Source organism: Mirounga angustirostris, unplaced genomic scaffold (genome assembly GCF_029215605.1).
Source record: "Mirounga angustirostris isolate CCGP_5_RB_7025 unplaced genomic scaffold, mMirAng1.0.hap1 SCAF_7, whole genome shotgun sequence".
NCBI classification, from domain to species: domain Eukaryota; kingdom Metazoa; phylum Chordata; class Mammalia; order Carnivora; family Phocidae; genus Mirounga; species Mirounga angustirostris.
The window spans coordinates 3,438,335-3,508,329 of NW_026991715.1; the positions used below are offsets into that span (position 1 = coordinate 3,438,335).

The following is a 69,995-nucleotide window of genomic DNA, read 5'->3' on the forward strand; positions in this document are numbered from 1 at the left end:
TATTGAGTTAGGGAGGGGAGTGGAATTATTTTCATCTGTCATAAAGAATTTTAAGTCCAGTTATGTTGGACTGTTTTGCTTATATTAGTTTTATATCTGAGTAAACTATAAATATAGATATCTAGGTATTTTAAATTTTCCATCTATCCCATGATGCTAAAATATACATGTTTCAAAAATAAAGAAGCAGATAATATTTTGTTACTTTAATATAACTTTTTTCTTTATTCAATAGGTGGCTTTTAATTTTAAAATATGATGAATCAAACAGTAATAATGGAATTCTTGCTTCTGAGATTTACTGAGAACCAGTTGCTATTGAGGCTACATGCTGTGTTCCTCTTACTGATCTACCTACTGGCCATAGTGGAGAATTTAATTATCATCCTCCTCACAATTCTTGACCAACACCTCCACACTCCAATGTACTTTTTCCTAAGGCACTTACCCTTCTTAGATATGTGTCTCATTTCTGCCACAGTCCCCAAATCCATCCTCAACTCCATCGCCTTCACTGACTCCATCTCTTTTCTGGGATGTGTGTTACAGGTCTTCCTTGTGATACTAATGTCTGGGTCCGAGGTTAGCATTCTCACTGCAATGTCCTATGACCACTATATTGCCATCTGTCGCCCTCTTCATTACGAGGCTGTTATGAGCAAAGAGGTCTGTGTCCAGCTGGTGTTAGTCTCCTGGCTCAGTGGAGGGGTCTTTGGAGTCTTGTACTCAGCTGGGACATTCTCTTTAAATTTTTGTGGGTCCACTAAGATACATCAGTTATTTTGTGATGTGCCCGCCCTACTGAAGCTCACTTGTTCTGTGGAACATGCAACTATTAATGTCAGTGTGGCCATTGGGGTCTGTTATGGATTTTCATGTTTAGTTTGCATTGTGGTCTCTTATGTACATGTTTTCTCTACCGTGTTAAAGATCCCAACCAGACAGAAGCAGGGCAAAGCCTTTTCCACCTGCTTGCCTCACCTCTTTGGAGTGAGTCCATTCCTTCTAACAGGTGCTATTGCTTATTTAAAGCCAAACTCTGATGAACCTTCTCTTCCTGACTTGTTCGTGTCTATGTTCTATTCTGTGGTACCCCCAACCTTGAACCCTGTTATCTACTGTCTGAGGAGAAAAGATATTAAATTAGCTCTTGTTAAAGTCCTATGGAGATTAGCTGATTATTTTACAGGAAAATTAAAGTTAAGCCAAAAAAAAAAAAAAGGAAAGGAAAGACAAGGAAAGAAAAAAGAAATTAAAATTAAGCTACTTGCTTTTATTTGATTTTAATAATATAACTCTTTCTATGGAGAGAACATTTTGAAAACAGATGTTGAAAATGTTGCCCCATTTCATATTGCATCAATTGTGTCCTGAATAAAACTTTGTTTCAAAAAGAAAAAATATATATATTAAAAGGAGTAATGGAAAGGTGATTAAATTTGAAGTTGTTTATTACTCAATTAAATAGCTGTTTGGAATTATTTCTACTAAAGATCAATAATATACCATAGAGTCTTGTTAGTAATAATCTCAGGTTGTCAATTTTTTTTTAAATTCATTTCAGAGAGAGAGAGAGTAGGAACAGGAACAGGGGGGAAGGAGGAGCAGAGTCCCCGCTGAGCAGGGAGCCTGACTCTGGGCTCAATTCCAGGACCCCAGGATCATGACCTGAGCCAAAGGCAGATGTTTGACTGAACAGCTCAGGCGCCCCTCTGATTGTCAGTTATAATAGAAATTAATTTTCTCTTATATTCCTTCACTTTCTATCTTAATTATATAGAAATTATGAAATTTTTTTCTCTTACTTCTTCAGTGACTTGGACTCCTGTGATAAGCTACATATACAATGAGATTTGCATGAGATTTTTATTCCTCCAAAACTATCATCTTCCATGACATTTCATTTATATCATTTTTTTAAAAGATTTTATTTATTTATTTGAGAGAGAGAATGAGAGACAGAGAGCATGAGAGGGAGGAGGGTCAGAGGGAGAAGCAGACTCCCTGCCGAGCAGGGAGCCCAATGCGGGACTCGATCCCGGAACTCCAGGATCATGACCTGAGCCGAAGGCAGTCGCGTAACCAACTGAGCCACCCAGGCGCCCTCATTTATATCATTTTTTAATATCCTAGATTTTGTATCTATATTTTATTCATTTTACTTTATAGGATTTGCTTTTCAATATCTGATGGGAATTTGATTATTTATTTGTTTGTTTGTTTGTTTGTTTGTTTGTTTTTAAGTAGGCGCCACACTCAGCATGGAGCCCAACGTGGGGCTTGAACTCATGACCATGGGATCCAGACCTGAGCTGAGATCCAGAGTCGGGACACTTAACCAACTGAGCCACCAAGCCACCCTGAAAATTTGATTTTAATATAAATTAATCTTGACTAAATTTTGCAATTTAGGAAAATACTCAATTTACTCACAAGCTTCAGTTATTTGACATATATGTCTTATGATGGATTTTATAGAGTTACTCATATATGTAAGTAGATTATTCTCTTACATCTTTGTTTCTTTTGATGAAAATCCTATTTTTTGTACTCATATATTTTTCTCTTTATCTAATTAACTTTTATCTAATGTGCTGATGTTAGATATTGGGTTAATTATTTTTTTTAATAATGTTGGAATTTATGAAAATAGCATCTGGCACTGTCTCTCTCATTGTGATAAATCCCACATCGACTTTTTCCAGGTTTCAGTGTCATGTAACATTTCAAATAGCCTAAATATTTAAAATTATTTCCATTTTTTGCTGCAGAAAACTATCTTGTCACTTTTATTCTTCCAACCAATGTGAAGTGATGTGAATATAGTTAAACAGATGGAAAAAGGAGACCAAGGGAAGATGGGTAGCTTGTTATGTTATATGGCTCATAACATAGAGACATAAAAAAAATGTCTTGACTGTAGCAATACCTTTCATGTTCTGTAGACTCATCATTGCATTTCTGAAGCTTTATATTACCCTCCTCATGAAATCTCCTACGTTTCCAAATTATATCCATGTTTCAAAGTCTAGCTTAAATAAGGTTTTGATATAGAGAATTATGAGAGCATTGAATTGCGTATTTCCCGATCTCTAAATCCTTGTACATAGTTTATGGAAATGGTTTTGATATCTCTTCTAGTGAGACTCATACATATAGTTGATAAAAAAACATATATCCCTTCTAAAAAGCAAATTATTTTAATACACAGCAACTGTTTTAAGTGATGCCTATGTGAAAAAACCATACATAAAAAAAAAACCTTTGATTTATTTCTGTAGTCCAAATCATGGTTCTGATCACATAAGTTACACCATAACTTCTCCTTTAACATACTTTTGTGTAAATATAAATTCATTTCTATTATTTTCAAGTGTACCACAAATTTAATTACTTATTTTTCAAGAAAATAAACATTACATTAAATGATTATATCAATTTTGAATGAACACCTATTATAAAAGCATTGAAATATGAAACAAATGTTTATCTTAGAATTAAGGACATGAAATAATGAGTAAATTTTTAAGAAAAATCATAAAGAGTAGGTTGTACATAACACAAGTATACATATACAGCTACATGAATACACCCCAATTTTCAACTGGGATAAACAGAGTTAATGAGTAGTATAATGAAGTAGAACTGAGATGATTTCTTATGTTTTACATTCAAAGCAAAGAGAACTGTAACAAGTCATTCATCCTTTGGTAATGTTGTGTTATGATAACAGAGCTTATGACTTTGGCATTTTTTCTACAAAGTCCTTTCTCCATCATTTTGGCCCTCCTTTACCTACTCTATGGAACTTTAAACATGCCGTATATTATTAGATGATGATGATGATGATGATGATGATGATGATGATGATGATGATATCACATAGTATAATATACTTGCATGCTTTAGATGGGGACATGGCACAGCTATTGAGATCGTGCAAGCTTATATGTCACTTCTATCATGACATACCAATCCCTTCCCCCAAAACTTTACTATCACAATAATGATTCAGATAAAAATGAATGGAAATAGTTTTTCCACCACATTTCAAAAGAAGCTCTTTATAGCTGGAAAAACATTTTACTCTTCATAAGTTGAAACAAAACACGTGTGATGTTTTTAGAAAACTTCTGCACAGTGTTTAATAAGTGTGTGGACTGAATTTGGTATGGTGTAAACAGATTTATTTATTATTTTCTGACATATTAAAATATTTATTTAAAAGACCCCACAAGTTGGAGACAGAATCAAATATCCAACACTAGTCCTTTGACTGTTTCCCCACAGCATATGGGCTTCCACCGTGAGCCAAATGCCAGAGGATGTTCAACATGGTAAAACAAGTAGGGGATTAAGAAGATTACAAGTTGCCATTTCAAACAACAAATTTGGGAAACTCATATGTGGAAATAGTGATTTGGGACAGTATAACTTGAAGAGCATACCAGCAGAAAGTACAAGAAAAGACACAAAATGCACACAAGTTTTAAAATAATCTTTAATTGAAAAAATTTAAAAATGGACTATTTAATTAGAGGTGGGAATGCTGTCAATAGACATAAGTTTTAAAGTTAGGGTATCTAGAAATGTGCTATAAAGAAAAATGATAGATGATATATACAGGAAAAAATAGATGGTAGATACATTGATTAACAGATCAGTTGAAATTTTCTTGTGCAATTTTGCAATAAAATGAGAAGAACTGGTCTCGCCATATTCTTTTTCAGATTTCACATATAAGCGAGATCATACAGTATTTGTCTTTCTCTGTTTGACTGACTTCTGACTTTTTTAGTATAATGTCCTCAAGATCCATCCGTGTTGTCACAAATAACAATATATTATTTTTATGGGTGACTATGATTCCATTGCATATATATACACCACATTTTATTTAGCCATTCATCCATCAATATATACTTAAGTAACAGATACATGTTTCCATGTCTTAGCTAAGGTAAAACTATTGAAATGAAAATGGAGATGCATAAGTATTTTTTGAGTTAGTGTTTTAGGTTCCTTAGGATAATACCCAGAAGTTGAATTGTTGGATCACTTGACAGTTTTCTTTTTAATTTTTGTTGAACTCCATACTGTTTTCCATAGTGGCTGCACCAATTTACATTTCCACCAAAAGTACACAAGCATTCTTTTTTCTCCATATTCTTCCCAGCATTGCCTATTTCTTATCTTTTTGAAAACATCCATTCTAACAGGTCTAATAGGTATAGTATTGGTATTTCTAGGAGTGTAATGACTTGTTTAGGGGTTATACATATAATAAAACTAAATAATTTCAACTGGTTTTGCAGTATGGCTGCATCAAGTTTCACTTCAAGTCATCTTTTATAATAGTTCCTGAGGATGCAAAGTTTCAGGACCACTTGGTGTTTGGTAGTTTTTTAATTTTAACCCTTGTGGGTTTACATAGACATTTCACTATGTTTTTAATTTTCATTTGCTTGATGATTAATGATATTGATGATGCTTTTAAATGTTGGGTTTCCTCTTTTATAAGTTGCCTATTCATGTTTTTTCATTATTGATTTGAAGGAACATTTAAATAGTCTGATTAAAATGGTGGTTGGTTATGAGTTTTGAGTATCATTTTTTTTCATGACTTACTCTATAAATTGTTTTAATGTTATCTGTAAAGAACAAATGTCCTTAATTTAGTGTGTTGGACTTACTAAAATTTTTATTTTACATTTAAACTTATTTTTACATTCCATGAAAGGATTATTTTCCTAATCTGAAGTCATAAATATATTCTGTTATATTGCCTTTCAAAACTTTTATATATATATTTTTTTCAATTCAAATTAACATCAATTATCTACCTGGAATTAATTTTTCATGCATCAAGTAAGGTAGGCAGTACATTTTATTTTAACCATAATGATACAAGTATTCAGTGGGCACCATGTCTTCTTTATTTCTGCATTAATTTGTCCTTCTTTGTGTCACATCTATACATTGTACAGTTTTTGTCCTTTCTTCTGTTCTACTTGAAGAAATACCAAAGTTTTTAAATGTAATTTTATGAGTCTTCACATCTAAAGAAAAACTTGTTCTTTCTTTACCTGAAAATTATTGACTCTTTTCCACATAGTTCATATATAAATTTTCAAACAAGCCTATCAAGCTTCTGAAAACATAAAACAGGATTTATTTTTTAAGTTTATTTTTTATTTATTTATTTTAAATAATCTCTACACCCAATGTGGGGATCCTACTCACAACCCTGAGATCAAGAGTAAAATGCTCTTATGACTGACCCAGCCAGATGCACGAAACAGATTTTATTTTTATATATAGTTATATTAAAACTTATAATTGCAGAAACTTGAATATTTACCCTTTTTTGACCAATTGTATTTTCTTTTCTTTTTTAAAAAGACTTTATTTATTTATTTATTTATTTGAGGGAGAAAGATTGAGAGAGAAAGAGCTAGAGCAGGGGTGGGGGGGGCTGGTGTATAGGGAGAAGCAGAATCCCCACTGAGGAGGGAGCCAGATGTGGGATTCATCCCAGGACCCTCTGATCATGACCTGAGCCAAAGTCAGAAGCTTAACTCACTGAGCAATCCAGGCACCCTCCAATTGTATTTTCTAGCTCATGAATATTTACACTGATCTTCATTATGTAGTAGATCTCCGACTTTCCTTCTTGGATAAATTTCATTCTCTCTGAAAAACAGTTATTTTCTTTAAAGCATGCTGCCCTGGGTTACCTAAGTTTTTCTGTTTCTTTGCTTTGTTTTTAGGGGTGGGATTTTGGTGTGTTGATCTGAATGCCAGGAAAGATTACACAGGAAGGATATCTATTGTTGGAAGACACTCTCCATAGATTTCTATTACTCCTACACATCTTGCTTGATATGCTAAGAATGTAAGACACTAAAGACACTCACATGGGTTTTTCTCAGTGTCAAGGTGACCAGACTTGAAATATGTGGTATTTGACTCTCCCTCTCTATGGAACAAAGAGCAGTCTTAATTTTTGCATGCTATAATATAGCAGGGATCCTCAGGTCACTATCTCTCAATTATAATGCAAATCTACTTAACAGGATTAATCTCTCCTGAGACATGGCATCTCCACCATGGAACTTGGGGGCAAATGGAAGAATCTTGTATCTTCTGCCAGGATCCATGAAAGGGTCAGATCTAACTTATTAGCTTTCAGGTAAAATAAAGTTACATCCTAGACAATACATCTTTCTTTTTTTTTAAAGATTTTATTTATTTATTCATGAGAGACAGAGAGAGAGACAGAGGCAGAGGGAGAAGCAGGCTCCCCACGCAGCAGGGAGCCCAATGCAGGACTCGATCCCAGGACCCTGGGATCATGACCTGAGCTGAAGGCAGATGCTTAACCGACTGAGCCACCCAGGCGTCCCGACAATACATCTCTTATGGGAAGGAGTCAGAAGTCAGGAACTGTCAGCCCACAAAGCGAGTCTGACTCATGTGAAGCAGAGATGAAAGGAAGTGTAATTACGCTCTACCAAATTTCGTGCAAGGTTGATGGGGAGTCCTTTATTTAAAATCACTCATCACATGGGGCGCCTGGGTGGCACAGTTAGTTAAGCATCCAACTCTTGGATTGGCTCAGTTCATGATCTCAGAGTTCTAGGGTTGAGCCCCGTATCTGGCTCCACACTCAGTGGGGAATCTTCTTGAGATTCTCTATCTCCCTCTCACTCTGCCAAGCCCACCCATGCTCACTCTCTCTCAAAAAAATGAATAAAATCTTTCAAAAAAATCAGTCATCACAGGAATTATTACTCTCAGGCATTAACTTGTCTTAGTTTACATGATATGCTCAGATGATCTGGGGGCAGCCCATGAGATGTGTGGCATTTGGACACCCTTGGTGATGGATTTGAAAGCACAGCAGCTGGTGATGTTAGTTATGCCCCCGTCAGTGATCTGAGAGATACATTCCCATGGCTGCTACATGGGATAGTATATTACAGGATAGTCATTATTTTAAGTTATTCAATGCATCATGTCACTTCCCTTTGGCTTTCCTTATTTGTTAAAAGAAAATCCAGTAACTATCTAAATGATGACTTTTGAAATAGATTTTTTTCAATGTTTTGTTATTTGCATACTACTCCTAAAATTTCTGTTTCTTTTAAGTTTATTTTGTTTGCTCAATTTGGCTTGTCTGGGTGCAGATTTCATTTTATGTCTGAAGGAAATATTTCTGGACTACCCCTGATATTAGCTCTCATTATTTCTTTCATTGTAATTTGACAGTACTCATGTTTTTTCATTATTGATTTGAAGGAACATTTAAATAGTCTGATTAAAATGGTGGTTTGTAGGGCGCCTGGGTGGCTCAGTTGTTAAGTGTCTGCCTTCAGCTCAGGTCATGATCTCAGGGTCCTGGGATCGAGTCCCATATCGGGCTCCCTGCTCCGCAGGACGCCTGCTTCTCCCTCTCCTACTCCCCCTGCTTGTGTTCCTGCTCTCACTATGTCTCTCTCTGTCAAATAAATAAATAAAATCTTAAAAAAAATGGTGGTTCGTTATGATTTTTGAGTATCATTTTTTTTCATGACTTACAAAGTAGCTACAAAGAGGGCTGAGAGATATTGCTCAGTTTTTTCAAAAAATATAGGAGAACCATGGAAACTGGACACTACTAGTTCTTTTGTTAAAATCTTGTAACCAAAATATTGAAAGGGGTCCTCTAAGCAAAGAGAGAGCCTAAAAGCAATATTGACCAGAAGGAACACGGACAATATACAGTAACAGTCACCTTACAGGCAATACAACAGCACTAAATTCCTATCTTTCCATAGTTACCCTGAATGTAAATGGGCTAAATGCCCCAATCAAAAGACTCAGGCTATCAGATTGGATTAAAAAAAACAAGACCCATTGATATGCTGTGTGCAAGAGACTCATTTTAGACCCAAAGACACCCCCAGATTGAAAGTGACGGGGTGGAAAACCATTTACCATGCTAATGGACAACAAAAGGAAGCTGCAGTGGCAATCCTTATATCAGACAAATTAGATTTTAAACCAAAGACTGTAATAAGAGTTGAGGAAGGACACTATATCCTACTTAAAGGGTCCATCCAACAAGAAGATCTAACAATTGTAAATATCTATGCCCCTAACATGGGAGCAGCCAATTATATAAGGCAATTAAAAACAAAAGCAAAGAAACACATTGACCATAAGACAATAATACTGGGGGACTTTAACACCCCCCTCACTGAAATGGACAGATCATCTAAACAAAAGATCAACAAGGAAATAAAGGCTTTAAATGACACACTGGACCAAATGGACTTCACAGATCTATTCAGAACATTCCATCCCAAAGCAACGGAATACACATTCTTCTCTACTGCCCATGGAACATTCTCCAGAATCAATCACATCCGAGGTCATAAATCAGGTCTCACCAGTACCAAAAGATTGGGATCATTCCCTGCCTATTTTCAGACCACAATGCTTTGAAACTAGAACTGAATCACAAGAGGAATGTCAGAAAGAACTCAAATACATGGAGATTAAAGAGCATCCTACTAAAGAATGAGTGGGTCAACCAGGAAATTAAAGAAGAATCAAAAAAAATTCATGGAAACTAATGAAAATGAAAACACAACTGTTCAAATTCTTTGGGGTGCAGCAAACGCGGTCCTAAGAGGAAAGTATATAGCAATACAAGCCTTTCTCAAGAAACAAGAAAGGTCTCAAGTACACAACCTAACCCTACACCTAAAGGAGCTGGAGACAAAACAGCGAATAAAGCCTAAACCCAGCAGGAGAATAGAAATAATAAAGATCAGGGCAGAAATCAATGAAATAGAAAGCAAAAGAACAGTAGAATATATCAAGGAAACTAGGAGTTGGTTCTTTGAAGGAATTAACAAGATTGATAAACCCCTGGCCAGACTTATCAAAAAGAAAAGAGAAATGACCCAAATCAACAAAATCATGAATGAAAGAGGAGAGATCACCACCAACACCAAAGAAATACAAATAATTATAAGAACATATTATGAGCAACTGTATGCCAGCAAATTAGATAACCTGGAAGACATGGATGCATTCCTAGAGATGTATAAACTACCAAAACTGAAGCAGGAAGAAATAGAAAACCAGAACAGACCTATAACCACTAAGGAAATGGAAGCAGTCATCAAAAATCTCCCAAAAACCAAAAGCCCAGGGCCAGATGGCTTCCCAGGGGAATTCTACCAAACATTTCAAGAATTAATTCCTATTCTTCTGAAACTGTTCCAAAAAATAGAAATGGAAGGAAAACTCCCAAATTCGTTTTCTGAGGCCACCATTCCCTTGATCCCAAAACCAGACATAGACCCCCATCAAATAGGAGAACTACAGACCAATATCCTTGATGAACATGGATTCAAATATTCTCACCAAAATAGTAGTTAATAGGATCCAACAGTACATTAAAAGGATTATTCACCATGACCAAGTGGGATTTATCCCTGGGCTGCAACGTTGGTTCAACATCTGCAAATCAATCAATGTGATACAATACATTAATAAAAGAAAGGACAGGAACCATAGGATCTTCTCAATAGATGCAGAAAAAGCATTTGACAAAGTACAGCATCCTTTCTTGATCAAAACTCTTCAGTGTATAGGGATCGAGGGTACATACCTCAATATCATAAAAGCCATCTATGAAAAACCCACAGTGAATATCATTCTCAATGGGGAAAACTGAGAGCTTTCCCCCTAAGGTCAGGAACACAGCAGGGATGTCCACTATCACCACTGCTATTCAACATAGTATTAGAAGTCCTAACCACAGCAGTCAGACAACAAAAAGAAATCAAAGGCATCCAAATCGGCAAAGAAGAAGTCAAACTCTCACTGTTAGCAGATGATATGATACTTTATGTGGAAAACCCAAAAGATTCCCTCCCCCTAAACTGCTAGAACTCATACAGGAATTCAGTCAAGTGGCAGGATATACAATCAATGCACAGAAATCAGTGGCATTCCTATACACCAGCAACAAGACAGAAGAAAGTGAAATTAAGGAGTCAATCGCATTTACAATGGCACCCAAAACCATAAGAAACCTAGGAATAAATCTAACCAAAGAGGCGAAGGATCTGTTCTCAGAAAACTATAAAATACTCATGAAAGAAATTGAGGAAGACACAAAGAAATGGAAAAACATTCCATGCTCATGGATTGGAAGAACAAATATTGTGAAGATGTCAATGCTACCTAGAGCAATCTACACATTCAGTGCAATCTCTATCAAAATACCATCCACTTTTTCAAAGAAATGGAACAAGTAATCCTAAAGTTTGTATGGAACCAGAAATGACCCCGAATAGCCAGAGAAATGTTGAAAAAGAAAAGCAAAGCCAGCGGCATCACAGTTCCGGACTTCCAGCTCTATTACAAAGCTGTTATCATCAAGACAGTATGGTACTGGCACAAAAACAGACACATAGATCAATGGAACAGAATAGAGAGCCCAGAAATGGACCCTCAACTCTATGGTCAACTCACCTTCGACAAAACAGGAAAGAGTGTCCAATGGAAAAAAGACAGTCTCTTCAACAAATGGTGTTGGGAAAATTGGACAGCCACATGCAGAAGAATGAAACTGGACCATTTCCTTACACCACACACAAAAATAGACTCCAAATGGTTGAAAGACCTCAATGTGAGACAGGAGTCCATCAAAATCCTAAAGGAGGACACAGGCAGCAACCTCTTCAACCTCAGCTGCACCAACTTCTTTCTAGAAAAATTGCCAAAGGCAAGGGAAGCAAGGGCAAAAATGAACTATTGGGACCTCATCAAGATAAGAAGCTTTTGCACAGCAAAAGAAACCCTCAACAAAACCAAAAGACAGCCGACAGAATGGGAGAAGATATTTGCAAATGACATATCAGATAAAGGGGTAGTATCCAAAATCTATAAAGAACTTATCAAACTCAACACCCAAAGAACAAATGATCCAATCAAGAAATGGGCAGAAGACATGAACAGACATTTCTCCAAAGAAGACATCCAAATGGCCAACAGACACATGAAAAAGTGCTCAACATCACTTGGCATCAGGGAAATCTAAATCAAAACCTCAGTGAGATATCACCTCACACCAGTCAGAATGGGTAAAATTAACAAGTCAGGAAACGACAGATGTTGGCAGGGATGCGGAGAAAGGGGAACCTTCCTACACTGTTGGTGGGAATGCACGCTGGTGCATCCACTCTGGAAAACAGTATGGAGGTTCCTCAAAAAGTTGAAAATAAAGCTACCATACGATCCAGCAATTGCACTACTGGGTATTTACCCCAAAGATACAAAAGTAAGGATCTAAGGGGTACATGCAACGCACAGTTTATAGCAGCAAGTCCACAATAGCCAAACTGTGGAAAGAGCCAAGATGTCCATCCACAGATGAATGGATAAAGAAGAGGTGGTATATATATACAATGGAATATTATGCAGCCATCAAAAGGAATGAGATCTTGCCATTTGCAATGACATGCATGGAACTGGAGGGTATTATGCTGAGCGAAATAAGTAAATCAGAGAAAGACATGTATCATATGACCTCATTGATATGAGGAATTCTTAACTGCAGGAAACAAACTGAGGGTTGCTGGAGTGGTGGGGGGTGGGAAGGATGGTGTGGCTGGGTGATAGACACTGGGGAGGGTATGTGCTGTGATGAGCACTGTGAATTGTGCAAGACTATTGAATCACAGATCTGTACCTCTGAAGCAAATAATACATTATATGTTAAAAAGAAGAAGAAGAAGAAGAAGATAGTAGGAGGGGAAGAATGAAAGGGCAGGAATTGGAGGGGGAGACAAACCATGGGAGACTATGGACTCTGAAAAACAAACTGAGGGTTCTAGAGGGGAGGGGGGTGGGAGAATGGGTTAGCCTGGTGATGGGTATTAAAGAGGGCACTTTCTGCATGGAGCACTGGGTGTTATATGCAAACAATGAATCATGGAACACTACATCTAAAACAAATGATGTAATGTATGGTGATTAACATAATAAAAAAAAGAACAAAAAAAGGAATCTTAGATCATAGAAAATACATAGATATATGTTCATGTCTGCCTCCAGTTCCTCGCACAGAGTTCCTGAAGCCCTTGTAATTTCCTGGGTGATTAATGTCTTTTGTCTAATGAGGTAACTCTGGGTGGGCTCCTAGATGAGCACAGTTCACCTGAAAGACCGTACCACAATTATAAGATGGGGATTTTTCACCCTGCACCCCATCTCTTGCATGGGAGAAGGGATGAATGTGGGGTTAATGATTGGTCATGCTTATATGATAAACCCTCCATAAAAATCCTGGTAGTGTGTGGTTTGGAGAGCTCCTGGGTCAGTGAACACATTCAAATTCTGGAAGAGTGACACCCCCCACCCCCCCACTCCACAGGGACAGGGGCGTCTGTGCTCAGGACCCTCCCAGACCGTGTCCTTTGTATCTCTTTATCTGGCTGTTCATCTGTATTCTTTATCATATCCTTTAATAAACTGATAAATAGAAAAAAAATCTTGTAACCATAATATAGCCTCCCTCCTCCTACTCAAAACCAATCTCTAAAAGAAAGTGGTTGACCATCAGTTTCTCTATTTTCTCTCATCAAATTCAGTCCTGAAACCCAGAAATATGACTTCCATCCCCAGATTTAACTTAAAGAATCATTGCTATCTTTTTTTTTAATACATTAAACATTCATTTGCTCAACAAACCGTTCACTACCTTTTCTATTTGCAATATCTTTATTTGGCTTCTAGGATCATTCACCACAGTAAATTTATTCATTCACCAGTCTCTAAATTTCTGGTGTTACTTTTTGCAAGATTTTAGACTTTGTTCTCTTTATATTACATATGGTCATTGGCTTAGTTACCTCTCATATCTGACAATATCTGTGACCTCATATGTCTTCTGAACTCTGAAACTAAATATGTGTTTTAATGCAGTTTTTTTTATTTTGTATGTCAAGTTGTTTCACATGTCATGCCTCAAATTGTGCTCACTGTACTGCAACTAATCTTCCCAATACTCAAACTTACCTGCTCTCAAACCTGCCCCATGACCTTATTTATATCTCAGGGAATGTGACAAATGTCCATTTATTTGTCTAAACCTGAAATCAGGACATGAGATTCTATAAGGTTTCTTTGCATTTTAAATCCAATAAGTCACCATGTATTTTTCACCCCTTAGCATTTAATCATTTAACAAATAGTTGTTTTAAACTTAATATATGTGAATAGTATTTATAGAAACTGAGAACCATCAGAGAAAAAGATACATTATTTCAATTACATGGGGTTTACATTCTACAGAAAGTGATAAATAATCCACAAGTTAACTAGTAGGAAACACAATAATTTCAGGTAGTTATAAGGGCTTGAAGTTCAAAAAAAAAAACATTGTCATCATCATCATCATCATTCTTATTTAGTGGTAATGGGAAAACCTTTCAGTCATATGAGACTTAAATTGAGACCTGTTAAATAAAAGGCGGGAATTGGTAAACATAACTGTATCCATTCTATCTAAAGTGAGCAGCAGGTACAAACCTCAAAGCTAGACAAAATTTGTTTTAGTAGTAGAAAAAAATGCAGTGTTGCTAGTGCAGAATGATAAAAAGACTAATACTATTAGATGAAGTCAGGGAGTTAGACAATATTACATTCATTGTGAACTTTGAAATATACTAAGAATTTTTTACATTATTCTTATTATTTTTTTTATTATTCACTTTAATAATTTCAGGATGGGTGTGAAATAATTTGACCTTGAGAAGATCCAAGATGGCAGAAGAGTAAGAGACCTTAGTTTCATCTGGTCCCACAAATTCAGCTAGATAGCACTCAAATCATTCTGAACACCTGTGAAATCAACCATAGATCTAAGAAAAGAATAGATGCAACTCTACAAATAGACAAGTAGACCACTTTCTGCAAGGTAGGAGGTGAGGAGAAGTGAATCCAAGGTGATACATGTGAAGATAAACCTCTGGGGGAGGGAACCTACATAAGCCATCACCAGAAAGTGATATTACAGCAGAGCATGAAACCAGAACTTTTAGAAGTCTGCTCTGGTGAGGGATGTCCTTGCCTGAAAGGCACACAGTTGATGAAGCCAGCAGAATCCTAGGTGGGGCAGTGTGGTGTCTGGATCCCCTTGGGTTACAGAAAAATGGGTGTGTCTGAATGGGGCAGAGTTCCCAGGCATTGGAGCTGAGAAGCAGCTGTAATCAGCAAGCCCAGGAATGGGCTTTCAGATCAAGGTTGCCATAAATTGTGAACTGTGGCATGGTCAGGTTGACTGCTCTCTGAGCAAGGGAGCAAGGGCCCAGCAAGCAGTAGAACCAGTGAGACCACCCTTCCTCCCCCAGGGGGAATGGTGCAGGTGTGCACCACAGGAGTCTGCAGGGTTTGGAGACTTGAAATGGGGTTGTGTGTCTGAGATACAAACTCTCAGTCACAGGCTGGGTGAGCACAGAGAGTGGAGAGAAACCAGACAGGAGTGATTGATAGCTTTTCACTGAGGACACACTGAGGAATGGGCCCTGAGCTCTCGGCTGTGGGGCTGGAGATTGGGAGGGCACAATTTTCATTCTCATCCTCTAAAGTGACATGGAAAACATGGAAAGCCTCAGGGAACAAAAGCCACATAGAGTAATCAAGCAAGCAGATTGATTAGCCTGGCCGCCTAGCAAGGGCAGTGCAATTCAGCTCAGGGCAAAGACACTTGAGAATCAAAGCAACAGGCCCCTCTCCGAGAAGATCAGCAAGAACATCCAGCCAAGACCAAGTTTGCCCATCATTGAGAACTGCAAAACTCCAGCACAAAGGGATATAGCATATAGAATTCATGTTTTTCTTTTTTCCCCATGATTCTTTAGTTTTTTCAATTTTATTTTCTCTTTTTCCTTTTTCAACCAATGTCTTATTTTATTGACTCTTTTTTAAGATATTTTTTTTAATTTCATTTTTGCAGTAACATTCTATCCTTTCATTATATTTAATTGTGTTTCTGTAAATATATAAGTTTTTCCTTATTTACAATTTTGGGATCCAGTTTTCTAATAAATAGACCAAAATACAACAGTATTCAGTGTACTGCTCTGTTCTGAGCACCTGTCTAATTATATTCTCTGTGTTTTTGTTTGTTTGTTTGTTTGCTTGCTTGTTTGTTTAAAACAGCAGGTTTTGGTTTTGTTTTTTTTGGGAGGGGGTTAATTTTTTAAATTTTCTTCCCCCCCCCCTCCAGCTTCAGGACTCAATGAATTTGTTTAGTGTATATTTCTCTGTAATTCTTGTTGCCATTTTAGTATTTTGTTCTCTAATGATACTGTTCTAGACAGGATGACAGGATGGAAAAACTTACCTCAAAAAGGGAACAAGAGGCAGTACTGACTGTCAGGGACCTAATCCATATGGACCTAAGTAAGATGTCAGAACTAGAGTTCAGGATAATAATTATAAATATACTATCTGGGCTTGACAAAAAGCATAGAAGACATTAGAGAATCCCTTTCTGGAGAAATAAAAGAACCAAAAATCAAATCAAGTAGAGAAAAAAGGGCTATTTAAAAGATGCAATTAAAAATGGAGTCTCTAACTGCTAGGATAAATGAAGCAGAAGAGAGAGAATTAGTGATACGGAAGACAGAATGATGGAGAAAAAGAAGCTGAGAAAAAAAGAGATAAACAACTACTGGATAATGAGAGGAGAACTCAAGAGATAAGTGATACCATAAAGCAAAACAATATTAGAATAATTGGGATCGCAGAAGATGAGGAAAGAGAGCGGCAGAATCCAAGTCCAAGAGGCACAGGGAACCCTCTTCAAAATCAATAAAAATAGGTCAACACGCTGACCCATAATAGTGAAATTTGCAAACCTCAGAGACAAAGAGAAAATCCTGAAAGCAGCTCAGGACAAGAGGTCTGTAACCTACAACAGTAGAAACATTAGGCTGTTGGAAGACTTACGCACAGAGACCTGTCAGGCCAAATGAGTTGGCATGATATGTTCAGAGTTCTAAATGAGAAAAATATGCAGCCAAGAATACTTTATCCAGCTAGAATGTCATTCAAAATAGGAGAGATAAAGAGCTTCCAGAACAAACAGAAAACCAACAAATTTGTGATCACCAAAGCAGCCCTACAAGAAATATCTTGTAGCAAAGAAAGAGCCCAAAGTAAGATAGACCACAAAGAAACAGAGACAAAATGCAGAAACAGGGACTTTACAGGTAATACAATGACACTAAATTCATAACTTTCAATAGTTATTCTGAACGTAAATGGGCTAAATGCTCCAATAAAAAGACACAGGTTCTCAGATAGGATAAAAAAAAACAAGACTCGTCAATATGCTGTCTGCCAAGAGACTAATTTTAGACCCAAAGACACCTTCAGATTTAAAGTGAGGTGGTGGAAAACAATTTATTATGCTAATGAGCAACAAAAGAAACGTGGGGTGGCAATCCCTGTATCAGATAAATTAGATTTAAACCAAAGAATGTAATATGAGGAAGAACACTATATCATAATTAAAGGGTGCATCCAACAAGAAGATCTAAAAATTGTAAATACTTATGCCCCTAACATAGGAGCGGCAAATTATATAACCCAATTTATAACAAAATTAAAGAAACACATCAATAATAATACAATAATAGTGGGAGACTTTAACACCCCAATCACTGCAATGGACAGATATCTAAGCAGAAGATCAACAAGGAAACAAGGGCTTTGAATGAGACAGTGGACCAGATGGGCTTCACAGATATATTCAAAATATTCTATACTAAAGCAACAGAATATGCATTCTTTTCAAGTTAATATGGAACATTCTTCAGAATAGATCACATACTGGGTCACAGATCAGGTCTCAACAGGTACCAGAATTGGGATTCTTCCCTGAATATTTTCAGACCACAATGGGTGAAACTTGAACTCAATCACAAGAAGAAATCAAATACATGGAGGCTAAAGAGCATCCTACTAAAGAATGAGTGGGTCAACCAGAAAATTAATGAAGAATTTTTAAAATTCAGGGAAACAAATGAAAATGAAAACACAACTATTCAAAACCTTTGGGATGCAGCAAAGGTGGTCCTAAGAAGGAAGTACATAGCAATGGAAGCCTTTTTCAAGAAACAAGAAAGGTCTCAAATACACAACTTAACCTTACACCTAAAGAACCTGGAGAAAGAAAATCAAATAAACCCTAAACCCAGCAGGGGAAGAGAAATAATAAAGATTAGAACAGAAATCAATGAAATAGAAACCAAAAGAACAGTAGAGGAGATCAACAAAACTAGGAGCTGGTTCTTTAAAGAATTAATAAGATTGAGAAACCCCTGGCCAGACTCATCAACAAGAAAAGAGAAGAGGCTCAAATAAATAAACTCATGAATGAAAGAGGCAAGATCACAACGAACACCGAAGAAATACAAACAATTATAAGAACATACTATGAACAACTATATGCCAACAAACTAGGAAATCTTGAATAAATGGTTGCATTCCTAGAGACGTATAAACTACCAAAACTGATCCAGGAAGAAATAAGAACCTGAACAGACCCATAACCATCAGGGAAATTGAAGCAGTAATCAAGAATCTCCTAACAAACAAGAGTCCAGGGCCAGATGGCTTCCTAGTGGAATTCTACTAAACATTTCAAGAAGAACTTATACCTATTCTTCTGAAGCTCTTTCAAAAAATAGAAATGTAAGGAAAACCTCCAACTTCATTCTATGCAGCCAGAATTACCTTAAACACCAAATCAGAAATAGACCCCATCAAAAAGGAGAATTACAGATCAATAGCTTTGATGAACATGGATGAAAAAATTTGCACCAAAATAGTAGTTAATAGGATCCAACAATACATTAAAAGGATTATTCACCATGACTACATGGGATTTATTCCTGGGTGGCTAGGATGGTTCAACATCTGCAAATCAATCAATGTGATGCATCACATTAATAAAAGAAAGGACAAGAAACTTATGATGCTCTCAATAGATGCAAAAAAAAAAAAAGCATTTGACAAAACACAGCATTCTTACTTGATAAAAACTCTCCACAGTCTAGGGATAGAGGGAAACTACCTCAATATCATAAAAGCCAATAGGAAAGCCCACCGCTAATATCATTCTCAATGGGGAAAAACTGAGAGCTTGCCCCCTAAGGTCAGGAATGTGGCAGGGATGTCCACTATCACCACTGCTATTCAACATAGTACTAGAAGTCCTAGCCACAGGCATCAGACAACAAAAAGAAATAAAAGGCATCCAAATTAGCAAAGAAGAAGTCAAACTCTCACTCTTTGTAAATGACATGATACTCTATGTGGGAAACCCAAAAGAATCTACCCCAAAATTGCTAGAACTGATACAGGAATTCAGCAAAGTGGCAAGGCATAAAATCAATGCACAGAAATCAGTTGCATTTCTATACTAACAATGAGACAGAAGAAAGAGAAATTAAGGAGTCGATCCCATTTACGACTGCACCTAAAAACATAAGATACCTAGGAATAAACCTAACCAAAGAGGCAAAGGATCTGTACTCAGAAAATTATAGAACACTCATGAAAGAAATGGAAAAATAGTTCATGCTCATGGATTGAAAGAAGAAATATTGTTAAAGTCTCTATGCTACTTAGAGCAATATACACATACAAAACAACCCCTATCAAAACACCATCAACTTTTTTGAATGAGCTGGAACGAATAATCCTAAAATTTGTATGGAACCAGAAAAGTCCCCTGAATTGCCAAAGGAAAGTTGAAAAAGGAAACCAAAACTAGTGGCATCACAATTCCAGACTTCAAGTTCTATTACAAAGCTCTAATCATCAAGACAGTATGGTACTGGCACAAAAACAGACACAGAGATCAATGGAATAGATTAGAGAATCTACCAATGGACCCTCAACTCTATGGTCAACTAATCTTTGACAAAGCAGGAAAGAATATCCAGTTGAAAATCAGTCTCTTCAACAAATGATGTTGGAAAATTGGACAGCCACATGCAGAAGAATGAAACTGGACCATTTCTTTATACCATACAAAAATAGACTCAAAATAGATGAAAGACCTAAATGTGAGAGAGAAATCCATCAAAATCCTGGAGGAGAACAGAGGCATCAACCTCTTCAACCTAATCTGCAACAATTTTGCTAGGCAGATCTCCAAAGGTAAGGGAAACAAAGGCAAAAATGAACTATTGGGACGTCATCAAGATAAAAACCTTTTGCACAGCAAAGGAAACATTTGACAAAACCAAAAGACAACTGACAAAATGGGAGAGGATATTGCAAATGATGTATCAGATAAAGCTAGTATCCAAAATCTATAAAGAACTTAAACTCAACACCCAAAGGACAAAGAATCCAATCAAGAAATGGGCAGAAGACACGAACAGACGTTTCTCCAAAGAAGACATCCAAATGGCCAACAGACACATGAAAAAGTGCTCAACATCACTTGGCATCAGGGAAATCTAAATCAAAACCTCAGTGAGATATCACCTCACACCAGTCAGAATGGCTAAAATTAACAAGTCAGGAAACGACAGATTTTGGCGGGGATGCGGAGAAAGGGGAACCTTCCTACACTGTTGGTGGGAATGCACGCTGGTATAACCACTCCGAAAAACAGTATAGAGGTTCCTCAAAAAGTTGAAAGTAGAGCTACCCTATTCACAGCAATTGCACTACTGGGCATTTACCCCAAATATACAAATGTAGTGATCCGAAGGGGCATCTGTGCCCCAATGCTTATAGCAACAATGTCCATAATAGGCAAAGTATAGAAAGAGTCAGGATGTCCATCAGCAGATGAATGGATAAAGAAACAGTGGTATATACATAGAATGGAATATTACTCAGCCATCAAAAATATGAAGTCTTGCCACTTGCAATGACAAGGATGGAGATAGAGGGTGTTAAGGTAAGTGAAATAAGTCAATCAGAGAAAAATAATTTTCATATGATATCACTCATATGTGGAACTTAAGAAACAGAGGAACACAGGGGAAGAGAGAAAAAAGTAAATCAAGATGACATCAGAGAGGAAGACAAATCATAAAAGACACTTAATCATAGGAAACAAACTGAGGGTGGCTGGAGAGGAGGGGGATGGGGTCACTGGGTGATGGGCATTAAGGAGGGCATGTGATATAATTAGCACTAGGTATTATATGAAAATTATGAATCATTCAACTCTACCTCTGAAACCAACAATACACTATATATTAATTAATTTAATTTAAATTTAAACAAATAAAAAATAATAAAATACCTTACTATTATTGTATTGCTAAAAATAATAATTTTACCTTGTTTGTTGTTTCTTTGGTAGTTTGCTCTCTTGTTATTTGTTTTGTTTTGTTTTAAAATTAAATATCACTGGTCTGCACAGAATGATTTGTGGAACATGACATAAATTTGGGAGATTGTTTAGGTGGCTTTTGTGGTAACATAAGAAAGAATTGTAGTAGTGTGAACAGGAAAAGTAGCAAATGATGTAAAAAATGTTTAGGTATCAGAAATATTTGGAGTAGCAGCTAATATTACTTGCTGAAGGGGAGCATGTGTGCAGTTATAGAGTTGGGTCAGCAAAGATAATGACTAGTTTTATATTTTTTTTGTCCTGAGAATTTCAGTGGTGGCTACCTTTATTGAGAATGATACAAGGGAAAAACAAAGACATAATGTGTTTGTTGATTGGATAAATATTTTGGCCATGTTAAGTTTGGACATATATGAAATATCAAATATGTATTCAGTTTATTATTCAATACTAGTTGGAAATTCAAAGTAAATAACAAAGGTGGAGATCTAAATTTTAGAGTTTATAACATCCAGATATTCAAAATTCTCTGAAAAAGATGACATAAAGCCATGAACAGATCCTTGTGTTACAGTAAAAAGTGGTAGCTGTGATAAGGAGAAATTCAAAACAGGATAGGAAAAGGTCACTGTGGGTCAGAAAGTTAGGAATGTGTAGATGTCACAGAAACCTGGAGGAGAGCATAGCCCAAGAGTGAGGTCAATGCTTTTGGATGAACAGAATAAAAAAAACTGACTTCCTGCTAAGCAAAATTGAATTCTGCAGCTATGGTGGCCTTTGGATATTAACTGCAACATCAGCTATTTCCTGGCCCTCAAGTAGTCAGTCATTGGTCTTGAACTTACGTATTAACTCTCCACTGGATTTCCAGCCTTCTAGCACACACTGCAGATTTTGAAATTTCCAAATAATTAAATGGGTCAATTTAGTAAAAAATATAAATATTATCCATCTATACATATATATGTATATGTATATATTTATCTACAGATTAGAGAGATAGATGATAGATGATAGATAGATGATGATAGATGATAGATGATTGATAGATGATAGATAGATAGATAGATAGATAGATAGATGATAGATAATAGATAGATAGATAGATGATAGATAGATAGATGATAGATAATAGATGATAGTCCCGTCTCTATATACACAGAGATAATTTGTTCTTTTTTTCTGGAGAATTTGAAAACAGAAATCATCCAAGTCTCTTACCCAAAGGGAAGGATGTAGTTAGGGAAGAGTGGGACACTGGGAAATGGATTGCAGACATTTATGTAGACTCATACAAGCCTGGCAAATATGAACCTGAAATCCCTGAACATTCCTTGATGATGTAAGAATTCCACACCATCCCCCTTATTTGAGACAATCAACTAATCCACACAAAGAATTATTCCATTGGCTTCACATGGGAGAACTCTTTACAAGGAGGTGAAATTCTCTTTATGACATGTTTCCAAATTTCTCTCATTTCTTCCAGTGACATAGGGAGATCAAGATTCCATCAGAGCATAGCAAGAGAAGTAAAGAACCTGTTTTAAAAAACAGTGCTTATGCACTAAATGTGTCACAGAATATTGACAGCTTACGTTGGAAGAAATCTGGATTGCAGGCATGGAAGTTGATCCTAAGGGTGTCAGATCAAAGAGAATATAATAATAGATAGGGTAGCATTCATTTCCATGGGTATACTCATCCAAAATTTATAACTCAATGTGTTTTTTGAGTATGTGAAAAGTGAACTAATAATCTACTGTATTGGCTAACTGAGGTCTGAATTTAAGGGTGACCTACAGTAAATGAGCTTGAGATGCCAAAATTTTTGTCACAGTTTAGCAAGAAGGCCACAATGGCTCAAAGTGATGAGGATTTGTTACCCTCAGTTTTCCAAGCCATGTGATATCTGTACCCCTGGGAGGGCCCAAGGAACACTTTTTTTTTTAATTCTCTTATTTTTTTTTATACTTTACCATAGATTAAGTATATTTGTAAACAGCACCAAAATCCTAGAGAAGCTCATGCTGGCAATCCTCTGCAATCCAGAAATACAGGAGAGGGATTCCACATTGATTCTATTTGGTTCCCTAATTTCAAATAGTTTTAGGTATATTAAAGGGGTTTAAAAAACAAAGACCTGCAGTGACTCATTTTTCATGGAGGATTTAGAAGAGAAATTTATAAATGATTAAAGAGCTAAGGGAGAGAAAATTTATTGTTCTAGTGGGTAAAAATCTACATCTAATACTTATATTATGGATTCACATGGATTCAGCTCAATTCAAAGTCAAAGCATATCAGTTGAGATCTTTCTTTGAGGAAGAATCCTGTAATCCACCAACCATGTAAATATTTTTTTATATTTTATCTTTTTCATTATTAGGTATAGTTGATAAATAACATTTAATATAACTAAGGTGTACAATGTGATGATTGGATGTATATAGACAGTGTGAAACAATTATCACAATTAACACACCAACTCACAGTTATCTTTTTTTTACAAAGATTTAAGATCTATCTTAAATTTCAGTTTACAATAGAGTATTATTAAATATAGTCACCATGCTACACATTAAATCCTCAGAACATATTTATGTTGAACTGAAACCCTGTACCCTTTGACCAAAATCTCCCCAAATCCCCAAACACTGGCAACCACCTTTCCACTCTTTGTTCCTCAGTTTGGGTTTTTCTTGTTTCTTTTTTGAGATTCCACACATAATGATACATAGAGTATATATCTTCTTCCATATGGCATATTTCAATTAGCATAATGTCCTCCAGGTTTATCCATGTTGTCACAAAAGGCAAGATTTCCTTCCCTTTTTTTTCTTAATTTTTATTGTTATGTTAATCCCCATACATTACATCATTAGTTTTAGATGAAGTGTTCCATGATTCATTGTTTGTGCATAACACCCAGTGCTCCATGCAGAACGTGCCCTCCTCAATACCCATCACCAGGCTAACCCATCCTCCCACCCCCCTCCCCTCTAGAACCCTGTTTGTTTTTCAGAGTCCATCGTCTCTCATGGTTAGTCTACCCGTCCGATTCCCCCCCTTCATTCTTCCCCTCCTGCTACCTTCTTTTTTTTTTTTTTTCCTTAACATATATTGCATTATTTGTTTCAGAGGTACAGATCTGAGATTCAACAGTCTTGCACAATTCACAGCACTTACCAGAGCACATAACCTCCCCAGTGTCTATCACCCAGCCATCCCATCCCTCCCACCCCCCACCACTCCAGCAACCCTCCGTTTCTTTCCTTAGATTAAGAATTCCTCATATCAGTGAGGTCATTTGATACATGTCTTTCTCTGTTTGACTTATTTCGCTTAGCATAATACCCTCCAGTTCCATCCACATCGCTGCAAATAGCAAGATCTCATTCCTTTTGATGGCTGCATAATATTCCATTGTATATATATACCACCTCTTCTTTATCCATTCATCTGTCGATGGACATCTTGGCTCTTTCCACAGTTTGGCTATTGTGGACATTGCTGCTATAAACATCGGGGTGCATGTACCCTTTCGGATGCCTACTTTTGTAACTTTGGGGAAAATACCCAGTAGTGCAATTGCTGGATCGTATGGTAGCTCTATTTTCAACTTTTTGAGGAACCTCCATACTGTTTTCCAGAGTGGCTGCACCAGCTTGCATTCCCACCAACAGTGTAGGAGGGTTCCCCTTTCTCCGCATCCCCGCCAACATCTGTCGTTTCCTGACTTGTTAATTTTAGCCATTCTGACTGGTGTGAGGTGGTATCTCATTGAGGTTTTGATTTGGATTTCCCTGATGCCGAGTGATATTCGGCACTTTTTCATGTGTCTGTTGGCCATTTGGATGTCTTCTTTGGAAAAATGTCCATTCATGTCTTCTGCCCATTTCTTGATTGGATTCTTTGTTCTTTGGGTGTTGAGTTTGATAAGTTCTTTATAGATTTTGGATATTAGCCCTTTGATATTTCATTTGCAAATATCTTCTCCCATTCTTTTGGTTGTCTTTTGGTTTTGTTCACTGTTTCCTTTGCTGTGCAAAAGCTTTTTATCTTGATGAAGTCCCAAGAGCTCATTTTTGCCCTTGCTTCCCTTGCCTTTGGTGATGTTTCTAGGAAGAAGTTGCTTCGGCTGAGGTTGAAGAAGTTGCTGCCTGTGTTCTCCTTTAGGATTTGGATGGACTCCTGTCTCACACTGAGGTATTTCAACCATTTGGAGTCTATTTTTGTGTGTGGTGTAAGGAAATGGTCCAGTTCCATTCTTCTGCATGTGGCTATCCAATTTTCTCAACACCATTTGTTGAAGAGACTGTCTTTGTTCCATTGGATATTCTTTCCTGCTTTGTCAAAGATGAGTTGACCATAGAGTTGAGGGTCCATTTCTGGGCTCTCTATTCTGGTCCATTGATCTATGTGTCTGTTTTTGTGCCAGTACCATGCTGTCTTGATGATGACAGCTCTGTAATAGAGCTTGAAGTCCGGAATTGTGATGCCGCCAGCTTTGCTTTTCTTTTTCAACATTCCTCTGGCTATTCGGGGTCTTTTCTGGTTCCATACAAATTTTAGGATTATTTGTTCCATTTCTTTGAAGGAAGTATACGGTATTTTGATAGGGATTGCATTGAATGTGTAGATTGCTCTAGGTAGCATTGACATCTTCACCATATTTGTTCTTCCAATCCATGAGCAGGGAACGTTTTTCCATTTCTTTGTGTCTTCCTCAATTTCTTTCATGAGTATTTTATAGTTTTTTGAGTACAGATCCTTTGCCTCTTTGGTTAGATTTATTCCTAGGTATCTTATGGTTTTGGGTGCCATTGTAAATGGGATCAACTCCTTAATTTCTCTTTCTTCTGTCTTGTTGTTGGTGTATAGGAATGCCACTGACTTCTGTGCATTGATTTTATATCCTGCCACTTGACTGAATTCCTGTATGAGTTTTAGCAGTTTTAGGGTGGAGTCTTTGGGGGTTCCACATAAAGTATCATATCATCTGCAAAGAGTGAGAGTTTGACTTCTTCTTTGCTGATTTGGATGCCTTTTATTTCTTTTTGTTGTCTGATTGCTGTGGTTAGGACTTCTAATACTATGTTGAATAGCAGTGGTGATAGTGGACATCCCTGCTGCATTCCTGACCTTAGGGGGAAAGCTCTCAGTTTTTCCCCATTGAGAATGATATTCACTGTGGGTTTTTCATAGATGGCTTTTATGATATTGAGGTATGTACCCTCTATGCCTATACTCTGAAGAGCTTTGATCAAGAAAGGATGCTGTACATTGTCAAAAGCTTTTTCTGCATCTATTGAGAGGATCATATGATTCTTGTTCTTTCTTTTGTTAATGTATTGTTCACATTGATTGATTTGCGGATGTTGAACCAACGTTGCAGCCCAGGGATAAATCCCACTTGGTCGTGGTGAATAATCCTTTTAATGTACTGTTGGATCCTATTGGCTAGTATTTTGGTGAGGATTTTTGCATCTATGTTCATCAGGGATATTGGTCTGTAGTTCTCCTTTTTGATGGGGTCTTTGTCTGGTTTGGGGATCAAGGGAATGGTGGCCTCATAAAACGAGTTTGAAAGTTTTCCTTCCATTTCTATTTTTTGGAACAGTTTCAGAAGAATAGGTATTAATTCTTCTTGAAATGTTTGGTAGAATTCCCCTGGGAAGCCATCTGGCCCTGGGCTTTTGTTTGTTGGGAGATTTTTGATGACTGCTTCCATTTCCTTAGTGGTTATAGGTCTGTTCAGGTTTTCTATTTCTTCCTGCTTCAGTTTTGGTAGTTTATACATCTCTAGGAATGCATCCATGTCTTCCAGGTTATCTAATTTGCTGCCATACAGTTGCTCATAATATGTTCTTCGAATTGTTTGTATTTCTTTGGTGTTGGTTGTGATCTCTCCTCTTTCATTCATGATTTTGTTGATTTGGGTCATTTCTCTTTTCTTTTTGATAAGTCTAGCCAGGGGTTTATCAATCTTGTTAATTCTTTCAAAGAACCAGCTCCTAGTTTCGTTGATCTGTTCTACTGCTCTTTTAGTTTCTATTTCATTGATTTCTGCTCTGATCATTATTATTTCTCTTCTCCTGCTGGGTTTAGGCTTTATTCGCTGTTTTGTCTCCATCTCCTTTAGGTGTAGGGTTAGGTTGTGTACTTGAGACCTTTCTTGTTTCTTAAGAAGGGCTTGTAATGCTTTCCTCTTAGGACTGCCTTTGCTGCATCCCAAAGATTTTGAATAGTTGTGTTTTCATTTTCATCGGTTTCCATGAATTTTTTTAATTCTTCTTTACTTTCCTGGTTGACCCATTCATTCTTTAATAGGATGCTCTTTAGCCTCCATGTATTTGAGGGCTTTCTGACTTTCCTCTTGTGGTTGAGTTCTAGTTTCAAAGCATTGTGGTCTGAAAATAGGCAGGGAATGATCCCAATCTTTTGGTACCAGTTGAGACCTGATTTATGTCCTCGGATGTGATCGATTCTGGAGAATGTTCCATGGGCAGTAGAGAAGAATGTGTATTCCGTTGCTTTGGGATGGAATGTTCTGAATATGTCTGTGAAGTCCATTTGGTCCAGTGTGTCATTTAAAATCTTTATTTCGTTGTTGATCTTTTGCTTAGACGGTCTGTCCATTTCAGTGAGGGGGGTGTTAAAGTCCCCCACTATTATTGTATTGTTGTCGATGTGTTTCTTTTCTTTTGTTATTAACTGTCTTATATAATTGGCTGCTCCCATGTTAGGGGCATAGATATTTACAATTGTTAGATCTTCTTTTGGATAGACCCTTTAAGTAGGATATAGTGTCCTTCCTCATCTCTTATTACAGTCTTTGGTTTAAAATCTAATTTGTCTGATATAAGGATTGCCACCCCAGCTTTCTTTTGGTGTCCATTAGCATGGTAAATGGTTTTCCACTCCCTCCCTTTCAATCTGGGGGTGCCTTTGGTTCTAAAATGAGTCTCTTGCAGACAACATATCGATGGGTCTTGTTTTTTTAATCCAGTCTGATAGCCTCTGTCTTTTGATTGGGACATTTAGCCTATTTACATTCAGGGTAACTATTGAAAGATAGGAATTTAGTGGCATTGTATTGCCTGTAAGGTGACTGTTACTGTATATTGTCTGTGTTCCTTTCTGGTCTATGTTGCTTTTAGGCTCTCTCTTTGCCTAGAAGACCCCTTTCAAGATTTCTTGTAGGGCTGGTTTCATGTTTGTAAATTCCTTTAGTTTTTGTTTGTCCTGTAAGCTTTTTATCTCTCCTTTTATTTTCAATGACAGCCTAGCTGGATATTGTATTCTTGGCTGCATATTTTTCTCGTTTACTGCTCTGAATATATCCTGCCAGTCCTTTCTGGCCTGCCAGGTCTCTGTGGATAGGTCTGTTGCCAATCTAATGTTTCTACCATTGTAGGTTACAGATCTCTTCTCCCCAGCTGCTTTCAGGATTTTCTCTTTGTCTCTGAGATTTGTAAGTTTTACTATTAGATGTCAGGGTGTTGACCTATTTTTATTGATTTGAGAGGGGTTCTCTGTGCCTCCTGGATTTTGATGCCTGTTTCCTTCCCCAAATTAGGGAAGTTCTCTGCTATAATTTGCTCCATATACCTTCTGCCCCTCTCTCTCTTTCTTCATCTTCTGGGATCCCAATTATTCTAATGTAGTTTCATCTTACGGTATCGCTTATCTCTCAAATCTGCCCTCGTGATCCAGTAGTTGTTTATCTCTTTTTTTCTCAGCTTCTTTATTTTCCATCATTTGGTCTTCTATATCACTGATTCTCTCTTCTGCCTCATTTATCCTAGCAGTTAGTACCCCCATATTTGGTTGCACCTCACTAATAGCCTTTTTGATTTCTACTTGGTTAGATTTTCGTTCTTTTCCTTCTCCAGAAAGGGTTTCTCTAATAACTTCCATGCTTTTTTCAAGCCCAGCTAGTATCTTTAAAGTGATGATTCTGAACTCTAGATCTGATATCGTACTAATGTCTGTTGAGTAGTTCCCTGGCAGTCAGTACTGCCTCTTGTTCTTTTTGTGGAGGTGATTTTTTCCGTCTTGTCATTTTATCCAGAGGAGAATAGAAAAATGAGAGAACAAAATGCTAACAGGTTAACAACGTTCCCAGAAAATATATTCTAAACAAATCAGAAAAGACCTGAAGCAGTGGGAAAAGAAAGGGAAAGAGAGAAAAAAGAAAAAGAAAAAGATAAAGATAAAGATAAATCAATCAAAAACAGAACAAAACAAAAAAAACAGAATATGATCAAATATGATCAGGCTGGTGCATAGATCAGTGCCACGCACTAGATTTTGGGTGTATTTTGGTCTCTTAGAAGAAAGTTCCTCCCAAAATTTTAAAGAAATAAAAACTTGTATATGTTCAAAAATAAGGGTTGATATGATGAAGGGATGGAATATGACTGTAACGATGGAAAGTATAAAAAATTTTATTAAAGGAATTGTTAGAAGTTCTTTGAAAAAAGAAAGAAGAGTATTTAAAAAAAAAAGGAAAAAAAAGGGAGAGAATGTGATCAGGCAGGGGAGTAGAAAAAAAAATCATACACTAGAGATTTAGGGTATATTTTGATCTGTTAGAAGAAATTATCTCAAAATTTTAAAGAGAGAACAACTTATATATATATGACAAAAATACGGGTAACTACTATGAAGTGATAGAATATGACTCTAAAAAGGAAAAATAAATTTTTTTTTCTTAAAAAGGGATTGATAAGATGTTGGTTGAAAAAAAGAAAAAGAAAAATTAAAAAAAAAAAAGGACAGTTAAAAAAAAAAACTTAACTTTGAAAGACTACAGAATCATGGTAAAAAAGCCATGGATTTTATGTGCATTATTCCCCTAGCGCTGGAGTTCTGTCGATCTCATTGATTGGTAAACTTGGTCTTGGCTGGCTGTTCTCGCTGAACTTCTGGGGGAGGGGCCTGTTGCCGTGGTTTCCAAAATCTTTGCTGGCGGTGGAATTGCTCCGCCGTTGCCCGGTCGGGGCTAAGTAATCTGCTCGGGTTTGCTCTCGGGAGCTTTTGTTCCCTGCGAGCTTTCTGTACAGCTTTGGAGGCCAAGAGTGAAAATGGTAGCCTCCCAATCTCCGCCTCAGAGGAGCCGAGAACTTGGGCCCTGCTCCTCAGTGAGCCCCCAGAGAAAAGCCGTCAGTCACTCCCATCTCCCCGGTCTCCGGCGGCACTCCGTGCTCACCCGGCCTGTGACCGCACATTTCTATCTCTGGCACCCGACCCCGGGTGGAGTCTCCAAACCCAGCAGATCCCCGCGGTGCACTCCCGCGCCGCTCCTCCCAGGGGAAGAAGGTGAGTCTCCCCGGATCTGCAACTTTTTGGGTCCCTGCTGGAGGAGCAGTGGCCCGACTGTGCCCCAGATCACGGTTTATGGCAACCCTAAGCTAAGAGCCTGCTCCTCGGCTCCGTCTTTGCAGCCGGCTTCCTTGTTCCAATACCTGGGAGCTCTGCCGCACTCAGACACCCCTGGTCTTTCTGCGACCCCGAGGGTCCTGAGACCACACTGTCCCATGAGTGTTCCACCCCCCGCTTAGCCACCGGAGTGACGTCCCTCAGCGGGGCCGACTTCTAAAAGTTCCGATTTTGTGCTTCCTCTTTCTATCACTTGCCAGAAGCGGCTGACGGAGGCCCCTCCCCCGCCGTCTATCCTCCCGAATATCGCCTCAGATTCACTTCTCCGCACGTCCTACCTTCCAGAAAGTGGTCGCTTTTCTGTTCAGAGAGTTGTTCCTATTCTTTTCTTCAATCTCCTGTTGAGTTTCTACGTGTTCAGAATGGTTTGATCCCTATCCAGCTGAATTCCTGAGAGGAGACAAAATCCAGGTCTCCTACTCCTCCACCATCTTACTCCGCCAGCCGATTTCTTTCCCTTTTTAAGGACAAATGATATTCCATTTTATATTTTTAGTAGATTTTCTTTATTCATCAGTCAAATAACATTTGGTTTGCTTTCACATCTTGGCTATTGTAAATAATCCTGTAATAAGTATTAAGAGTGCAGATAGGACTTCAAAATTATGATTTTATTACCTTTATATAAATGCCCAGATGTGGCACTACTGGATCTTATGGTAGTTCTATTTTAATTTTTTTTAAAGGAGACTTCATACAGTTTTCTTTAATGACCGTAGCAATTCACATTCTAACCAACAGAATATGTGTTCCCTTTTCTCCATATCCTGACTAACATTATATATATTTTTAAATTATATTATTCTAACACGTGTGAGGTGAACTTTGTCATGGTTTTGATTTGCATTTTTCTGTTGATTAGTGATATTGAGTATTTTTGAAAGTACTTGCTCAACATTTGTATTTCCCTGGGGAAAAAATGTCAATACAGTTCCTTTCCCTATTTTAATAATATTTTTTTCTATTGAGTTGTTTGAGTTCCTTCCATATTTTAGATATTAGTACCTTGTCAGGTTTGTGGTTTAAATATCTTCCCATTCTACATATATCTTTTTTTTTCTTTTTATATTTTTTACTTATTTTAATTCAGTTAGCCAACATATAGTACATAATTATTTTCAGATGTAGTGTTCTTTAAATCATCAGTTGCATATAACACCCAGTGCTTATCACAACAACTGCTCTCCTTAATGCCCTGTACCCAATTACCCCATACATCCACCCCCCTCCCCTCCCGGAGCCCTCAATTTGTTACCTATTATTAAGAGTCTCTCATGGTTTTTCTCCCTCTCTGATGAATCCCCATTCAGTTTCCATCCCTTCCTCTATGATCTGTTGTGCTATTTCTTATATTCCACATATGAATGAAAACATACACCATATGATCATTGTCTTTCTCTGGTTGACTTATTTCGCTGAGCAAAATACCCTCCAGTTCTATCCATGTCGATGTAAATGGTAAGTATTCATTTTTTTTCTGATGGCTGTGTAATATTCCATCGTGTATATATACTACTTCTTCTTTATCCATTCATCTGTCGATGGACATCTTGGCTCTTTCCACTGTTTGGCTATTGTGGACATTGCTGCTATAAACATTGGGGTGCAAGTGCCCTTTTGAATCACTACATATGAATTTGGGGTACATACATAGTAGTGTGATTACTGGGTCATAGGGTATCTCTATTTTTACCTTCTTGAGGAACATCTATACTGTTTTCCAGAGTGACTATACCAGTGGGCATTCCCACCAACAGTATAAGAGTATGGTTCTTTCTCCACATCCTCACCAAAATTTGATGTTTCCTGTCTTGCTGATTTTAGGCATTCTGACTGGCGTGAGGTGGTATCTTATTTTGGTTGTGATATGCATTTTTCTGATGCCTAGTGATGTTGAACATGTTTTTCTTGTGTCTATTGGCCATTTGTATGTCTTCTTTGGAGAAGTGTCTCTTCATAACTTCTGCCCATTTCTTAACTGGATTATTTGGTCTTTGGGTCTTGAGTTTGATTAGTTCTTTATAGACCTTCAATTCTAGCCCTTTATCTAATATGACATTTGCAAATATCTTCTCCCATTCGGTAGGTTGTAATTAAATTTTGTTGACTATTTCCTTTCTTGTGCAGAAGGTTTTTATTTTGATGAAGTCCCAATAATTCATTTTCACTTTTGTTTCACTTGCCATTAGAGACATGTCTTGAAAGAAGTCCCTGTGGCCAATATCAGAGAAGTTACTGCCTGTGTTCTCCTCTAGAATTCTGATGGATTTTTGTCTTACATTTAGGTCTTTCATCCATTTTGAGTTTATTTTTCTGTATGGTGTAAGGAAGTGGTCCACTTTCATTCTTCTGCATGTGGCTGTCCAATTTTCCCAGCAGCATTTACTGAAGAGACTGTGCTTTTTGTATTGGATATTGTTTCCTGCTTTGTCGAAGATTAGTTGACCATAGACTTGAGGGTCTATTTTTGGGTTCTCTGTTCTGTTCCATTGGTCTATGTGTCTGTTTAGGTGGCAGTCCTGTACTGCCTTGATGGTCACAGCTTTGTATTATAGCATGAATCTGGCATTGTGATGTCCCCAGCTTTGGTTTTCTTTTTTACATTCCTGTGGCTATTCAGGGGCTTTTCTGGTTCCATAGAAATTTTAGGATTATTTGATCCAGCACTGTAGAAATTGTCGATGATATTTTGATAAGGATTACATTGGCTGTGTAGATTGCTTAGGGTAGCATAGACATTTTAACACTATTTATTCTTCCAATTCATGAACATGGAATTTTTTTTCCATTTTTTTGTGTCTTTCTTAATTTCTTTCATAAGTGTTCTGCAGTTTTTAGAGTACAAATCCTTTACCTCTTTGGTTAGGTTTATTCCTAGGTATCTTACCGTTTTTAGTGCAATTCTAAATGGGATCAACTCCTTCATTTCTCTTTCTTCTGTCTCATTGTTGGTTTATAGAAATGCAACAGTTTTCTGTGCATTGATTTTATGTCCTTCCACCTCGATGAATTCTTGTATGATTTCTAGCAATTTGGGGGTAGAGTCTTTGGGTTTTTCACATAGAGTATCATGTCATCTGTGTAGAGAGAGAGTTTGACTTCTTCTTTGACAGTTTGGATGCCTTTTATTTCTTTTTGCTGTCTGAATGCTGTTGCTAGGGTTTCTAGTACTATATTGAATAGCAGTGATGAGAGTGGGCATCCCTGTCATGTTCCTGACCTTAGTGGAAAAACTCCTCAGTTTTTCTCAATTGGGAATGATATTTGCTGTGGGCTTTACCTACATGGCTTTTATGATATTAAGGTATGTTCCCCATATCCCTACACTGTGGAGTGTTTAATCAAGAAAGAATGCTATATTTTGTCAAATGCTTTTTTTTTTTTTTGCATCTATTAAGAGGATCATATGGTCCTTGTCCTTTCTTTCATTAATGTGATGTATCACATTGATTGACTTGTAGTTGTTGAACCACTCTTGAAGCCCAGGAATAAATCCCACTTCGTTGTGGTGAATAATATTTCTAATGTACTGTGGGATCATGTTGGCTAGTATCTTGGTGAGAATTTTGGCCTCCATATTCATCATGGATATTGGTCTGCAATTCTCCTTTTTGATTGGATCTTTGTCTGGTTCTGGGATCCAGGTAATGCTGGCCTTATAGAAAGAGTTTGGATGTCTTCCATCCATTTCTACTTTTTGGAACAGCTTCAGAAGAATAGGTATTATTTCTTCTTTAAATGTTTAGTAGAATGCCCCTGGAAGTCACCTGGCCCTGAATTCTTGTTTGTTGTGAAATTTTTGATTATTGCTTCAATTTCCTTGCTGGTTATGTCTCTGTTCAGGTTTTTTATTTCTTTCTGTTTCAGTTTTGGTAGTTCATAAGTTTCCAAGAATGCATCTATTTCTTGCTGATTTCCTAATTTGTTGGCATATAGTTGCTCATAATATGTTCTAAAATTTTTTTGTATTTCCACATAAAGTATCATATAATCTGTGAAGAGACTCATACAGCAATTTAGTAATGTGGCAGGGTACAAAACCAATGCACAGAAATCAGTTGCTTTCTTATATACTATCAATTCAACTGTAGAAATAGAAATTAGAGAAACAATTCAATTTACAATAGCACCAAAAACCATAAGATACCTCAGAATAAACCTTACCAAAGAGGTAAAGGATCCATACTCTAGGAACTACAGAACACTCATGAAAGAAATTGAAGAAGACACAAAAAGATGGAAAAGTATTCCATGCTCATGGATTAGAAGAATAAACATTGTTAAAATGTCTATGCTACCCAGAGCAATCTATACCTTCAATGCCATCCTGATCAAAATTCCAATGACATTTTTCAAAGTGCTGGAACAAATAATCCTAAAATTTGTATGGAATCAGAAAAAACCCTTAATCACCAAGGAAATGTTGAAAAAGAAAAACAAAGCTGGGGGCATCACGTTGCCCAATTTCAAGCTATATTACAAAGCTGTGATCACCAAGACAGCTTGGTACTGGCACAAAAACAGACACATAGATCAATGGAACAGAATAGAGAGCCCAGATATGGACCCTCAACTCAGTGGTCAAATAATCTTTGACAAAGCAGGAAAAAATATGCAATGAAAAAAGACAGTCTCTTCACTAAATGGTGCTGGGAAAATTGGACAGCCACATGCAGGAGAATCAAACTCGACCATTCTTTAACACCATACACAAAGATAAACTCAAAATGGATGAAGGACCTCAATGTGAGATAGGAATCCATCAAAATCCTAGAGGAGAACATCGGCAGTAACCTCTTTGACATCGGCCACAGCAACTTCTTTCAAGATACATCTCCAAAGTTTAGTGAAACAAAAGCAAAAATGAGCTGTTGGGACTTCATCAAGATAAAAAGCTCTGCACAGCAAAGGAAACAGTCAACAAAACAAAGAAACAATTCACAGAATGGGAGACGATATTTGCAAATTACACTACAGATAAAGCACTGGTATGCAAGATCTATAAAGAACTTCTCAAACTCAACACCCAAAAAGCAAATAATCAAGGCAAAAAGTGAGCAGAAGGCATGAACAGACACTTCTCCAAAGAAGACATACAAATAGCTAACAGACACATGAAAAAATGTTCACCATCTTTAGCAATCAGGGAAATTCAAATCAAAACCACATTGAACACTTCATCAAAAACTAATGATGTAATGTATGGTAATTAACATAACATAATTTAAAAAAACCAAAAAAACAAAAACACGTTGAGATACCACTTTGCACCAGTTAGAATGGCAGTAATTGACAAGGCAAGAAACAACAAATATTGGAGAGGTTGTGGAAAAAGGGGAACCCTCTTACATTGTTGATGGGAATGCAAGTTGGTACAGCCACGATGGAAAACAGTGTGGAGGTGCCTCAAAAAACTAAAAATAGAACTACCCTATGAACCAGCAATTGCACTACTGGGTATTTACCCCAAAGACACAGATGTAGTGAAAAGAAGGGCCATATGCACCCCAATGTTCACAGCAGCAATGTCTGCAAGAGCCAAACTGTGGAAAGAGATGAGATGCCCTTCAACAGATGAATGGATAAAGATGATGTGGTCCATATATACAATGGAATATCACTCATCCATCAGAAAAGATGAATACCCAACTTTTGCATCAACATGGATGGGACTGGAGGAGATTATGCTAAGTGAAATAAGTCAAGCAGAGAAAATCAATTATCATATGGTTTCACTTATTTGTTGAACATAAAGAATAGCATGGAAGACATTAGGAGAAGGAAGCGGAAAAATGAAGGGGGAGAAATCGGAGGGAGATACAAACCATGAGAGACTATGGATTCTGAGAAACAAACAGAGGGTTTAGAGGGGAAGGGTGTGGGGGGATGGGTTAGCCGGGTGATGGGTATTAAGGAAGAGCACATGCTGCATGGAGCACTGGGTGTTGTACAAAAACAATGGATTGTGGATCACTACATCAAAAACTAATGATGTAATGTATGGGGATTAACATAACAATAAAAATTTAAATTAAAAAAACTAATGATGTATTGTATGGTGACTAACATAACATAATCAAATCAAATCAAATAAATAAAATCAAATAAAATAAATAAAATAAAATAAATAAAATAAAATATAACTACCATATAATCCAGCATTACACTCTTAGGTATTTACTGAATTACCTAATTTGAAGGGATGCATCATTCCTGATGTTTACAGCAGCAGCAACAATAGCCGAATTATAGAAAGAGCCCAAACATCCATAGATTGATGAATGGAGAAAGAAATTTGATGGAATATTACTCAGCCAAAACAGGAATAAAATGTTGCCATTTGCAAGGACAGGATGGAGCTAGGGTACTATGCTAAGCGAAATAAGTCAGAGAAAGACAAATACCTTATGATTTCACTCATATGTGGAATTTAAGAAGCAAAACAAATGGACATGGGAAGGAAATAGAGAAAACCAAGAAGTGTTCAATCCTGAAGGACCTGGGACTGGGGCAAGCACATGAGGATTATGGCCCTCAGCAGGCCATGGTGTTTCCTACATTAGAGCTAAGGTGCTACATTCAGGTTAATGAAGCCAGGGTTCATGGCCCCTGGGACAGAACCCTCAGTGATGTTACCAGATGTCTGGAACTGTGCTTGGAATCCAATTCTGTGGAAGGCAGGGCAGAGATGCTGCAAGCACAAGGGTCAGTTAGCACAGGGATGGGTGTAAACCATCAGACACACTCAAAATGTGGAATCATGTAAGGGTGCTGGGTGGGTGCTGGTCATGATCTGATAGCTTTTATTTTTTAAAGATTTTTTTTATTTATTTGACAGAGAGAGAGATAAGGAGAGCAGGAACACAAGCAGGGGGAGTGGGAGAGGGAGAAGCAGGCTCTCCACTGAGTAGGGAGCCTGATGCCCAGCTCAATCCCAGGACCTTGGGATAATGACCTGAGCCAAAGGCAGACACTTAATGACAGATCCACCCAGGCACCCCATGATCTGACAATTTTAAATAGTTTTTCTCTATAAAAGTTTTCTAGGTTTGCAGTTTTGTCTTTGTTTTCCCCTTTACTTTCTTTTATTTTTTTTTTTTCATTTTTATAAAAGCTACAAAATTAACAAGTAGTCTCCAGGAATAGTAGCCTCTCATGCTTCTTTTGCTTTTTCCTTTGTAGACCTGGAGCCCGGGAGAGGTGGAAGGGCAAGAGGTTCTCTATAAACATTGGACTTGGGGTGAGTCAGGGGCTGGTATTTAGCAAAGCCAGGAGTCCCAAGGTGAAGTACATGTCCCTCCAGCCACAGGCTTTGGGAGATTCAGCGTGTGCTCCCCAACCCCATCACAGAAAAAGACAATGGTTAAAACCAGAACAGATGACCAGGAAGGGGTTACCATGGCCATTCCCAGCACCAGCATCGGAACCAAGGGCTGACTTGAAACAGAGAGACCTGTATCAGCTCCTCTCCTGAGTCTCTGGAGCTGAGGGAAGGGTTGAGGACCCATAAACAGAAAGAAGAAAGGGGGAAGGTGGCCAATGTGGGTTGGGGCCACTTGGGGAGCCTAGTCCTCTTGCCCCCATTTTCCTCAGGGGTTGTGGGAGCAGAGTTCGTGCTGTCTCATCTTGTGAGAGCCCACTGGCCCTCAGAAGAGGCTGCAGTCCTTCAAGTTGTTCTTGATGATGAAGCTGGTGAGAGCATCAAACACCAACTGCATGTTCTTAGTGTCACTAGTCCAGGTGAGGTGTGTATAGATCACCTTGGTATCCTTGCACTTGTTCAGTTCTTCAGACTTATTCTGGATGTAGCTGCCTGCCTAGTCATACTTGTTGGCCCCTAGCCTCATCTGTGAAGGAGGGGTTGGCAGAGTTAATCTGCAGATTGCCCAAAGCTTTGACAATGGCCATGATCGACTAGATGGTGTTGATGTAGAGGACTGCATGGTATTGCCAGCATTACTCTTGTGAGTAGCTATCCTCATGGATGATCTTCATCTGTTTGACAATGGTTCTCTTCCCTGACTCCTTAGCACCCAAAAGCAGCAACTTCAGCTCCCGTGCCACCTTCTTGCTGTCATTCTGAATGTTTTTGTTGATTATCTTGGAGAGCTGGACCACCACCTTGTCCTTGGCACTCATGGTGCGGCCCGTCCTACCATATTCTGCTAGCTTTCCCCAACACACTGGGCTCCCTCCACACACAGGTAGCTCTACAGTTGGCAGTAGATAATCTTCATATATTGAGTCTCAACAAGAAATACCACATAGGAATTAAACACTTTCCTAGTTGAAGAAACACAAGTAATTAAATGTTTTAAACTAATTTAAGAAGTAATAAAATTAAGTCTAATTTTAATAAGCTATTAAAAATCCAAATTAATAATACTAAAGCTAAATATTAAAAGTATCTAATTTTATTTATTTATTTATTTATTTGTTTATATAGATAGATATTTTTCATATAAAATAAAAATGGTAGTGGATAAAATCTAGTGGATAAAGAGTAAAAGAATCTGAATTATTCTGCAAAATTATAAATATTTTGATATATGTCTGATTTTTAAATTATTTTTTACCCTTAATTAAGACCTTTAGTTTCAGAGTCTGCACATCTATTCTAAAGAAATTCTCATTTAAGAGATACTCAAGAAGACAAGTATTTAATGCTTTTGTTAAATTTCTATTTATTCTGTAGCAAAATTTCACAAATTCTGTGGTTTAATGGCATGTTTTGTTTTAAAGTGCTGTAATTTAGAAATCCAACACCAACCGCACTGGGATAAAATAAGGATGTGGTTGGTATGGCTGCATTCTTTTCTTGGGTCTCCAGTGAACTATCTGTTCCTGCATTTTCCAGTCTCCAGAGGCTGCCTCTGTCTATATATTGGCTCATGACCACCTCCCATCTACAAATCCAACAATGGAAGACCACACTTCCATAGACACATCTCCCTCTAACAAGTCTGGAAATATCCCACTTTTGATTAGATTAGGGCTCCTTGGATAGTCTAAGATAAGCACCTCATCTCATGCTCATTAATTGAATTACATCTGAGTTCCTGTATGTCATGTAAAGTAATCTATTCACATATTCAAAAAAAGTAGTACATGGACATCTTCAGTAAGCCATCTGAAAAACTGTTGTAGTGTTTCTGAAACAATTTACATGCACAGATACTAGGTAATGAATATGCTATTCTTGGAGGTTCTGAGTTAATGAATGTTTATTAATAAGCATGAATATGTCAACTTTATCCTAGCACTTTTAAATAAAGTGAATATTTTATTATATAGGATATCGATGTCCACCCTAGATTATAAGATTATATATATATATATATATATATATATATATGGAATTTAGCTTTATATATTCTAGTTTTATTGTTTTTCCCCATAGAATGTATAATGACTTAGTTTCCATAGAAACCTCTTCACAGCTGCTTTGATTTCCTTGTTCCTTAGGCTGTATATTATGGGGTTCAAAGATGGAGGCAACACAGAATAGAACACAGACACCAAAAAATCCACAAGATGTGGAGAATCAGGGACTGGCTTCAGATAGGCAATGGTGTCTGTCACAGTAAATGTTGTTACAACTATGACATGTGGTGTGCAAGTGGAAAAGGCTTTTGACCACCCTTGGAATGATGGCATTCTCAGCACTGTACTGAAAATGTACATATATGAAAAGCCAATGGACACTAAACAGAAAAGTGCATACATAACCCCAATTGCCTCACTAATATCAATGATGACATAAGACTTTGATCAAGAGATCTTCAGTAGGGAGGGGACATCATAGAAAAACTGAGGAAATTTTCTGGAGCCACAGAAAGATAAAGAGAAAGTACCAGCTGAATATAAGACCCCAAAGATACTCCCAAGAGACCAGGAGGCAGCTGTCATCCTCACACAGACTCTCCTGTTCATGCTGACATCATAGTGCAGTGGGTGACAGATGGCCACATAGCCGTCATAGGACATGGCAGTTAGAAGGAAAAGCTCAGACCCAGAAAAGTGAATGACTAACAATACCTGTAATACGCATCCCAAGAAAGAAATGGTGTCACTGTGGGATAAAGAGTTCAGGATAATTTTGGAAGTGTGATGGAAATGAGGCAGGCATCAAAAAGTGATAAATTCTTCAGGAAGAAGTACATGGGGGTGTGAAGACAATAATTCAGAGTGATCAGGACAATAATGAGATTTCCCATAAGAGTCACCAGGTAAATAAGCAAAAACAGAAAGCCATGTAAAACCTGGAGCTCTCTGGTGTCAGAGAATACCATGAGGAAGAATTCCATCCCTGCTGACTGGTTGGTCACGTTTTCCAGTCTATGTTGGACAAAGGAGAGTAAAGACAACATCAGGTTCTTGTTAAGTCTTTCTCCTTTCCAAGAATGTTTTTATGTAAGAATTCATCTATTTTGTGTTTATAAGACATGCACATTTTTACTCCCCCGACATGCATGTTAGGGTTTATGACTTCTTCACTATGCCACCCCTAATATGTGTCTGAATTTGATGTATGTTAAGTGAGCAGATCAGGAAGACTAGGAAGAAAGAATAGGAAAAGCCTTTCATTTATGAGTCCTTGGTATGTTTATGATGAAACATGTGTCTTTATAAAATATATCCTGAAGTATTAGTTCAGTACTCTAAATGAAATCTTAAGTACACTGAATAAGTTTTCAAATCATTTCAAATAATAGAAGGTAGTCACTGAATATTTTTGTAAAAGAGATTGGTTTTAGATACATTACCTTTATCTACAAGAAGTAAGTAAAAATTTTCATTTCATTATATGATTAAAGACATTACACTAAAGAATAAAAATGAAATGTATAACAGAAAGGAGATGCAAAAATGTGGACAGAGAATTAATAAATATGGACTTATATCATTACCATGAAAAAAATAATAGTTATAGATGAAAAAAAGAGAGAAGGATATAGAATATGGGGAAAAGTCCACCTTTCCTACCCAGTGGCTGCTCATACATCTACTCTCCCACATGTGTTCATGCACGCTCACACAATCTTGTACACACATTCATTTCCAGGATATATATCCAATGTTTTTTGGGTCAAGATAGGAACAAACTTTAGAGAAAAGTGGTTGAGAATAAATTGAAAATGGTAAATATAAACAGAACAATGAGGAATAGCATCACTGGCAGAAATGCTTCCTTCAATGATAAGTTATAGTATCTTTGAAAAATAGCATGTAGGAAATATCTTATAAAAGCTATACAGAATAATTAATAATTACTAATGCTTATTAACAATTAATTAATATTTACTAATATACAAGAAATTTAGCTGTAGACAATTTGTCATTTTCTACAAAATGTCAATTTTTACTAATTCTTAAAAGAAGAGGATCTCAACTGAATTCTATCCAATATGTCAAGCCTTCTCAAATTATTTTATTTTATTTTAAAGATTTTTATTTATTTATGTGACAGAGAGAGACACAGCGAGAGAGGGACCACAAGCAGGGGGAGTGGGAGAGGGAGAAGCAGGCTCCTCGCTGAGCAGGGAGCCTGATGGGGGCTCGATCCCAGGACCCTGGGATCATGACCTGAGCCGAAGGCAGACGCTTAACTGACTGAGCCACCCAGGCGCCCTGTCTTCTCAAATTCTTGAAAGAGAGGAGTAAACAACCATTCTAGATGAGACAGTAGCACATTTAGAAGGCTCATATTATAATTGTGGCATCAATATGAATGTTAGAAAATTGACTTATAGTTCAAACCAAGAAGGCTATCAAGGCATTTAGTAATTTATGTCCTCATGTAAGGATTACTATATTTTAATTTATTTTTATTTTATTGAGACATATCATAAATATATTATGACTGCATATATCATAACTGTAGAATTTGATGTAAAGACTAATTTCAACTAATATGTCTTATGGATGATTTCCTTGAAGCTGATGAAGAGTTGAGATTGAAGGAGTCAAGTGTCTGCTCTGGTGTTTGGCAAAGCAGCGAAACCTGAAGATTTTCACTCTAATATTAATCGAGTGACTCTTTGCCAGCCAGACTGCATTGTTGAGTAAGAGGTTAGTAAGTTTTTACAATATCTTCAAGAAATACAGTATCATTTTATAATTACTTTTTGGAATTCCCCTAAAAGTCAGAACTTTGCACATTTTTTTAAAAAATTGCCCTGGAACTATCTTCTGAGACAACACATTTGGAATCTGAATTTTTGTGATATAGACAAAAAATATTTTTCTAATGTGTCTTTAAATGTCTTGTTTGTCACCCATATTGCAATGACTAAAAATGAAATGCAATTGACAAAAGTTAAAGGAAAGCATGAAGTCAGGATGGAATAATTGAAACAGGACCAAAGAATACATTTTTCCAACAAGCACTGTAATTAACTTATTTTCTCATTGAGGACATTTGTTTTTTACTCTCTGATCCTAGTCCTTTCCACCACAAAATGGAGAGATTGGATTTATGTTTCCAGTGAAACTTTCATCTCTAAACTGGGTTTATTGCTTATAGTACATAATAATATTAATCAAATTCAAGGGTGTGCCAGGCTTTATCTTATTACTTTGAGTATTATAGTTTGATCCTATTTGCACCCTACATCAACATACTCCATTAAATACTGGTGTTATCACCATATTGTACAAGATAATATAGGCTTAGGGAGTTTTAAAAATTCAATGAAATAGATTTCTCTCTTTGCTATGTAGTTTTGTTTTAAATTACTATGTTTTACTCTATATAATTGAACCATCAGTGTTTTGTTTTTTTTTTTTTTAGATCTGAGATTTCTGGTGAAGATGCTTAATGAGGTTTTCTTTGTGTTATTATAAATATGATTTAAATTTAGTTTCATGCCCATGTTAAGAAGATAATACATACCTTTGATTCTTAAGGATGTCCATTGGGATAATCATTTTTATGGAGACTGGATCAGACATAACGCCTCATAGGTAGTGCTCTGTAGACAAAGATCATGACCCTTACTACGGTGGCTTCCTGTCTAATTCAGGTCATTTTGAAGCAATTAAAGTGTATACTTCAAAGTAAATGTATACATACATATATATGCATATACATAAATACTCTACTTGCATGAATAGCTACTTATTGAAATCCAAGTTTTCATAGAGAAAAACATTTTTTGTACCTTTCTGTTCATATGTAGCCCATAAAGGATTTTTCACCCATTTATATTCCTACAAATTTATGAATACCTGGCGTTCATCTTACCTGCTATGATTCAAAATTCTAGGTTTCTGTTGATTCCCAATGTCTTCCTTTTCTTGATAGTTTTTCTGCTGTTCATAGTATGAGGGAGAAATTAATGATGATCATCTTGTCTGAAGTCTTCCTCTTATATTATCAAAGAGCATAAAATACTTTTCAATTTGTTGTGTATCACCCTTTGGGAAAACTATGGATCTACAGAGAAGCAAGAGTCCCTTCAGGACTATGAGTGTATTTCTGTATGAAAACATATTAACTGGGATTAATCAGTGGCATTTAGCCCTGGCATGAATATCTGACACCTCATACTCTTGCTTTTGAGAGATGTCTTTTCCCAGGTCATTGGAAATATACTACTGGGCCTCTGCAAGAAGAAAAAACAACAGATAGAGTCCAGTGCACTTTATTTAACATTAGATTTTAATCAAGAGGGAATGGGGTGCCTGGGTGGCTCAGTCGGTTAAGTGACTGCCTTCGGCTCAGGTCATGATCCTGGAGTCCCAGGATCGAGTCCCGCATCGGGCTCCCTGCTCAGCGGGGAGTCTGCTTCTCCCTCTGACCCTCCTCCCTCGCGTGCTCTCTGTCTCTCATTCTCTCTCACAAATAAATGAATAAAATCTTTAAAAAAAATAAGAAAAAAAAAGAGGGAATGAATTTATATGTTCTAAATTATATGACAAGCTAAATATTAAGCCTCTATATGTTTTTGAGGGTGCAAAGAAATTTGGTTTTAATTAGTTTTGTTTATGATCTATATTTATAGTACTGTGTATTGTTTTCTCCACACTTGTAAAATCTGCTTTGATTTAAAATATTTCTTAAACTTGAACATTTGTGATACAGATATAATAATTTCTCTAATGATTTTGCTGATGTCCTAATTGTGACAGTATTAAAATGTATAAAAACTAAATGCACTTGATAAAAATTGAAGGGAAACATGGAGTCAGGATTATATACTTGAAACAGACACAAATATACCATTTTTTCAATAAGCATTATAATCAATGTGCTTAGCTTAGTATGTTTCCTTTCACTGTCTGGCCCTAGTTCTTTCCATTATAAAATGAAGTCATTGAATGTCATGAATTCTAAGGAAATTTTATTTATAAACTGGATTTATCACTTAAATACATAGTTATATTGGTCAAACTTAAATATGTGCCAGGCAGTCCTCTGAGTACATTGAATGGTATACTCAGTCCCATTTCTACCCCACGATAACACTTTCAACTAGGTGATATCATTATTAACATATATATACAATATATACTCCCTGAAACTTCCTTCCCAGTATTAATAAGCATCATCTTCCACCCTCATCCAGATGTTAATAGAGATCAAACAGAGAATGAAGGTTTCTACTTTCAACCATCAAGAACAAGGAACCATGAGAGACGATGGACTCTGAAAAACAAACTGAGGGTTCTAGAGGGGAGGGGGTGGGAGGATGGGTTAGCCTGGTGATGGGTATTAAAGAGGGCACATTCCTCATGGAGCACTGGGTGTTATACGCAAACAATGAATCATGGAACACTATATCAACAACTAATGATGTAATGTATGGTGATTAACATAACATAATAATAATAAAAAAAGAACAAGGTAGCCATTTTACCCAACAGACCAATAGCAGAGAAGTTCTGCTAAAACACAAGATTTACAGAAGACACATGTATCTTATACTATTATAATTTAGATGTCCAGTTTTAAAAGAACAACTCACTCCTCATACCAATAACAATGAAAATCCCCAAACTGAGAAAAGACAATAAAGAGTTGTCAACAATAAAATGATGGAAATGTTAGAATTATGTGACAAAGTACTTAACTCAGTCACCAGAAAAATGATTGAAAAACAAATTATAAATATGCTTGAAACAAATGAAAACATAGAAGCCTTCTGCAATAAAAAATGCTCAGAAACATATAGATGATAAAAAAATCAAAATTTAATAACTAAGGGGAGCCTGGGTGGCTCAGTTGGTTAGGCATCAAACTCCTGATTTCAACTGAGGTCAGGGTCTCAGGGTCATGAGATTCAGTCCCACGTTGGGCTCTGCTCTCAGCACTGAGTTTGCTTAAGATCTTTCTCTCCCTTCCTCTTTCCCTCTCCCTGCTTATGTCCTTTCTCTCTCTCTCCTCCTCTCTTTCAAATAATAAATAAATAAATAAATAAACTTTTTTTAATTAAATTTTTGCAGTGTGTTGTAGTATTTTGAGTTAAAATCCATCTCTATGTATTATCTATCTACCCTATCATGTATCTATCATCTATCTATCATATATCTCTATGATTCTGTCATATTTATATCTACATATAAAGTGAATAAATATGTTTTCATTAACACTAAAAGTCAAGAAGATATAATAAAATTATGACATTTGAATTGATTGGTATGAAGCACTGTTATATAGAACTACTTAGAGGGTGCATATAATTATTGCTTTAAAATCTTATTAATACCAGGGGCACCTGGGAATCTCAGTTGGTTGAGCATCTACGTTTGGCTTGGGTCATCATCCCAAGGTCCTGGGATTCAGCCCCTTGTTGGGCTCCCTGCTTAGTGCAAGTCTACTTCTCCCTCTCCCTCTTCCTTTACCCCCTCTCATGTTCTCTCTCATGTGCTCTCATGCTCTTTCTCAAATAAATAGATAAAATGTTTAAAAAATATAAAAGTGTATCAATACCAAAGGCTGAATATTATTGACCTTCATCTCAGCAATAAAGAATACTTTTAGTTTCAAAGGAAAATTATAAATGTAAGAATGGAAAATAATTAACTGGGAAAACAGAAATAACATAAAGAAAATTTTAAAAGCCAATGAGCACTGGGTCTTATATGCAAAATTAAACAAATTAATTTATTTTTATAAATATTTTTTTAAATTAAATAAATAAATATAAATAAAAAGCAATGACTTGAAAACAGTAAAAAACATAATAAAACTTTGGCAAAACTAGGCAAGATTAAAAATGAGAGCAACACATAAGAATTCTCTTATTCTATTTTTAAGATATTGCATTGTCGTCACATCTTGATTCCTATATATAGGGGTATATGTTTCTCTCATTTTTAATATTCATGAGTTTTGCCAAAGTTTTATGATGAGCACTGGGTGTTATAAACAACTAATGGATCATTGAACATTACATCAAAAACTAATGATGTACTATATGCTGTAGGCTGGCTAACAACATAATAAAGAAAAAGGAAAGAAAGAAAAAAGAATATTCATGTGTTATCACTATGATGGAAAAAATTCAATTTGGCAAATCGGCCATTTATTTACTGTTATGTTATGTTGTTATGTTATGTTATGTTGTTATAAATCTGGGACCACAAAAAAAGAGAATGTTACAAAAATATTAGTAAATAGGATTATCAAAGTAAACTAGTAAGTCTGACCTCCCTAAAAAATGACATAATATTAAGATACAGGAAATTTAGGTTGTGATACAACTTTTAATTAAACAGAAATCAGAGATTATACACTGTATATATTTAGTAAAGCCTAACAAATTACCATAAACTAATGGCTTAGACCACAAATATATAAAATCATAAATAAGTGTTTTCCATGGGTTAGAAGTGTGCACACAGCTTAGTTATGTCCTATGCTCCAGGTTTCACAAGGCTGAACTCAACGTATTGGCCAGGCTGAGTTCCCATTTGTAGCCCAGGATCCTCTTCCAAAACTATGTTGCTGTTAGCAGATTTATTTCTTTGCAGGTGTAGAATGCATGTTGGCTTACTTCTTCAGGGTCAGCACCAGAATTTCTCTATTTTCAAAAATAATGCCAATCCACAAGTTCTAATCAATACTGTAGTATGAAGAACTATGAAGTAAGGCAAGCAGAAGAATAAAAGACATAACTGGAAATTTTAAAAAAGAAAATTTTTATTTCTGCCAGTTATATTTGGAGATGTGGAAAATTATATACTTATGAATAAAATATAAATTTTATATGGTTGTTAGTTTATTATCATTTATTTAAAATAGATTTATTTAGAAATGTACAATTTTAAAGTATTATCAATGAATCATCTCTTATAATTTTATTAATACATCCAGTATTAATAAATTATCATGCTTAACAAATCAATATATAAATATTAACTGAATTTATATATATATAATATATATATGAAAAAAGTATGCCATCAAAGATGGCAAATATCAGACAATAGATGTGCATATGATTTTTGAGAATTTTGTATAGAACACCATTTTTTAAATAAAGATTTTATTTATTTATTTGACAGAGTGAGAGAGCACAAGCAGGGGGAGCAGTCGAGGGAGAGGGAGAAGCAGGCTCCCCGCCAAGCAGGGAGCCCGATGCGGAGCTGGATCCGAGGACCCTGAGACCATGACCTGAGCCGAAGGCCGATGCTTAACCCTCTGAGCCACCCAGGCGCCCCGGTATAGAACACCATTAAAATAATATAATGTTGTTTGGAGCATAATAGATGAATACCTATTGTTCATCTTAATATAATAAAATATAAAATATTTTTCTATATTGTCTTTGCATTATTTTAGTCTCAAAATTACAGTTAAGTATTAAGTATACCGTGTTCTCAATATATATTAATTTAAATTGTTTCCGTTTTTTTTTAAACTTTTCAATCCTGATTACATTTGAAGGATATTAATTCTTTGTGTGGTTGGAACACATTAACTGAATCATGCTGCAGAATTTGTCAGATAAATATTTCTTTGCTACTGATTTGAAAATCCATGCCAATTAGATTCTAAATAGTAACAAGACAGTTAAAGGTGGTTCTAATAATTGTCATTATTTACTTGACTATTTCATTTTCAAATTCAGATGCTGTTTATAAGCAATATTAAGATCATGTGAAGCTGCTAATAAAATATTAATTAGAATTTTATTAAAATGCTTTAATTTAGAATTAATAGAAAAATTTGAACAGTATCTATTTTTACTATGAGTTAACAAGATAGCAGTTCCAAAGTATTCTTTTACTAAATTTTAAATATTTTTAAAATTATACTACAAGTCTTCATATTTTTTTTTTCTGATCAAAAGAATATACATCCTTTGTTGTAATTCCTTTCTTCATCTATTTCCTTCAACAGGAAAGCACGCACTGTTGGAAGAAATTATTGCTATGACCTGACCTTTAGCTCAGAGGAAACATTAGTGAAGTTCATCTTGTATCTTTGTGAACCAATATTTGACATATCATATTACTGGTTGTTATTATGGAATTGCTGAAAGTAGAATTATACTTCAGTAATTTGGAAGGAGAAGGAAAGATCTTCCTCCCACAACAGATGTATTGTAAAGTACTGAGGTGTTAGAGGTAATTAATTTTTTTTAGGTATTAAGTTTATATGCACTGAAATAGAGATTTTTAAAATAGTTCTGTTTTTTATTGAAGTATATGTAATAAACAATACTACATCAGATTCAAGTGTGCATCATACTTCTTCAACAAGTCTATGCACTATGCATTTCTCCCCACAAGTGTAGCTATCATCTGTCACCATAGAACATGATTATGATACCACTGATTACATGTGCTATGCTGTGTGCATCATACTTCTTCAACAAGTCTATGCACTATGCATTTCTCCCCACAAGTGTAGCTATCATCTGTCACCATAGAACATGATTATGATACCACTGATTACATGTGCTATGCTGAAACTTTATCCCCCGTGATTTATTTATTCCCTAACTGGAAGCCTGTATCTCCCACTCCTCTTTACCAATTTTCCCATCCCCTCACCACCCTCCCCTCTGAAAACCATCACTTTGTTCTCTGTATATATAGGTCTAATTCTGCTTTTTGTTTGTTTATTCAATTGATTTGTTGTTGTTGTTGTTGTTGTTGCCTTTAGATTCCACATATATGTGAATTTGCATGGTACTTGTCTTTGATTTATTTCACTCAGCATAATACCCTGTAGGTTCACCCATGTTGGACAAATGGCAAGATCACATTCATTTTTATGGATGAGAATATTCCATTGTGTACATACACCACATTTTCTTTACCATTTATCAGTGGATATTTGGGCTGTGTTCACAGCTTGGCTATTGTAAATTATGCTGCAATAAACATATGGGGCCATGCATATTTTAAAATTTTGTTAAAATTCCAGTTAGCTAACATACAGTGTAATACTAGTCTCAGGTATACAATAAAGTGATTCAACACTTCCACACAACACCTAGTGCTCATAAGAACATGTGTCCTCCTTAATACCTATCACCTGCTTAACCAATCCCCCCCCCACCTCCCCTCTGGTAACCCTCAGTTTGCTCTCTGTAGTTAAGAGTCTGTTTTTTGGTTTGTCCCCCTCTCTCTTTTTTTTTCCTTTTGTTCATTTGCTTTGATTCTTAACTGCACATATGAATGAAGTCATATGGTATTTATCTTTCATTGCTTTTTTCACTTAGCATAGTACTCTTTACCTCCATCCATGTATTTGAAAATAACAGGATTTCATTCTTTTATATATACATATATGTATCTCACATCTTCTTTATCCATTTTCAGCCAATGGACTCTTGAATTGTTCCCATAATTTGATTATTGTACATAATGTGGCTATAAACATCAGGGTGCATGTATCCCTTTTAATTAGTATTTATGCATTCTATGGGTACTTACCTTGCAATGCAATTCCTGGATCATAGGGTAGTTCTATTTTTGTGCCCAACTTTTTGCATATGCAAATACTTTCTTAATTTTATCTCCAAATAGTATTTCAACATATGTGTTAACCACAGTCTTCCTTTTCTAACCATTAGTCAATGAAGAACAATAATATTTTATACAAAAATACAACGAATGTTAGCAGTTAGATATTTATTACAGGGCTGAGATGATTGTTTTACAATTAAATATAAATATCAAAAAATAAAACTTGCAAAAACTGTTGGATGGTGTGAGAATAATATCCAAATATGTCTTTTTTTTAAGATTTTTATTTATTTTACTGAGGGAGTGAGAGAGAGAGCACAAGTAGGGGGAGTGACAGGCAGAGGGCAGAGAGAGAAGCAGGCTACCCGCTGAGCAGGGAGTCCGATGCAGGACTCGATCCCAGGATCCTGAGATCATGATCTGAGCTGAGGGCAAATGCTTAACCTACTGAGCCACCCAGGCGTCCCTCCAAATATGTCTTTAGTTAATACAGAATAGCATCCTTGTTAAGATTCAATGGTTAGAGTGCTAATTATTGGCTAACTGACTTAAGATTCATTTCTTAACATTTATTGATTCCAGTTTTTCATATAAAAATCAGTAGTAGTTACCTTGTAGAATTTCTGTTCTGAGATATAAGAAATAATGGGCAAAATCACCTGAAGCACTTAGACCTATAGTTAGGCATGTCATCATCAAAACCATTATCATCATCAAGGTCACTGTTCCAAGACTAGAGCAAACTAGCATCACATCATTTCCAATTTTATCAGAAACATGAAAATTAAAGAAGAAACTTAGGGTTACGGACTAATGAATTGAAAGAGAAGTAAACAGTCAAATGATAGAGAAATTATGCCATAATTGATTTTAAATCTGGAAAACAATTGATTTTAAGAAAAACAAACATGAGAGAAATGAGACGGATAGAAAGAAGACAGATTGCAAGAATTTCAAGAATGTGATGGTAGGAGAGCCTGGGTGGCTCAGTCTTTAAGTGTCTGCCTTCTGGTCAGGTCATGGTCCCAGGGTCCTGGGATTGAGCCCCACTTTGGGCTCCCTGCTCCGTGGGAAGCCTGCTTTTCCCTCTCCCACTCCCCCTGCTTGTGTTCCCTCTCTCCCCGTGTCTTTCTCTGTCAATAAATAAAAATAAAAATCTTTAAAAAAAAAAAAAAAGAATGTGATGATAGTAAGAATAATTGAAGGGAAAGTTAATGGAATAAAACCAAGATCATTTAAAAAATTATTGATTTCCATGCAAATGTGTTTGTATACAGAAGTAAACCAGAAGTACATTTAAATTAATAAAAAAGAAATTTAATGATAAAAGTAAGCCTAAAGAGAAATAAATTTAGAAATAAATTAAAAAGAACATATTAAAATTTAGAAAACAAATTGAAATTTGCTTTCAAATTCTTGGTACATTAAATTCCTTCATCAATTTCTGTGAAACACAAAATTTACAAATAGTAAGTGTAAGAATAAAACACGGTGTCTTCTTTTAACTATCCTATTCCTGGATATGTGAGAATAATATTTTGTTTCTGTTTGGACTGCATAGTAAAAATGGTCTCCTTTGCAAACTTATAACTTTTAAAAATGTCATTGTGTGATTTCCAATGACTTCTGTTAACATTATACTGTGCCTATAAAATAAAGATTGTTATAATTGGAATATTTGCAAGTCCAATATTGTGGGGTTAAGTATTTAAGAAATCAATTAAAATGAGCTTCTAAAAAAATTCTTGCCAAAACAAACAAATAAAAGAAAAAAATTGGGTTGCCTGGGTAGCTCAGTTGGTACAGCATCTGACTCTTGGTTTCAGCTCAGGTCTTATTTTCAGGGTCCTGAGGTCAAGCCTTGCATCAGGCTTTATACTCAGCAGGGAGTCTGCTTAAGGACTGCTCCCTTGCCCTCTCCCTCTGCACCTCTCCCTACTCACACTCTGTCTCTCTCAAAATAAATAAATAAATCTAAAGAAAGGAAGTAAAGAACGAAAGAAAGAGAAAGAAAGAAAGAAAGAAATAAAGAGAGAGAGAGAGAAAAAGAAAGAAAGAAAAGAAAGAAAGGTAAACAAGTAGTAAATTTGGAATCAATTACTCATTTTTAATAACTATTGCAAGAGTAAATTAAAAAAATAAATCACAATCTGGAATTATAATAAAACATGTAAAATTTGAAAATATTATAAAACCCTTTTAAGTGAGAATTAAACCAATGCTGATTATGATGGATTTGAAATGAAAAACATTACTTTATACCAGTGGCCTATTGATGTGAAGATACTGATTGGGAACATTTCCATAGATTTGGAAATGGCCAAGACACTCCACTGACTTTCAGGCCCGTCTAGCCCTGTAAGTACAGCATCCTATGTAACAACACCAATGATGCAATAGGTATCTAATAACTTAACAATTTTATAAACTAAATAATTCAAAATTATTTGTATTTGTATTTGAAAGTATTTTTATTTGTGATTATCAGCTTAATTGTATAAACCAACAATTTGATACACATTAGTAGGTATCACAGTCATTGATATTTTGAATATTTATATATTTGTTGTCATTTTATCACCAAAAATTTCCCAAGTGCCTCTTTCATGTCCCTATTTCTCAAGCTGTAAATGACAGGATTAAAGCTGGGAGGTAACAGAGAATATAATATAGACATAAAGAGGTTCAATGATGATGAGGATTTTGAGTTTAAACCTAAATATGCAATAGATCCAGAAGAGACGAACAAGGTTACCACAGTGAGATGGGGCATACAGGTGGAGAAGGTTTTAAACCTGCCTTGTGAAGACGGGATTCTTAGGACAATGGACACAATATAAACATAGGAAGCAACCATGAGAGTAAAACACACAAAAACAAAACATAAACTAACAATAATAAACACATATTCTAGAATCTGCTCCCCAGAACAAGCAAGCATGAGCAATGATGGAATGTCACAGAAGAATTGATGCACTATGTTGGAGCCACAGAAATGGACAGAAAATGTGCCTGCTACATGGATGGATCCATAGACACACCCACTGAACCATGATGCTCTCACCATCTGCACACAGGCACCTCTATTCATGAGGGCCTCATAGTGCAGAGGACAGCAGATGGCTGCATAGCGATCATAGGACATCACCAGAAGGAGAGCAAACTCTGTGCCAGCAAAGAAAACAAGAAGGAAAACCTGTGAGGCACATCCCACGAAGGAGATGGAATGGCTGTTGGTCAGAGAGTTCATGACGGATTTGGGGACAGTGACAGAGATGTAACAGATATCAATCAAAGACAAATTTTTCAGGAAGAAGTACGTGGGGGTTTGGAGATGCTGGTCAATGGTGGTGAGGGTGATAATGAGGAGGTTCCCCATCAGCGCCATCAGGTAAACCAGGGAGAAGAAAGCAGCATAAAGTCTCTGTAGCACCTGATCCTCAGGGAATCCCATGAGCAAGAATGTTGTTATTAGGGTCACATTGGTTAATTTCTCAGGCATGATGATTTTTCTTTTGAAACAAGAAAAATTTTCTTGAATCTTCAGAATCTGTCTCTTTTCATTGGTTCTGTTATTCACTGATTGTGAAGTTATTCCTGGGGTAAAGCATATCTTGGAAACTATAATTTCTTCAATGCATGGGTAGTGCTAAAAATTGTTTTTGTATTATTTTCTATGACAATGATACGATAATAATGTACAACTTCAATGTAATCAAGGTTACAATACAATCACTAACATTTATATGAAGGCTTTAAGAAGATACTATGTGAACTTTATTTTAAAAGCCAATAAAATCCTAGATATATTTATGTATTATCTATTATGATTTATGTATTTTTCTTCAATAAGGACATATGTCTGCTCTGTAACTAATAAACAAAATTAAAATGCAATGCTGTCTTATTTTCCTGAAGGAACGTGAAATGCAAACAGGTGATATAAACTTAACCTATTTAGACATAGCAAGAGAGCTGGAATGACACTGGGAAACTTACAGTAGATGCATAGAGATTTGGAAGAAATTCACTTACCTAAGAAGAATCAAGTTTCCCTGATTATAAGGGTCAGTTATTTAAATACTGAGGATAAAAATGAGCTTAATAAAGGGCACTTTCTCACATAGGAAGAGAAGTTAAAAGCTGGACCTTTTGTCCAACGGGATAAAAATTCCTGTTTAAACATTGCTATTGGTCTGGTTTCCAGTGTGTTGCTGAATGGCAGGCAGTCTTCTCTCCATCTGGTAAGCACAAGTTCAAATGTACTTATATGGGTCTTGCATTTTTGTGCATGTTTACAATTGACTAATTAGAATGAGCGCTAATTAACTGCATTAACCATGAGTTCTGATGCTGTCTCCTGTTGCCATCACAGATGACACGAAGTCGGAAGTGCAAAGAATTAGGTCCAAATTGGGATACTTCTTTTTACCCAGTAGGGTTACCTGGCATGAAGCCTAATTAATAATAAAACTGTCAAAAGACTTCTGTGAAACTTTACATTTTCAGGTAATAGATTGATTTTAATTTATAATCTCATATCTGAGCAAAAATAATTAGCTGTATTTTTTATTTTTCTACTTATTTTGATATTTCTTTTTTTCTTTTTCTTTTTAAATTTAAATTAAATTAGCCAACATACATTTTCTGATGTAGGGTTCAATGATTCATCAGTTGCATATAAGATCCAGTGCTCATCACATCACATGCCTACTTATTTAGATTTAAAAAGAAAAATATTTATCATAAGCAGGATACCATTCCTTACACCATATAAACTATTTAAGATATAAGATAATGAAGAAACTTCAATTCCGTTCTTCATCTCCACTCTTGTTTTCTATCCCTTGGGGAAAAATATCAGACTTTTCCCATATTTATTTTTTGCATTTTCCAGTGTTTATACAATATACAAATGCAAAAATCATATACATCAACATAAATGAGATTTTTTTTATTAAAGATTTTTATTTATTTATTTGACAGAGAGAGACAGCAAGAGAGGGAACACAAGCAGGAGGAGTGGGAGAGGGAGAAACAGGCTTCCTGCCAAACAGGGAGCCTGATGTGGGGCTCGATCCCAGGACCCTGGGATCATGACCTGAGCCGAAGGCAGATGCTTAACTGACTGAGCCACCCAGGGCCCCAACATAAATGAGATCTTACTATGTTTTTACCTACTTATTTTTAACTTATCATTTTTTCCAAATGCACATACAATTCTCTCACAATTTAAAGATGAATAATTTTTAAAATTGATCCAAATCCCTAAAAAATGATTAATTGCATAACTAAACTCATGATTCTTCATAAAAGTCAAAGTGTTTCTCAATTCAAAATTAACCAATATATATTGTACTGTAGTTAAATAAGTAAAATGCCATTCTTCCCACTTATCTCTTGGCTACTATACACAATTTATTTTTAAGACGTGTAATTTGAGTGATGTTAGCAAATCATAAAATAGTTTTATATAATTTTACTGCCAAAGAACACCAAATTTTATAACTATCTGTAGACCGTGGATAAGAATATCTTTGTTGGATCGTAGGAATCCTGTAAAGTTTAAGCACACCATTAGAGCAAAATATACAAAACTGAATGCACTGAAGAGGAAAAAGGAACAGTTTCACTTTATCCATGTCACTGCTTCCCCATGGCAGCACAGATCAGGGTCAAGAGAAACCTCAGAAGCTTTTTATCTTGATGAAGTCCCAAAAGTTCATTTTTGCTTTTGTTTCACTAGCTTTTGGAGATGTATCTTGAAAGAAGTTGCTGTGGCCGATGTCAAAGAGTTTACTGCCTATGTTCTCCTCTAGGATTTGGATGGATTCCTGTCTCACATTGAGGTCTCTCATCCCTTTTGAGTTTATCTTTGTGTATGGTGTTAGAGAATGGTCGAGTTTCATTCTTCTGCATGTGACTGTCCGATTTTCCCAGCATCATTTATTGAAGAGACTGTCTTTTTTCCATTGCATGTTTTTTCCTGCTTTGTCAAAGATTATTTGACCATAGACTTGAGGGTCCATATCTGGGGTCTCTATTCTGTTCCATTGATCTATGTCTGTTTTTGTGCCAGTACCATGTTGTCTTGGTGATCACAGCTTTGTAATATAGCTTGAAATTGGGCAACGCGATGCCCCCAGCTTTGTTTTTCTTTTTCAACATCTCCTTGGTGATTTGGGGTCCTTTATCTTCGTGTATGGTGTTAGAGAATGGTCGAGTTTCAATCTTCTGCATGTGGTTGTCCAATTTTCCCAGCACCATTTATTGAAGAGACTGTCTTTTTCCCATTGCATGTTTTTTTCTGCTTTGTCAAAGATTAGTTGACCATAGCGTTGAGGGTCCATTTCTGGGCTCTCTATTCTGTTCCATTGGTCTGTGTGTCTGTTTTTGTGCCAGTACCATGCTGTCTTGATGATCACAGCTTTGTAATAGAGCTTGAAGTCCGGAATTGTGATGCCACCAGCTTTGCTTTTCTTTTTCAACATTCCTGTGGCTACTTGAGGTCTTTCTGGTTCCATACACAGTTTAGCATTCTTTGTTCCATTTCTTTGAAAAAAGTGGATGGTATTTTGATAAGGATAGCTTTAAATGTGTAGATTGCTCTAGGTAGCATTGACATCTTCACAATATTTGTTCTTCCAATCCATGAGCATGGACCATTTTTCTGTCTCTATGTGTCTTCCTCAATTTTTCATGAGCATTTTATAGTTTTCTGAGTACAAAATCTTTGCCTCTTGGTTAGAATTATTCCTAGGTATTTTAAGGTTTGGGGTGCAATTGTAAAAGGGATCAACTCCTTAATTTCTCTTTCTTTTGTCTTTTTGTTGGTGTATAGAAATGCAACTGATTTCTGTGCATCGATTTTATATCCTGCCACTTTACTGAATTCCTGTATGAGTTCTAGCAGTTTGGGGGTGGAGTCTTTTGGGTTTTCCACATAAAGTAGTATATCATCTGCAAAGAGTGAGAGTTTTACTTCTTCTTTGCTGATTCAGATGCCTTTTATTTCATTTTCTTGTGTGATTGCTGTGGCTAGGACTTCTACTACTATGTTGAAAAGCAATGGTGATAGTGGACATCCCTGCCATGTTCCTGACCTTAGGGGGAAAGCTCTCAGTTCTTCCCCATGAAGAATGATATTCGCTGTGGGGTTTTAATAGATGGATTTTATGATATTGAGGTATATACCCTCTATCCCTACACTCTGAAGAGTTTTAATCAAGAAATCAAGATGCTGTACTTTGTCAAATGCTTTTTCTGCATATATTGAGAGGATCCTATGGTTCTTGTTCTTTCTTTTATTAATGCATTATATCACATTGTTTAATTTATGGATGTTGAATCAACCTTGCAGCCCAGGAATAAATCCCACTTGGTTGTGATGAATAATCCTTTTAATTACTGTTGGATCCTATTGGTAGTATTTTGGTGAGAATTTTTGCATCAGTGTTCATCAGGAAAATTGGTCTGTAATTCTCCTTCTTGATGAGGTCTTTGTCTGGTTTTGGGATCAAGGTAATGCTGGACTCATAAAATGAGTTTCAAAGTTTTCCTTCCATTTTTATTTTTTGGAACAGGTTCAGAAGAATAGGCATTAGTTCTTCTTTAAATGTTTGGTAGAATTCCCCTGGGAAGCCATCTGACCCTGGGCTTTTGTTTGTTGGGAGATTTTTGACTACTGCTTCAATTTCCTTAGTGGTTATAGGTCTGTTCAGGTTTTCTATTTCTTCCTGGTTCAGTTTTGGTAGTTGATACTCTCTAGGAATGCATCCATTTCTTCCAGGTTATCTAATTTGCTGGCATAGAGTTGCTCATAATATGTTCTTAGAATTGTTTGTATTTCTTTGGTGTTGGTTGGGATCTCTTCTCTTTCATTCATGATTTTATTTATTTGGGTCATTTCTCTTTTCTTTATGATAAATCTGGCCATGGAGTTTATAATTCTTATTAATTCTTTCAAAGAGGCAGGTCCTAGTTTCGTTGATCTATTCTACTGTTCTTTTGGTTTCTATTTCATTGATTTCTGCTCTGATCTTTATTATTTCTCTTCCCCTGCTGGGTTTAGGCTTTACTTGCTGTTCTTTCTCTAGATCCTTTAGGTGTAGGGTTAGGTTGTGTATTTGAGACCTTTCTTGTATCTTCAGAAAGGCTTGTATTGTTATACACATTCCTCTTAGGACTGCCTTTGCTGCACCCCAAAGATTTTGAACAGTTGTGTTTTCATTTTCATTAGTTTCCATGAATTTTTTTAAATTCTTCTTTAATTTCCTGGTTGACCCATTCATTCTTCAGTAGGATGCTCTTTAGCCTCCATATATTTCAGTTCTTTCCAACTTTCCTCTTGTAATTGAGTTCTAGTTTCAAAGCATTGTGGTCTGAAAATAGGCAAGGAATGATCCCAATCTTTTGGTACTGGTTGAGACCTGATTTGTGACCTAGGATGTGATCTATTCTAGAGAATGTTCCATGGGCACTAGAGAAGAATGTGTATTCCGTTGCTTTGGGGTGGAATGTTCTGAATATATCTGTGAGGTCCATTTGGTCCAGTGTGTCATTTAAAGCCTTTATTTCCTTGTTGCTCTTTTGCTTAGATGATCTGTCCATTTCAGTGAGGGGGTTGTGAAAGTCCCCCACTATTATTGTGTTGTTGTCAATGTGTTTCTTTGCTTTTGTTATTAATTACTTTATATAATTGGCTGCTCCCATGTTAGGGGCATAGATATTTACAATTGTTAGATCTTCTTGTTGGATAGGCCCTTTAAGTAGGATATAGTGTCTTTCCTCATCTCTTATTAGAGTCTTTGGTTTAAAATCTAATTTGTCCAATATAAGGATTGCCACCCCAGCTTTCTTTTGGTGTCCATTAGCATGGTAAATGGTTTTCCACACCCTCACTTTCAATCTGGGGATGTCTTTGGGTCTATAATGAGTCTCCTACAGACAGCATATCGATGGGTCTTGTTTTTGTATCCATTCTGATAGATTTCAAAGAGAGAACTATACATATATATATATATATATATATATATATATATACCAAAACTAAGATTAACTACAGTGAATGGGCAGAATATGACTCTAAAAATGAAAAATAAAAAAAAAAGATTTTAAAAAATGGATTGATAAGATTTTGGTTGAAAAAGGGAAAAAGAAAAATTCCAAAAAAAATAGAAAAGAAAATAAATTTAAAAAAATTAACTTTGAATGAATAAAGAATCAAGGGGGGGAAAAAAGCCATGAATCCTATATGCTGTATTCCTCTAGTGCTGGAGTTCTGCTGTTCTCATTGACTGGTAAACTTGGTCTTGGCTGGCTGTTCTTGCTGATCTTCTGGAGAAGGGGCCTGTTGCAGTGATTCTCAAATACCTTTGCCAGAGGCGGAATTGTGCCACCCTTGCCAGGGGCCTGGCTAGGTAATCTGCTGAAAGAATATGTGACCACTATGCTGGCCCTGCAAGAAATATTAAAGGGGTTCTATAAAAGGAGAAAGACCCCAAGAGAGATATAGAAAAAAATTTATAGGGACATTCTATAAAAACAAGGTCTTCACAGGCAACATGATGACAATAAATTCATATCTTTCAATAATCACTCTCAACATGAATGGCTTATATGCTCCCATAAAATGGCACAAGGTTGCAGATTGGATTAAAAGACAGGACCCATCCAAATGCTGTCTACAAGAGACTCATTTTGAACCTAAACATACATCGAGACTGAAAGTAATGAGATGGAGATCCATCTCCCATGCCAGCAGACCTCAAAAGAAAGGTGGGGTAGCAATTCTTATATCAGACAAATTAGATTTTAAACTAAAGTCTGTAGTTAGAGACACAGAAGGACACTATATCATTCTTAAAGGGTCTATCCAACAAGAAGATCTAACAATTATAAATATCTATGCCCCAACATGGGAGCAGCCAACTACATAAGCCAACTTTTAACCCAAGTAAAGAGTTATATTGATAACAATACATTGATTGTAGGAGACCTCAATACTCCACTCTCAACAATAGACAGATCATCTAGGCAGAAAATCAACGAAGAAACAAGAGCTTTGAATGACACACTGACCAAATGGACCTCATAGATATATACAGAACATTCCACCCTTAAACAACAGAGTACACATTCTTCTCATGTGCACATGGAACTTTCTCCAGAATAAACCACATACTGGGTCAAATATCAGGTCTCAACTTATACCAAAAATTTGAGATTATTCCCTGCATTTTCTCAGACCATAATGCTTTTAAAACTGACACTCAATCACAAGACAAAATTGGGCAGAAATTCAAACACTTGGAAGCTAAAGACCACTCTGCTCAAGAATGTTTGGGTCAACCAGGAAATCAAAGAAGAACTTAAACAATTCATGGAAATCAATGAGAATGAAAACACATCAGTCCAAAACCTATGGGATACTGCAAAGGCAGTCCTAAGGGGGAAATACATGGGCATCCAAGCCTCACTCATAGAAATAGAAAAATCCTGAATTCACCAACTAACTCTACACCTTAAAGAACTAGAGAAAAAGCAACAAATGATGCCTAAGCCACGCATTAGAAGAGAAATAACTAAGATTAGAGCAGAGATCAATGAATTAGAAACCAGAAACACAGTAGATCAGATCAACAAAACTACAAGCTGGTTCTCTGAAGGAATTAATAAGATCAATAAACCACTGACCAGACTTATCTAAAAGAAAAGAGAAGGGACCCATGTTAATAAAATTATGAAGGAAAGAGAAGAGATCACAACTAACACCAAGGAAATATAAACAATTATTAGAAGTTATTATCAACAACTATATGCCAGTAAGCTGAGCAACTTGGATGAAATGGATGCCTTCCTGGAAACCTATAAACTGCCAAGACTGAAACAGGAAGAAATGGACAACCCGAATAAGCCAATAACCAGTAATGAGATTGAAGCAGTGATCAAAAACCTCCCAAAAAACAACAGTCCAGGGCCTGATGGATTCCCTGGGGAATTCTACCAAACATTCAAAGAAGAAATAATACCTATTCTCCTGAAGCTGTTTCAAAAAATAGAAACAGAAGGAAAGCTTCCAGACTCATTCTGAGACCAACATTACCTTAATCCCAAAGCCAGGCAAAGACCCCATCAAAAAGGAGAATTTCAGACTGATATCCCTGATGAATATGGATTCCAAAATCCTCAACAAAATCCTAGCTAATAGGATCCAAATATACATTAAAAGGATCATCTACCACGACCAAGTGGGATTTATCCCCGGGATGCAAGGGTGGTTCAACATTTGCAAATCAATCAATGTGAGAGAACAAATTAATAAGAGGAGGGAGAAGAACCATATGGTCCGCTCAATTGATGCAGAAGAAGCATTTGACAAAATACAGCATCCTTTCCTGATTAAAACTCTTCAGAATATAGGGATAGAGGGAACATTCCTCAAGCTCGTAAACTCCATCTATGAAAAACCTACAGTGAATATCCTCCTCAATGGGGAAAAGCTGAGAGCCTTTCCCTTAAGATCAGGAACAGGTCAAGGGTGCCCACTGCTGGCATTATTGTTCAACATAGTACTAGAGGTCCTAGCAACAGCAATCAGATAACAAAAAGAAATAAAAGGTATTCAACTTGGCAAAGAAGAAGTCAAACTCTCTCTCTTTGCAGATGACATGATACTTTATGTGGAAAACCCAAAAGACTCCACCCCCAAATTACTAGAACTCATCCAGCAATTCAATAATGTAGCAGGATACAAAAGCAATGCACAGAAATCAGTTACTTTCTTATACACTAACAATGCAACTGTAGAAAGAGAAATTAAAGAAACGATTCCATTTACAATAGCACCAAAAAACAGAAGATACCTCGGAATAAACCTAACCAAAGAGGTAAAGGATCTATACTCTAGGAACTACAGAACACTCATGAAAGGAATTGAAGATGGCACAAAAAGATAGATAAACATGCCATTCATTGGAAGAATAAACATTGTTACATGTCTATGCTACCCAGAGCAATCTATACCTTCAATGCCATCCCGATCAAAATTCCAATGATATTTTTCAAAGTGCTGGAACGATCAATCCTAAAATTTGTATGGAATCAGAAAAGATCCCCAATCACCAAGGAGATGTTGAAAAAGAAAAACAAAGCTGGGGGCATCACGTTGCCCAATTTCCAGCTATATTACAAAGCTGTGATTGCCAAGACAGCATGGTACTGGCACAGAAACAGACATCAGACCGATGGAACAGAACTGAGACCCCAGATATGGACCCTCAACTCTATGGTCAAATATTCTTCGACAAAGCAGGAAAAAATAAGCAATGGAATAAAGACAGTCTCTTCAATAAATGGTGCTTGGAAAATTGGACAGCCACATGCAGAAGAATGAAACTCGACCATTATCTAACACCATTCACAAAGATAAACTCAAAATGGATGAAAGACCTCAATGTGAGTCAGGAATCCATCACAATCCTAGAGGAAATTCATTCTTCTGCATGTGGCTGTCCAATTTTCCCAGCACCATTTGTTGAAGAGACTGTCGTTTTTCCATTGCATATTTTTTCCTGCTTTGTCAAAGATTATTTGACCATAGAGTTGAAGTTCCATATCTGGGTTCTCTATTCTGTTCCATTGGTCTGATGTCTGTTTCTATGCCAGTACCATGCTGTCTTGGCGATCACAGCTTTGTAATATAGCTGGAAATTGGGTAACGTGATGCCCCCAGCTTTCTTTTTCTTTTTCAACATTTCCTTGGCGATTTGGGGTCTTTTCTGATTCCATACAAATTTTAGGATTGTTTGTTCCAGCACTTTGAAAAATATCATTGGAATTTTGATGGGGATGGCATTGAAGGTATAGATTGCCCTGGGCAGCACAGACATTTAAACAATGTTTATTCTTCCGATCCATGAGCATGGAATATTTTTCCATCTTTTTGTGTCTTCTTCAATTTCTTTCATGAGTGTTCTGTAGTTCCTAGAGTATAGGTCTTTTACCTCTTTGGTTAGGTTTATTCCGAGGTATCTTATGGTTTTTGGTGCTATTGTAAATGGAATCATTTCTTTAATTTCTCTTTCTACAGTTGTGTTTTAGTGTATAAGAAAGCAACTGATTTCTGTGCATTGATTTTGTATCCTGCTACATTACTGAATTGCTGGATGAGTTCTAGTAATTTGGGGGTGGAGTCTTTTGGGTTTTCCACATAAAGTATCATGTCGTCTGCGAAAAGAGAGAGTTTGACTTCTTCTTTGCCAAGTTGAATACCTTTTATTTCTTTTTGTTGTCTGATTGCTGTTGCTAGGACTTTGAGTACTATGTTGAACAATAGTAGCGAGAGTGGGCACCCTTGACGTGTTCCTGATCTTAAGGTAAAGGCTCTCAGCTTTTCCCACTGAAGATGATTTTCGCTGTGGGTTTTTCATAGATGGATTTTATGAACTTGAGGAATGTTCCCTCTATCCCTATACTCTGGACAGTTTTAATCAGGAAAGGCTGCTATATTTTGTCAAATGCTTTTTCTGCATCAATTAAGAGGACCATATGGTTCTTCTCCCTCCTCTTATTAATGTGTTCTATGACGTTGATTGATTTGTGAATGTTGTACCACCTTGCATCCCGGGGATAAAGCCCAGTTGGTCGTAGTGGATGATCCTTTTAATGTATTGTTGGATCCTGCTAAAGAATGAAACTCGACCATTCTCTAACACCATTCACAAAGATAAACTCAAAGTGGATGAAAGACCTCAACGTAAGACAGGAATCCAACAAAATCCTAGAGAAGAACATAGGCAGTAACCTCTTTGACATTGCCCATCGCAACTTCTTTCAAGATACATCTCCAAAAGCTAGGGAAACAAAAGCAAAAATGAACTTTTGGGACTTCATCAAGATAAAAAATTTCTGCACAGCAAAGGAAACAGTCAACAAAACAAAAAGGCAACCCACAGAATGGGAGAAGATCTTTGCAAATGACACTACCGATAAAGGGCTGGTATCCAAAATCTATAAAGAACTTCTGAAACTCAACACCCAAAAAACAAATAATCAAGTCAAAAAGTGGGTAGAAGATATGAACAGACACTTCTCTGAAGAAGACATACAAATGGCTAACAGACACATGAAAAAATGTTCATCGTCATTAGCCATCAGGGATATCCAAATCAAAACCACACTGAGATACCCCTTTACACCAGTTAGAATGGCAAAAACGGACAGGGAAAGAAACAACAAATGTTGGAGAGGTTGTGGAGAAAGGGGAACCCTCTTACACTGTTGGTGGGAATGTAAGTTGGTACAGCCACTTTCGAAAACAGTGTGCAGGTTCCTCAGAAATTTTCAAATAGAGCTACCCTATGACCCAGCAAATGCCTCCCTGGGTATTTACCCCGAAGACACAGATGTAGTGAAAAGAAGGGCCATATGCACCCCAATGTTCACAGCAGCAATGTCCGCAATAGCCAAGCTGTGGAAAGAGCCGAGATGCCCTTCAACAGATGAATGGATAAAGAAGATGTGGTCCATATATACAATGGAATATTACTTAGCCATCAGAAAAGATGAATACCCAACTTTTACATCAACATGGATGGGACTGGAGGAGATTATGCTAAGTGAAATTAGTCAAGCAGAGAAAGTCAATTATCATATGGTTTTACTTATCTGTGGAACATAAGGAATAACATGGAGGACATTAGGAGAAGGAAGGGAAAAATGTGTGGGGGGGGAATTGGAGGGAGAGATGAACCATGAGAGACTATGGACCTGAGAAACAAACAGGGTTTTAGAGGGAGGGGGGAGAAGGGATTGGTTAGCCCGGTGATGGGTATTAAGGAGGACACGTACTGCATGGAGCACTGGGTGTTATACGAAAACAATGGATCATGGATCGCTACATATGTGACCAACATAATAAAATTTTAAAAAAAATAAAATATTGATAAGAAAAAAAAATCCTAGAGGAGAACATGGGCAGTAACTTATTTGACATCAGCCACAGCAACTTCTTTCAAGATGCATCTCCAAAAGCTAATGAAACAAAAGCAAAAATGAACTTTTGGGACTTGGTCATGAGAAAATCTTCTGCACAGCAAAGAAAACAGTCAACAAAACAAAGAAGCAGCCCACAGAATGGGAGAAGATATTTGCAAATTACATTACAGATAAAGGACTGGTATCCAAGATCTATAAAGAACTTCTCAAAGTCAACACCCAAAAAACAATCAAGTCAAAAAATGGTCAGAAGACATGAACAGACACTTCTCCAAAGAAGACATACAAATGGCTAACAGACACATGAAGAAATGTTCATCATCATTAGCCATCAGGGAAATTCAAATCAAAACCAAATTGAGATACCACCTTACAGCAGTTAGAATGGCAAAAATTGATAGGACAAGAAACAACAAATGTTGGAGAGGTTGACTAGAGAGGGGAACCCTCTTACACTGTTGGGGGGGATGCAAGTTGTTACAGCCACATGGAAAACAGTGTGGAGGTGCCTCAAAAAATTAAATATAAAGCTACCCTATGTCCCAGCAATTGTACTCTTGGGTATTTACCACAAAGACACAGATGTAATGAAAAGAAGGGCCATATGCACCCCAACGTTCATAGCAGCAATGTCCACAATAGCCAAACTGTGGGAAGAGCCGAGATGTCCTTCAACAGATGAATGGATAAACAAGATATGGTCCATATATACAATGGAATATGACTCAGCCATCAGAAAGGATGAATACCCAACTTTTACATCAACATGGATGGGACTGGAGGAGATTATGCTAAGTGAAATTAGTCAAGCAGAGAAAGTCAATTATCATAAGGTTTAACTTATTTGAGGAACATAAGGAATAGCATGGAGGACATTAGGAGAAGGAAGCGAAAAATGAACAGGGGGAAATCGGAGCGAGAGAGGAACCATGAGCGACTATGGACTCTGAGAAACAATCTGAGGGTTTTAGAAGGGAGGGGGTTGGTGGGATGGGTTAGCCCAGTGATGGGTAGTAAGGAGGGCATGTACTGCATGGAGCACTGTGTGTTTTATGAAAACAATGATTCGTGGATCACTACATCAAAAACTAATGATGTATTGTATGGTGACTAACATAACGTAATAAAATTAAAAAAAAAATAAAAAATGACATAATGCTCCCATTCCATTGTTTGGGATTTATGGCAAAATTGGGAATAAAAGAAAACTACCCACAGAGTGGACCAAGTGGTCTTAGCATAATATATCGATATGAGTTTTTGATGACAAATCTAATTTTCTGAAAGATTTCCCCTCTTAATGATGGTTTGGGAGATAGAGGTGACATTATCTTTCCAAGTCATTGTCAGCCTAAATGAATGAAAGATAAGAAATAAGGCTGTCATCGTTTTTATGAAGTCTTGATTGGCATCCTCCTTGTAAACAATCTGCATGACAGTCAGCTGGTTTTCTTCCTCATCAATTTGATCAAAAATCTCTACCACTGGACAGGACCATATGTCAGGTGGATTTGTGTGTGTGTGTGTGTGCTGTGAAATGTTTAATGAAATATCAATACCTTCTAGTTTTGCAGCAGTGTCACGGGTCAGGGATCTTTGGAAAGATCCTTTCCAGCAGGATATCAAGGACAGTCTCCCTCTGATGACATTTCCAGAATACCTAGTAACCACACTCTAGGCAGTGACTACAGGATCTTTTGAACTGGGATATGAGAAAGCATATTTAACCTGTGGATTATAGGTTTTAACATAAGATATTAAGGACAAACTGTAGCTGGTTTATTAGCATAAGTTAAATCGGGAACAGCAGATACTTTTATACAAATAGACACTGGTCTACTGGTGATGATCACATGTGGACTGAGTTTGTGTTTTCCAAAAGGGGTACCGTGAACATTCAGCAAGACCAAAGACAATGCCTTGGGCCAAGCGAGTCCAGTAGTTTCAGCAAGTTTAGATATCTTAAGTGTGAAGACATCCTTTGTCTCTTGAAATTGCCTGATGATTGAGGGTGATAAAAACAGGGAAAATTCCAAGATGTTTACAAAGCTTTTATTAAGCCTAGTATGATTTGTTCAGTGAAGTGTGTGTCCTGATCAATTGAGATCTTGGAGAGTATACCCCAAGAGGGAAACACATTTATTTTTTTTAAGATGATATTCATTTATTTTAAAAAGAGATATAGAAAGAGAACACAGATGGGTGGAGGGGCAGAGAGAGAGGGAGAAGCCTAAGGAGACTCACCATTGAGCAAAGAGCCCAATGTGGGGCTTGATCTCAAGACTCTGAGACACATTCAGACACACAACCACCCTGGAAAACACATTTTCTAACAAGAGCTTTACTACTGTGAGAGCATCAGCTGGACGTAGAAGAGATCTTTAAACTACATGAGGAGCATAAATACAATAATAAGAACATATGGATAACACATAGTAAGTGGCAGTTGAATTAAATCCAACTACAGGTTGCATAGTTCTCAATGGAAGGAGGTGTGAGGCTCTGGGAATGAAAGTATTTTTTTCCCCCCAAAGATTATGGTCCTAACAAAATAGACATTAGTTGTAAACTGTTTTCACAATTTTATAGAGGTCTCCCCATCAGTGTTTATATACAATTTGAATCATGTATGGTGAGTGAAGGAGTGCAAAAAGTGAAAGATGGGGTTTGCCAGAAACCAAGTGGCCATATTGCATTTCCACAGCCCTGACTATTTAAAACCACTGTTTGTACATCATGAGTCTGAATCCAGAGAATACTATTGCCGTGTTGCAAGGACATCTTGATGGCAAAAGTTGGTACCAAGGAGTCATTTTGGTAAAAGCAAAATCCACACGTGGCCCAATCTTTGTAGATTCTGTATAAATCATTTGCATAAAAGTCAGCCAGGGCATCTCCCTGATACTCAGGTTCAGTCTTTTTGGTGAAAATCTGTTTTGTTAACAATAATTTTGCAAAGTAAAAGAGTAACAGTTAGGAGATCATTTACTTGTTTTCATTTCTAACTTGGGTCCTAGTGGACATAAGAAAACCCATTTGTTTCTACAACATCCCCATACTGTGGACAACCCAAATGCACACCAGGTGTCAGTGTAGGTGACAACAGTCTGTCCTTCTGATAAATGGCATGTTCTGGTAAGAGCATGGAGTTCTTTTGTTGGATTGATTTAGCTCAGTGTTGTGGGATAATTCCCCTCCCAAGTAGTGAATATTGGGTAGTTACAGCATAGTCAGCTTAGAAGTTGCTTTTTTTCCCCCCATCTTTACTTAATGACACTTCAAACCGGTCTAGATCAGATCAAAAGGGGTGTCTTATAAATCAGGGCATGGTGCCGTGAAAGGAAATACTATTATCTCACCCTTATGGGGCTCACTTTCATAGATAAGAGTAATAAGGTAGCAGGATTAAGAATAGTGAAATATGTAAATTTTTTTGTGTGAAAGAAGAAGAATCTCAGAAGAGTTTATTCTGCTATCAGAAATGTTGAGTCAGTTCAGCTTTCAGAAGACTTAGGACATTATGTCAAGTTTGTAATAAAACTCATTTCCTTGGGTTAAATCGGTGAAAGCTGCTACTAATTTTGTCACTAAAGCTATAGCCTTAAAGCAATGGGGTCAGTCAACTGAATTAAATTGTGTGCTATAATAAGCAGTAGACCTATATTTATTTCGTTTTTCTTGTGTAAGCACAGTCAGTGCTTGATTATCTCTTTCTTGTGGAAATAAGTTGATAGGTAGAATAGTTAGCTAGCCCTAGAGCAGGCAGTTCTTGCAGTGCTTGTTTTAGTCTTATAAGGTCTGCTTGTGTTTACTTTCCCAAGGAAGGTATCCAGGGACTGAAATATTAATAAGTACATAGAATGGGGACAGCAATATAGAAAAACTAGGAAATAGTCGAATACTCCATAGTCCGCAACATCTAGCCAGGCCTAAGAATCCACAAAACTGTCATTTAGTTGGGGGCCTAGTGAATTCTTGGATACCCATAATTCTTTCTGGAGATAAGTGGATTCCTTCAGTGCTTAGATTATAACCTAAGTGATAACAGTATCTAGACATAGTTGGAATCGTTCTTTAGGGACTTTATGTCCTTTTTAACCTAACTGTTGCAGCAAATGAATGGAAGCTTTTTATGAATGCCTTTTTTAGTAACTGATTACAGTAGGATGTTACCCACATATATAAAAGTGTTGATTTTCCAGGATACTGGAGCGTGGCTAAATCTTGG

The 69,995-nt window shown here is 36.6% G+C and overlaps 3 protein-coding genes across 3 annotated transcripts; 1 reads left to right on the forward strand and 2 right to left on the reverse strand.

Annotated features, from left to right (window-relative positions):
* Nucleotides 1–255: 255 nt before the first annotated feature.
* On the forward strand, nucleotides 256–3,886 carry LOC123842857 (olfactory receptor 14K1-like). The gene is made up of 3 exons (XM_064595629.1): nucleotides 256–1,199; nucleotides 2,413–2,492; nucleotides 3,834–3,886. Exons 1-3 carry the CDS (start codon nucleotides 256–258, stop codon nucleotides 3,884–3,886), a joined length of 1,077 nt encoding a protein of 358 aa, XP_064451699.1.
* A 36,339-nt stretch (nucleotides 3,887–40,225) lies between these two features.
* On the reverse strand, nucleotides 40,226–43,798 carry LOC135365288 (olfactory receptor 14K1-like). Its single transcript, XM_064595630.1, is given in 3 exon segments — nucleotides 40,226–40,941; nucleotides 40,944–41,182; nucleotides 43,740–43,798. Coding segments are annotated over 3 exon segments (1,014 nt in total).
* A 9,541-nt stretch (nucleotides 43,799–53,339) lies between these two features.
* Nucleotides 53,340–54,224, reverse strand: LOC123842167 (olfactory receptor 14L1-like). Its single transcript, XM_045871566.2, has one exon. The coding sequence runs from the start codon at nucleotides 54,222–54,224 to the stop codon at nucleotides 53,340–53,342; it is 885 nt and encodes a 294-aa protein (XP_045727522.2).
* Nucleotides 54,225–69,995: the final 15,771 nt, after the last annotated feature.

Coding starts and splice junctions, on each gene's coding strand:
- LOC123842167 (XM_045871566.2), bottom strand. CDS start 54,224: ATGGGATTCCCTGAGGATCAGGTGCTACAGAGACTTTATGCTGCTTTC.
- LOC123842857 (XM_064595629.1), top strand. CDS start 256: ATGATGAATCAAACAGTAATAATGGAATTCTTGCTTCTGAGATTTACT. Junction 1,200..2,412: donor TATTTTACAGGAAAATTAAA/GTTAAGCCAAAA, acceptor TTTGCAATTTAG/GAAAATACTCAATTTACTCA. Junction 2,493..3,833: donor TTATAGAGTTACTCATATAT/GTAAGTAGATTA, acceptor GTATATTATTAG/ATGATGATGATGATGATGAT.